The following is a 72089-nucleotide window of genomic DNA, read 5'->3' as shown; positions in this document are numbered from 1 at the left end:
GAGTACTTGGTGGGAAGACATAGCGGGGTGATTTGATGAACGAACTTAAAGAGTCATCTTGGTGAGAGTACTTGGTGGGCTAACTTGATGAACGAACCTAAAGAGTCGACTTGGTGGGTCAACTTGGCAGGGTGACTTGATGAACGAACTTAAAGAGTTGACTTGGTGGGCCGACCTGGCAGGGTGACTTGATGAACAAACTTAAAGAGTCAACTTGGTGAGAGTACTTGGTGGGCTGACCTAGCAAGGTGACTTGATGGACTAACTCAAAGAGTGGACTTGGTAAGAGTACTCGGTGGGCTGACCCGATCATGTGACTTGATGAACGAACTTAAAGAGTCGACTTGGTGAGAGTACTTGGTGGGCCGACCTGGCAGAGCGACTTGATGAACAAACTTAGAGGGTCGACATTGTGAGAGTACTTGGTGGGGTGACTTGATGAACAAACCTAAAGAGTCGACCTGGTGAGAGTATTTGGTGGGCTGACTTGGTGAGAGTACTTGGTGGGCCGACAAGGCGAGGTGGCTTGATGAGCAAACTTGAAGAGTCAACTTGGTGAGAGTACTTGGTGGGTTGACCTAGCGGGGTGACTTGATGAATGAACTAAAAGAGTCAACCTTATGGGCCAACTTGGTAGAGTGACTTCATGAACAAACTTAAAGAGTCCACTTGGTGGGCCGACATGGCAAGGTGACTTGATGAACGAACTTAAAGAGTCAACTTGGTGAGAGTAATTTGTGGGCTAACCTAGCAGGGTGACTTGATGAATTAACTTAAAGAGTCGACTTGGTGGGGTGACTTGATGAACGCACTTGAAGGGTCAACTTAGTGGGGTGACTCTATGAATGGACCTAAAGAGTTGACTTGGTGAGAGCACTTGGTGGGGTGACTTGATGAACAAACTCAAATATTCAACTTGGTGAGAGTACTCGGTGGTTCGACTTGATGAGCGCACTTGAAGAATCTACTTGGTCAGAGTACTTGGTGGGGTGACTTGATGAACGGATTCAAAGAGTCGACTTGCTGAGAGTACTTGGTGGCTCGACTTGATGAGCAGTCTTAAAGAGTCCACTTGGTGAGAGTACTTGGCGGGGTGAACTTATGAACGGACTTAAAGAATCGACTTGGTGGGAGTACTTGGTTGGCTGAACTGGTGGGGTGACTTGATGAACGGACATAAAGAGTTGACTTGGTGAGAGTACCTATATTTGTTCTGGTGACTTGATGAACGGACTTAAAGAGTTGACTTGGTGGGGTGACTTGATGAAAGGACTTAAAGAGTCGACTTGGTGAGAGTACTTGGTCGGGTGACTTGATGAACGCACTTGAAGAATCGACTTGGTTAGAGTACTTGGTGGGGTGACATGATGAACGAACTTAAAGATTCAACTTGGTGGGCCAACCTGGCAGGGTGACTTGATGAACAAACTTAGAGAGTCGACTTGGTGAGAGTAGTTGGTGACTTGGTGGGCCGACCTGGCCGGGTGACTTGATGAACAAACTTAAAGAGTTGACTTGGTGGGCTGACTTGGCCGGGTAACTTGATGAATGAACTTAAAGAATCGACTTGGTGGGTCAAACTAGCGGGGTGACTTGGTGAGAGTACTTGGTGGGCTGACCTAGCAGGGTGACTTGATGAACGAACTTAGAGAGTCAACTTTGTGAGAGTACTTGGTGGGTTGAACTAGCGTGGTGACTTGATGAACGAACTTAAAGAGTCAACTTGGTGAGAGAACTTGGTGGGTTGAGCTGGCGGGGTGAATTGATGAACAAACCTAAAGAGTCGACTTTGTGAGAGTACTTGGTGGGCCGACCTGGCGGGGTGACTTGATGACCGAACTTAAAGGGTCGACTTGGTGAGAGTACTTGGCAGGCCAACCTGGCGGAGCGACTTGATGAACGATCTTAAAGAGTCAACTTGGTGAGAGTACTTGGTGGGGTGACTTGATGAAAAAACCTAAAGAGTCAACTTGGTGAGAGTACTCGGTGGGCTGACCTTGCGGGGTGACTTAGTGAGAAAACTTAAAGAGTCGACTTGGTGAGAGTAGTTGGTGGGCTGACCTGGCGGGGTGACTTGATGAATGAACTAAAAGAGTCGACTTGGTGGGCTGACCTTAAAGAGTCCACTTGGTGGGCCGACCTGGAGGGGTGACTTAGTGAGAAAACTTAAAGAGTCAACTTGGTGAGAGTAGTTGGTGGGCTGACCTGGTGGGGTGACTTGATGAATGAACTTAAAGAGTCCACTTGGTGGGCCAACCTGGCGGGGTGACTTGATGAACAAACTTAAAGAGTCGACTTGGTGAGAGTAATTTGTGGGCTGACCTGGCAGGGTGACTTGATGAATGAACTTAAAGAGTCAACTTGGTGGGATGACTTGATGAACGCACTTGAAGGGTCGACTTGGTGGGGTGACTCTATGAACAGACCTAAAGAGTTGACTTGGTGAGAGTACTTGGTGGGGTGACTTGATGAAAGGACTTAAAGAGTCGACTTGGTGAGAGTACTTGGTGGGGCAACTTGATGAACACACTTGAAGAATCGACTTGGTTAGAGTACTTGGTGGGGCGACTTGATGAATGAACTCAAAGAGTCAACTTGGTGAGAGTACTTGGTGGCTCGACTTGATGAGCAGACTTAAAGAGTCAACTTGGTGAGAGTGGGCCTAACGAGGCGAGGTGGTGAGTGGGCCTAACGGGGCGAGTTGGTGGGGTGACTTGGTGAGTGGAATTAGAGAGCCAACATGGTGAGGTGACTCGGCAAGTTGGTTCGTTGAGATGACATTGTGAGTTGACTTGGCGAGTGAACTTAAAGAGTCGACTTGGCAACGTACTCGAGTTGACTTGGTGAGGCAACCTAGTGAGCGGGATCAAACAGTCAACATGGTGAGGCGACTCATGGTGAGGAGCTATCCTTGAGGCAACTTGGTGGACCTACTTGATTAGTCGACTTGGTGAGCCGACCTGACGAGCTGACACGGTGAGCAGGCTTAAAGAGGCAACGACTGGGTGGGGTAACTCGGCAAGCCAACTTATCGAGGCAAGATGGTGAGTCGACTTGGTGAGCTGACTCGGTGGGCACACTTAAAGAGTCAACTTTGTGAGGTGACTCGGTGAGTTAGCTCACTGATGTGACTTGGGCGGGCTGACCTGGCGAGCGAACTTAAAGAGGCAACTTGGGCGGGCTGACCTAGTGAGTGAACTTAAAGAGTTGACTTGGCAACGTACTTGAACAACCAACTTGGTGAGCTGACATGGTGAGTGGGCTTAGAGAAGCAACTCGGTGGGGCAACTTGGCAAGAACACTTGCTGGGGCAAGGTGGTAAAATGACTAGGTGATTCGACTTGGTGAGTTGACTTTGGGAGCTGACTTGGTGAGTGAACTTAAGGGGTCGACTTGGTGAGGCAACCTAAATAGTCAACTCGGTGAGCTGACTTGGGGAGCCAACATGGTGAGTGGTCTTAAAGAAGAGGTGACCTGGTGGGGCAACCTGGTGAGGCGAGATGGTAAGTCATCTTGGTGAGCCGGCTTGATGAGCTGTGAGCGGACTTAAAGAGTCAATTCTTGATTTGGCAAAGACCACATGGTCAGATGACTTGGTGAGCTGACCTAGCTAGCAAAATTGGCAAGAAAACTTATAGAATCGACCTGCTGTCCCTAGCCAGGATTGCACGCCTGGGTCGACCCAACTTGGGTCACCCGACTCCGTCACCCCAGCCTCGGGTGACTCGAATGGGTTGCTAGAGTTGGTCGACGAGGGGAAAAAAAATCATGGGAGGCCCTGTATAGCGAAAAGCTCTAAATTTTGGGCATTACAAAAAAAAAAAAACAAGTTACCCGCTTTTGGATCACGCACAAGTTTCAGTTCACGTATTGCCGATCCAACTCGAGGTGTTATGCCTAGCTAGCCAGATTCGAGGTAGGGTAGCCGATTTGAGAATTTTCTTTATAAAAAGAGATCAAAATTTGGACTTGGAAGATTTTTTCACCCTCGTAGAATTTACAGACCCCACCCGCTCGAAATTTGGCACTTGGAAATTACGAAGCCCTACCCGCCCAAAATTTGGACTTGGAAGATTTTTCTGCCCTCACAGAAATTGCAAACTTGACCCACATGGAAATTGCACTTGGAAGACTTTTTCGCACTTGCAGAAATCACAAAACCCCACCCACGGGGAATTCAGCACTTGGGAGATTTTTTCGCCCTTCCGAAAATTGCAAACCCCACCAGCTCAGAATTCGAGACTCAGGAGATTTTTTTCCCCCTCATGGAGATTTTACAAAACCCGACTCACCCGAAATTTGGCACTCGAGAGATCTTTTGCCCTGGCAAATTTTTCTACCCCTCCCTCCCACACGAAATTTGGTACTTGGGAGATTTTTCTGCCCTGGCAAAAATTGCAAACCCCACCCGCCAGGAATTTGGCACCTGGGAGATTTTTATGCCCTCGCAAAAATTGCAAACCCCACATGCTGGGAATTTGGCACTTGGGAGATTTTTTTGCCCTCGCAGAAATTTTCACAAAACCCCACCCACCCGAAATGTGGCACTTGGGAGATTTTTTTGCCCTGGCAAAAATTTCAAAACCCCACAAGTCGGGAATTCGACACTTGGGAGATTTCTTTGCCCTCGTGGAAATTTTCACAAGACCCCACCCGCTTGAAATTTGGCACCTGGGAGAGTTTTCCCGCCGTCGTGAAAAATTGCAAACCCCACCCACCCAAAATTTGGCACTTGGAAGATTTTCCTGCACTCGCACAAATTGCAAACCCCACCCATTGGGAATTTGGCACCTGAGAGATTGTTACGAGCTCGCAAGAAAAAACCTTGCAAACCCCACCCCCACCCAAAATTTGGCACTTGGGAGATTTTCTCACCCTTGCACAAATTACAAACCCCACCCGCCTCAGAGTCGAAAAAGGTTTTACGAATCGAGACGACAGAGGGCTGAATCTTAGTGGATCGTGGCAGCAAGGCCACTCTGCCACTTACAATACCCCATTGCTTATTTAAGTCATCTGCAAAAGATTCTTCTCGTCGATTGCTTGAAATTAATATCCAAGGTTGCTCCAATGTGCTAGTGCACCGATCGGAGATGGCCAATGACACGGGCCCCTAGGAGTGCAAGAGCACCCCTATTGTGGGTCACAATGTAGCCGAAGAGAGATATGCGCCGCATCTAGCATGGATTCTGACTTAGAGGCATTCAGTCATAATTAGACACATGGTAGCTTTGCGCCACTGGCTTTTCAACCAAGTGCTTTGACCAAATGTGTGAATCAATGGTTCCTCTCGTACTAAGTTGAATTACTATCACGGCACAGATCATCAGTAGGGTAAAACTAACCTGTCTCACGATGGTCTAAACCCAGCTCAAGTTTCCTATTGGTGGGTGAAAAATCCAACACTTGGTGAATTTTGCTTCACAATGATAGGAAGAGCCGACATCAAAGGATCAAAAAGCAATGTCACTATAAACACTTGGCTGCCATAAGCTAGTTATCCCTGTGGTAACTTTTCTGACACCTCTAACTTCAAATTATGAAAGACTAAAGGATTGATAGGCCACGCTTTCATGGTTTGTATTCGTACTCCCCACCTGACAATGTCTTCCGCCCAGATCGGGGCACCTAGACGCACCTTAAGGCCAAAAATAGGGGCATTGCCCCATCTCTACCTCACAGAATAAGTAAAATAATGTTAAAAGTAGTGGTATTTCACTTGCGCCCAAAAGCTCCCACTTATTCTACACCTCTCAAGTCATTTCACAAAGTCGGACTAGAGTCAAGCTCAATAGGGTCTTCTTTGCCCGCTGATTTTGCCAAGCCCATTCCCTTGGCTGTGGTTTCGCTAGATAGTAGACAGGGATAGTGGGAATCTCATTAATCCATTCATGCACGTCACTAATTAGATGACAAGGCATTTGGCTACCTTAAGAGAGTCTCCAGATTTCCAGGGCCCCCGCCGATGTCTCCAGATTTCCTAACATTTCCGTCTGCCGCTACGTCCCAGTTCGGGAATATTAACTCGATTCCCTTTCGATGATCGCGCAAAGTGCTCCCTTGAAATAGGGTTTCCCCATCTCTTAGGATCGACTAACCCATGTCCAAGTGCTGTTCACATGGAACCTTTCCCCATTTAAGTCTTCAAAGTTCTCATTTGAATATTTGCTACTACCACCAATATTTGCACTGGGGGCCGGTCCACCCAGGCTCACGCCAAAGGTTTCGCAACTACCCTGTCGTCCTCCTAATCATATGAGCCTGGCCCCTGATGCCTCTAATCATTTTCTTTACCCGATAAAACTTGTACGTGAGCTCCAGCTATCCTAAGGGAAACTTCGGAGGAAACCAGCTACTAGACGATTTGATTAGTCTTTTTCCCCTATACCCAATTTAGATGAATGATTTGCACGTCAGTATAACTGCGAGCCTCCACCAGAGTTTCGTCTGGCTTCACCCTGCTCAGGCATAGTTCACCATCTTTCGAGTCCCAACAGGTTTGCTCGCACTCGAACCCTTCACAGAAGATCAGGGTCGGTCGGCGATGCAGCCCCCGAGAGGGGATCTCGCCAGTCAGCTTCCTTGTGCCTCATGGGTTTTCCCAACTTGCCAACTCGCACACATGTTAGACTCCTTGGTCCGTGTTTCAAGATGGGTTGGATGGAAAGCCTATTGGCCAGTGCCACGAGCGTACAGGTGCTCGAGAGCCCGTTGTAAAGGTGCACGCTTTGCTCCTTGACTGCCGCGACGGAAGTATTTATGCGACCAGAAGGTCATGCTTGTGCCGTCGCGATAGCCCACGCTGGCACGTCCCCCGAACTGAGCAGCGGATCGGCTCACACTGTTCTGCATCTGATCGGGGCACATCGCCAGCTTCCATCCGCTTCCCTATTGGCAATTTCAAGCACTCTTTAACTCTCTTTTCAAAGTCCTTTTCATCTTTCCCTCGTGGTACTTGTTCGCTATTGGTCTCTCGCCCGTATTTAGCCTTGGACGGAATTTACCACCCGATTAGGGCTGCATTCCCAAACAACCCGACTCGCCGATAGTGCCTCGTAGTGCAATAGGGTTCGGGCCCAATGGGGCTCTCACCCTCTTTGGTGCCTCCTTCCAGGGGACTTGGGCCTGGTCTGTTGCTAAGGACGCTTCTACATACTACAATTTGACAGGCGCGGTCGTCAATTTTCATGCTAGGCTCTTCCCGGTTCGCTCATCGTTACTAGGGGAATCCTGGTAAGTTTCTTTTCCTCTACTTATTGATATGCTTAAACTCAGCGGGTACTCATGCCTGACTTGGGGATGCGGTAGAGATGCAGCAATGCCCGCACTGCGGTGGGCCGCTGAGCCCAGAATAAAGTTCCTCGCGAGGAATTGTTCGATCGGTGCAAACCAACGCCGGCCTTTGCGAGCCACCGCTCATCGCGACGGATCGACGGACCTCGTGCTCATTTCAGCCGACCGCGCGCCACTCGCGGATGTGGATGGCCATCTCCACTCCTTGCTGGGGAGGGAAAAAAAATTTAGTGCGATGCCCAAGTAGACGTGCCCTTGGCCGAGGCCTTGGGCGCAACTTGCATTCAAAGACTTGATGATTCATGGGATTCTGCAATTCACACTAAGTATCGCATTTTGCTACATTCTTCATCATGGCGAGAGCCGAGATATCCATTGCTGAGAGTCATGATTTTGTTTTGTTTTTGTCTTTCGATGACCTAAGCACGGAAGGCGCTGGCTCACGCTTCATTCTTTGGATTTCTAAGGTGCGTGATGCACCCGTGTATTGGGTGTTGACACATCCTGAACCTCGAGCACCCAATGGGTGCGATGAGGAATGCTGTGGTGTGTCCCCACCCCATCACCTCGCAAAGGTGGGAGGCGATGCATGGGAGAGCCATGTTAGCGGACGGGGCCCCTACCCCACAAATCATGCGAGTGCACACATCCTAAACACAGAACGCTCCAAGCGATGATTCAACACACCTGGGCAAGGCAACGTGGGGTTGCAGCAGTCCCGACTTGTCGTTGTCAAAATGACGGATCCCTGGCATAGCACCACGCACACGAATGGATCATGAAATCTCAATAGGGGATGAGGCCCAGACCCCCTTTGAACTGCAACCAAGCAAAGACCTCATGCTCTAGTGCGGACATCGTTCGAAGGCATTGATCCTAATCCAGATTGCATCCGAGTCTCTTCTTCGCCCTGCGGGGAATCCACGCTTTCGATCATGGGCATTCGATGTGACCCTCAACCTCGACAGCATTGGACCTGTAGCTTGGCCATCCACCACATCGCTATAGGGCCGAGTGTCCACATGTTGCCAAGATTTTGGAGGTGAGGAGGAGGCCAGCTCCATCCCCTACACGATTCAGGGTCTCGAACCAACAATGATCCTACCGTAGGTTCACCTATGGTAACCTTGTTACGACTTCTCCTTCCTCTAAATGATAAGGTTCAGTGAATTTTTCATGACGTCGACAACAGGAACTACCATCATCACCGCGATCCGAATACTTCACTAGATCATTCATTCAGTAGGAGTGAGGGGCGGTGTGTACAAAGGGCAGGGACATAGTCAACGTGAGTTGATGACTCACGCTTACTAGGAATTCCTCATTGAACATCAGTGTAGCGTGCATGCAGCCTAGAACATCTAAGGGCATCACTGACCTATTATTGCCTCAAACTTCCATGGCCTAGGAGGCCATAGTCCCTTTAAGAAGTTGGCCGTCAAGGGGAACCTCCGCATAGCTAGTTAGCAGGCTGAGGTCTTGTTCATTAACAGAATTAACCAGACAAATCACTCCACCAACTAAGAATAGCCATGCACCACAAACCCATAGAATCAAGAAAGAGCTCTCAATATGTCAATCCTTACTATGTCTGGACCTGGTAAGTTTCCCCGTGTTGAGTCAAATTAAGCCGCAGGCTCCAATCCTGGTGGTGCCCTTCATACTTAGACATGCATGGCTTAATCTTTGAGACAAGCATATGACTACTAGCAGGATCGACTAGGTAGCTTCTAACAACGAGGGGACCCCAAAGACCTGCTACAGCCAAGGGATGCCCACTGTGATGGGAAACTAAAATTTGCATTCGCTCCGTCATGCATCCAAACATAATCCGTTGTACAAGAAACAAGAATGACATTCACAGCACATGCAAGACTCGCAATGCTCAAAGATTTCACACAAGAGGAAAGTGTCCCATTGTCAACCGGAGAGGGCTAAACAGGGAGCCTCGGTTCACAGGCACCTGGGAAGAACATCCCGTATGGAACCCTTTACCCTTGAACTTGCTGTCGCCACTACTCGGAAAGAAGCCTCGAGTTTGTATGAGATGCACCACGTACGTAGCCACCTCAATTGTGATGAGAGCCTACCCGCATACATGGACATGTCTATAACCTCTAGAAAATATCTCCTTTCCTAGCACAGCCTTGCTAATCATTCCTCGTGACACGTGATCTGCCAACGCAAGTACAAAAAATTTCCTACGGGTGAACACTCGCACTAGCATTGTTGGACAAGCTTCAATCTCATGCACATGCACATACCGAAGAATTGCACCAGGAGGGAACCACCCGCGAGCACCCACATCTTGGCAAAAAGTATTCGTGTGATTTCTTCCCCTAGATAGACACGTTGGGCTTGCACTTGTTGGAGCATTGCAAAGATGATTGCTCTGGTTTGCAGGAGCTTGAGAAGAACATCTTGTACGAATCCCGTTCCCCCAAAATGGTCGAATCACAAATGCTCGCAGCAGAGTCGTAATGCAAAGATGTACACCGTGCACATGACCGAGTAAGGACACTCAAAGACATCCATTTCCTAGGCATATGCCCCCTACACGCTTTTTGGTGCACCTCGTAAAAACGACCATACTTCGACAAGGCCTCCCAGAATTTTGCATCTGAAGAGAGATGAAATGCCTTGGGCTTTTTGTCCACACAATGCAAACACTGAATGCTCTCTTTAGGGGGGAGCTGAAGAAGAGTATCTCCTGCAGAACCCATGAGCCGCAGCCATTCGGATCACACAGGGAAGGACAGGGCATGGAGAGTTTCCGCATCCAAACAAAAATTATCGGTAATAATCTATGCTTCTAATGGCCTTGACCACAAAGGCTGTCACGACAGTGCCATGCACTTCTGTAGGATGAGACAGTGAAGAGGCAAGCATGCACCAAGAACGCACTAGCAAATAAATTATGTGGAAACCAAACCTTTCACTGGCCCCCCTCTCAATCCCAAGGCTCTACCAATCGGTAAAAACTTAGGGTGGAGAGTGGACCCTCGATGAAATTAGGGATGTCGAGCAATGCACCCATGCAACCATCTCTTTCCTTCTTGCCATTCAGGCAGGATAAAAATGCAATGATAGAATGTGCCAATGAGACGGAGCCCTTGGCTAAAGGATACAACTCCATACACACTCAGCAACAAGCGCATCTTAGAATTGAACACCAAATTTGCAGTGTGTTGCAAGCTGTGCAGACACCTACATATAGGCTATATCCAACAAAACAAAGTGACAAGTACTTCCCAACAGCTCTGCCATTGCGATTACCGAATGGGATATACTCACCGCCACAGATTAATGACCATCATTACCATCTCGGAATAGATACAAGCACATTGAGCTTCATCTGATCAACTGGATGAATTTCACGTTGAAGGGGCCCAATCCAAAAGTTTCATAGGTCATCTCCTGGAACTCTCAAGAACAAGGCCCATCCTACATGCAAACTTTGCTACTGTGCAAACATAGGTTGCAATTAAAGAGAAATTGCAAGGCCATCACAATGGCCTGAGGCCAATGCTCCGACTAAGTCAATTTTCTCTTGCAATCACCATGCCGCCATTCACAGAGAGATCTCCCCATTCACTTGTGACGTGACGCACAATCCAAGTGCTAGATGTGAGCTCACCCTTGAAAGGCCACTTTCCAAGGCATCCCTCGATGACACATTGGAACGACAACTGCTATCGAACCATTCCCAATGTTGTGTCGATCGAGTTGGCACAGAGGCGACCTTGGGGAGCTCCCGCATAGCAATTGGGATGTGCTTTCGTACCCATCTCTCACAAAGACCAATGTTAGCTATGAACAAATTTGGAATCCAAGGGCTTGCATCCATCGATATCGTCGGCACTGGGTCTATATACAAAGGCCACAGAGAGGTTCTGAGAAGAGAAGCCCCCCATGCTCGCTCGCACAAACATCCCAAATTCTAGACACAAGCTCCCGCCCTTAGCATCGCTCTCCAGATCACCGCAATGACACATTGGAATGAAAATCGATGTCAAACAACTCCCAAAATTGTGGCAATGGAGTGAGAAAGAAGAGAAACTTTGGGGAGAGGCACATAGCAAATGGGCTGCTCCTTTATTCTGCTCTTATATACAGATCCGATGTCAATGATTTCATTTGGAATCCGAGGCTGCATTCATCCTTGCCCACACAAGCAATGGCTCTTCTGATCGAATGACCACGCGGAGCTTTTGATAACAAAGGCTCCCTTGTCACTCGTGATGCACAGCCCAATTGCTAGACAACGGCTCGCCCTTCAGATCGCTGCCCAGGCAACCACAACAACGGCACCATTGGAATGACAACCGCTGCCAAACCATTCCAAAAATTTTGCACCAAATAAGTTGTTGCGAAAAGAATGACTCTAGGGAGAGAGCACTCGCATAGCAAAATCAGGATGGCTTCACGACCCTTCCAATAGAAATGATACTGGTGCCAATATTGAAAATCCAAATAACGTTTTTTTCTCGAACACCAGCACCGATTTTATTGGGGAGGGTCGCCGAGAGCTTTTGTTATCAAAGCCTCCCATTGTAGCTAGGATAGGCACACAAAATTTTTTTCTAGAGAGCCAAGCACCCACCTCATGGCTAGAGACAAGGGCTCGCCATTAGATCAACTTCAAAATTGCAGAACAGACGCGTCGATGGCATAAATTTATGCAATGCCCGAGCAACACCGGACAGAGGTACTAGATGAGGGCTCTTGTTTTAGATCATGTTTTAAAATCACCAAGTAGATGCAGTGAGCGCTGGCAACCACTGCCAAACCTTTTTCCGAAATTGCACAAGCTGAGTGACAAGAAAACATGATCTAAAGGAGAGTCCAAGAATAGCACCCTCAAGGGTGGGCTTTGTGCCCCTCTAATCAATTCAACGTCGGCATCCACCATTTCAAAATTTGACATATCCATCCACCCTAACAACGGCATTGAATTAATGAGGGGAGCATGTGAGAGGCTCGCGGCAACCACCTCTCCCATTGTAGCCTCGATAGGCATGCAAAAAATTTTGCTAGAGCAGCAAGCACCCACCTCATGGCTATAGACAAGCGCTTGCCATTAGATCAACTTCGAAAACGTAGAAGAGACACGGTGTAGAATGGCAACCGCTGCCAAGTCTCTTCCATAATTGCGTCGGTTGAGTGATTGAAGAAGGTTTTCTAAAAGAGGGTCCAAGCATAGGCATTCATTGGGGGATTCACGCCGATGGCATAAATTTATGCAATACCCGAGCAACACCAGACAGAGGTGCTAGATGAGGGCTCCCATTTTAGATCAAGTTTTAAAATCACCAAGTAGACACGGTGAGGACTGGCAACCGCTGCCAAACCTTTTTCCAAAATTGCGCCAGCTAAGTGACAAGAAAACATGATGTAAAGGAGAGTCCAAGAATAGCACCCTCGAGGGTGGGCTTTATGCCCCTCTAATCGATTCAACATTGGCATCCATTGTTTCAAAATTTGACATATCCATCGGCTCTGACAGCGACGTTGAATCAATGAGGGGGGCACGGGAGAGGCTTGCGACAACCACCTCTCCCATTGTAGCCGCGATAGGCATGCAAAAAATTTTGCTAGAGTGCCAAGCACCCACCTCATGGCTATAGACAAGGGCTCGACAATTAGATCAACTTTGAAATCGCAGAACAGACGCGGTGTAGAATGGCAACCGCTGCCAAGTCTCTTCCGTAATTCCGTCGGTCGAGCGATCAAAGAAGGTGATCTAAGAGAGGGTCCAAGCGTAGGAATTTTTTGGGGGATTCGTGCCAATGGCATAAATTTATGCAATACCCAAGCAACATCAGATGGAGGTGCTAGATGAGGGATCCCGTTTTAGATCAAGTTTTAAAATCACCAAGTAGATGCGGTGAGGGCTGGAAACCACTGCCAATACTTTTTCCAAAATTGCGCCAGCTGAGTGACAAGAAAACATGATCTAAAGGAGAGTCCAAGAATAGCACCCTCGAGGGTGGGCTTCATGTCCCTCTAATTGATTCAACGTCGACGTCCACCATTTCAAAATCCAAAATATCCATCTTCCCTGACAGCGGCCTTGAATAAATGAGGGGGGCACGGGAGAGGCTCGCAGCAACCACCTCTCCCATTGTAGCCACGATAGGCATGCAAAAATTTTTGCTAGAGCGCCAAGCACCCAACTCATGGCTATAGACAAGGGCTCGCCATTAGATCAACTTCAAAATTGCAGAACAGACGCAGTGTAGAATGGCAACCGCTGCCAAGTCTCTTCCATAATTGTGTCGGTTGAGTGATCGAAGAAGGTGATCTAAGAGAGGGTCCAAGCATAGGCATTCGTTGGGGGATTCCCACCAATGGCATAAATTTATGCAACACCCGAGCAACACTGGACGGACGTGCTAGACGAGGTCTCCCATTTTAGATCAAGTTTTAAAATCACCAAGTAGACACGGTGAGGGCTGGCAAGCGCTGCCAAACCTTTCTCCAAAATTGCGCCAGCCGAGTGACAAGAAAACATGATCTAAAGGAGAGTCCAAGAATAGCACCCTTGAGGGTGTGCTTCAAGAAACAATGTTAGCTGAACAATTTTAGAATCCAAGGCTCATATCCATCGATATCATCGGCACTGGGTCTATACTCAAAGGCCACGGAGAGGTTCTGATAAGAGAAGCTCCCCTGCTCACTTGCACAAACATCCCCAAATGCTAGATGCAAGCTCCCGCCCTTAGCATCGCTCTCTAGATCACCGCAGTGACACATTGGAATGACAACCATTGTCAAACAACTCCTGAATTTGTGCCAATGGAGTGAGAAAGAAGAGCCAGATCGGGTCGACAAAAATGGCTAAGCTAGATCGGCATTGGTTAGGCAATTTGATTGCATCAGTCAGGGGGGTAAATTGATCAATTTTTGGAGACCGACTAGAATGGCTCGACGACCATTTTATATCGGAAGCTACCCGATTTGAGAATTATATCTCAAGTAGAATGGCTCGGGTGCCCATTTTACAAACTTAAAGAGTTGACTTGGTGGGACGACCTGGCAGGGTGACTTGATGAACAAACTTAAAGAGTCGACTTGCTGAGAGTACTTGGTGGGCCAACCTAGCAAGGTGACTTGATGAACTAACTTAAAGAGCCGACTTGGTGAGAGTACTCAGTGGGCTAACCTGGTCACATGACTTGATGAACGAACTTAAAGAGTCAACTTGGTGGGTTGACTTGGCCGGGTGACTTGATGAACGAACTTAAAGAGACGACTTGGTGGAACGAACTAGCAGGATGACTTCGTGAGAGTACTTGGTGGGCTGACCTGGCAGGGTGACTCGATGAATGAATTTAGAGAGTTGACTTTGCGAGAGTGCTTGCTGGGTCAAACTGGTGGGGTGACTTGATGAACGAACTTAAAGAGTCAACTTGGTGAGAGAACTTGGTGGGCTGAGGTGGCGGGGTGAATTGATGAACGAACCTAAAGAGTCAACTTTGTGAGAGTACTTGGTGGGCCGACCTAGCGGGGTGACTTAATGACCGAACTTAAAGGGTCAACTTGGTGAGAGTACTTGCCGGGCCAACCTGGCAGAGTGACTTGATGAATAAACTTAGAGAGTCAACTTTGTGAGAGTACTTGGTGGGGTGACTTGATGAACAAACCTAAAGAGTCGACTTGGTCATTTGATGAACGAACTTAAAGAGTCGACTTGGTGGGCCGACCTGGCAGGGTGACTTGATGAACAAACTTAAAGAGTCAACTTGGTGAGAGTACTTGGTGGGCCGACCTAGCGGGGTGACTTGATGAACAAACTTAAAGAGTCGACTTGGTGAGAGTACTCGGTGGGCTAACCTAGTCATGTGACATGATGAACGAACTTAATGAGTTGACTTGGTGAGCTGACTGGGCTGGGTGACTTGATGAACGAACTTAAAAAGTTGACTTGGTGTGTAAAACTAGCGGGGTGACTTGGTGAGAGTACTTGCTGGGCTGACCCGGCAGGGTGACTTGATGAACGAACATAGAGAGTTAACTTTGTGAGAGTCCTTGGTGGATCGAACTGGCGAGGTGACTTGATGAACCAACTTAAAGAGTCGACTTGGTGAGAGAACTTGGTGGGCCGAGCTGGAGGGGTGAATTGATGAACAAGCCTAAAGAGTCGACTTTGTGAGAGTACTTGGTGGGCTGACCTGGCAGGGTGATTTGATGACCGAACTTAAAGGGTCGACTTGGTGAGAGTACTTGGCGGGCTGACCTGGCAGAGTGACTTGATGATCGAACTTAAAGAGTCGACTTGGTGAGAGTACTTGGTGGGGTGACTTGATGAACAAACCTAAAGAGTTGACTTGGTGAGAGTACTCGGTGGGCCGACCTGGTGGGGTGACCTTGTGAGCAAACTTAAAGAGTCAACTTGGTGAGAGCACTCAGTGGGGTGACCTGGTGGGGTGACTTGATGAACAAACTTAAATAGTTGACCTTGTGGGCCGACTTAGGAAAGTGACTTCATGAACAAACTTAAAGAGTCCACTTGGTGGGCCAACATGGTGGGGTGACTTGATGAACGAACTTAAAGAGTTGACTTGGTGAGAGTAATTTGTGGGCTGAGCTGGTGGGGTGACTTGATGAATGAACTTAAAGAGTCAACTTGGTGGGGTGACTTGATGAACGCACTTGAAGGGTCGACTTGGTGGGGTGACTCTATGAACGGACCTAAAGAGTTGACTTGGTGAGAGTACTTGGTGGGGCGACTTGATGAACAGACTTAAAGAGTTGACTTGGTGAGAGTACTTGGTGGGGTGACTTGATGAGCGCACTTGAAGAATCGACTTGGTAAGAGTACTTGGTACGGTGACTTGATGAACAGACTCAAAGATTCGACTTGCTTAGAGTACTTGGTGGCTTAACTTGATGAGCAGACTTAAAGAGTCCACTTGGTGAGAGTACTTGGCGGGGTGAACTAATGAACGGACTTATAGAATCAACTTGGTGGGAGTACTTGGTTGGCAGAATTGGTGGGGTGAATTGATGAATGGACATAAAGAGTCGACTTGGTGAGAGCACTTGTACTTGTTCTAGTGACTCTATGAATGGACTTAAAGAGTCAACTTGGTGGGGTCACTTGATGAAAGGACTTAAAGAGTTGACTTGGTGAGAGTACTTGGTGGGGTGACTTGATGAAAGAACTTAAAGGGTCAACTTGGCGAGGTGACTTGGTGAACGGACCTAAAGAGTTGACTCAGTGAGAGCACTTGGTTGGGTGACTTAATGAACGGACTCAAAGAGTCGACTTGGTGAGAGTACTTGGTGGCTCGACTTCATGAGCAGACTCAAAGAGTCCACTTGGTGAGAGTACTTGGTGAGGTGAGTTGATGAATGGACTTAAAGAGTCGACTTGGTGGGAGTACCTAGTGGGGTGACTTGATGAAGGGACATAAAGAGTCGACTTGGTGAGAGTACTTGTTCTGGTGACTTGATGAACGGACTTAAACAGTCGACTTGGTGGGGTGACTTGATGAAAGGACTTAAAGAGTCAACTTGGTGAGAGTACTTGGTGGGGTGACCTAATGAACGCACTTGAATAATCGACTTGGTTAGAGTACTTGGGTGGGTGACTTGATGAACAGACTCAAAGAGTCAACTTGGTGAGAGTACTTGGTGGCTCAACTTGATGAGCAGACTTAAAGAGTCAACTTGGTGAGAGTACTTGGCGGGGTGAACTGATGAACGGACTTAAAGAGTCGACAAGCTGGGAGTACTTTGTGGGCCGACCTGGTGGGGTGACTTGATGAACGAACTTAAAGAGTCGACATGGTTAGAGTACTTGGTGGGGTGACTTGATGAATGAACTTAAAGAGTCGACTTGGCGGGCCGACCTGGCAGGGTGACTTGATGAACGAACTTAGAGAGTCGACTTGGTGAGAGTACTTGGTGACTTGGTGGGCTGACCTGGCTGGGTGACTTGATGAACGAACTTAAAGAGTCCACTTGGTGGGCAGACCTGGTGGGGTGACTTGATGAATGAACCTAAAGAGTCGACTTGGTGAGAGTACTTAGTGGGCAGACATAGCAGGGTGATTTTATGAACGAACTTAAAGAGTTGACTTGGTGAGAGTACTTGGTGGGGTTACTTGATGAACGAACCTAAAGAGTCAACTTGGTGGGCCGACCTGGCAGGGTGACTTGATGAACAAACTTAAAGAGTCGACTTGGTTGGCCGACCTGGCAGGGTGATTTGATGAACAAACTTAAAGAGTCGACTTGGTGAGAGTACTTGGTGGGCCAACCTGTCAAGGTGACTTGATGAACTAACTTAAAGAGTCGACTTGGTGAGAGTACTCGGTTGGCTGACCTGGTCATGTGACTTGATGAACGAACTTAAATAGTCAACTTGGTGGGCCGACTTGGCCGGGTGACTTGATGAATGAAATTAAAGAGTTGACTTGGTGGGTCGACCTAGCGGGGTGACTTGGTGAGAGTACTTGGTGGGTTGACCTAGCAAGGTGACTCGATGAACAAACTTAGAGAGTCAACTTTGCAAGAGTACTTGGTGGGTCGAACTGGTAGGGTGACTTGATGAACGAACTTAAAGAGTCGACTTTGTGAGAGTACTTGGTGGGCCGACCTGGCTGGGTGACTTGATGACCGAACTTAAAGGGTCGACTTGGTGAGAGTACTTGGTGGGCCGACCTGGTGGGGTGACTTGATGAGCAAACTTGAGAAGTCAACTTGGTGAGAGTACTTGGTGGGCTGATCTGGCGGGGTGACTTGATGAACGAATTTAAAGAGTCGACCTTGTTGGCCGACTTGGCAGAGTGACTTCATGAACGAACTTAAAGAGTCCACTTGGTGGGCCGACCTGGTGGGGTGACTTGATGAACGAACTTAAAGAGTCGACTTGGTGAGAGGAATTTGTGGGCTAACCTGGCGGGGTGACTAGATGAATTAACTTAAAGAGTCAACATGGTGGGGTGACTTGATGAACGCATTGGAAGGGTCGAGTTGGTGGGGTGACTCTATGAACGGACCTAAAGAGTTGACTTGGCGAGACCACTTGGTGGGGTGACTTTATGAACAGACTCAAAGAGTCGAATTGGTGAGAGTACTTGGTGGCTCGACTTGATGAGCGCACTTGAAGAATCGACTTGGTCAGAGTACTTGGTGGGGTGACTTGATGAATGGACTCTAAGAGTCAACTTGCTGAGAGTACTTGGTGGCTCGACTTGATGAGCAGTCTTAAAGAGTCCACTTGGTGAGAGTACTTGGCAGGGTGAACTGATGAACAGACTTAAAGAATCAACTTGGTGGGAGTACTTGGTTGGCCAAACTGGTGGGGTGACTTTATGAACGGACATAAAGAGTCAACTTGGTGAGAGTACTTGTACTTGTTCTAGTGACTTGATGAACAGACTTAAAGAGTCGACTTGGTGGGGTGACTTGATGAAAGGACTTAAAGAGTCGACTTGGTGAGAGTACTTGGTCGGGTGACTTGATGAACGCACTTGAAGAATTGACTTGGTTAGAGTACTTGGTGGGGCGACTTGATGAATGAACTTAAAGAGTCGACTTGGTGGGCTGACCTAGCGGGGTGACTTGATGAACGAACTTAGAGAGTCGACTTGGCTAGAGTACTTGGTGACTTGGTGGGCCGACCTGGCCGGGTGACTTTATGAACGAACTTAAAGAGTCCACTTAGCTGGCCGACCTAGCGGGGTGACTTGATGAATGAACCTAAAGAGTCAACTTGGTGGGCAGACATAGCGGGGTGATTTGATGAGCGAGCTTAAAGAGTCAACTTGGACAGAGTACTTGGTGGGGAGACTTGATGAACGAACCTAAAGAGTCAACTTGGTGGGCCGACCTGGCAGGGTGACTTGATGAATGAACTTAAAGAGTCAACTTGGTGGGCCGACCTAGTAGGGTGACATGATGAACAAACTTAAAGAGTCGACTTGGTGAGAGTAGTTGGTGGGCCGACCTGGCAGGGTGACTTGACGAACAAACTTAAAGAGTTGACATGGTGAGAGTACTCGGTGGGCTGACCTAGTCATGTGACTTGATGAACGAACTTAATGAGTCAACTTAGTGAGCCAACTTGGCCGGGTGACTTGATGAATGAACTTAAAGAGTCGACTTGGTGGGTCGAACAAGCGGGGTGACTTGGTGAGAGTACTTGGTGGGCTGACCCAGCAGAGTAACTTGATGAACGAACTTAGAGAGTCAACTTTGTGAGAGTACTTGGTGGGTTGAACTGGCGGGGTGACTTGATGAACAAACTTAAAGAGTTGACTTGGTGAGAGAACTTGGTGGGCTGAGCTAGCGGGGTGAATTGATGAACGAACCTAAAGAGTCAACTTTGTGAGAGTACTTGGTGGGCTGACCTAGTGGGGTGACTTGATGATCGAACTTAAAGGGTCGACTTGGTGAGAGTACTTGGTAGGCCGACCTGGCAGAGTGACTTAATGAACGAACTTAAAGAGTCAACTTGGTGAGAGTACTTGGTGGGGTGACTTGATGAACAAACCTAAAGAGTCGACTTGGTGAGAGTACTCGGTGGGCCGACCTGGCGGGGTGACTTGGTGAGCAAACTTAAAGAGTCGACTTGGTGAGAGTACTTGGTGGGGTGACCTAGCGGGGTGACTTGATGAACGAACTTAAAGAGTCAACTTGGTGGGCTGACTTAGCAGAGTGACTTCATGAATGAACTTAAAGAGTCCACTTGGTGGGCTGACCCTGCGGGGTGACTTGATGAACGAACTTGAAGAGTAGACTTGGTGAGAGTAATTTGTGGGCTGACCTGGTGGGGTGACTTGATGAATGAACTTAAAGAGTCGACTTGGTGGGGTGACTTGATGAACTCACTTGAAGGGTCGACTTGGTGGGGTGACTCTATGAATGGACCAAAAGAGTTGACTTGGTGAGAGTACTTGGTGGGGCGACTTGATGAATAGACTTAAAGAGTCGACTTGGTGAGAGTACTTGGTGGGGTGACTTGATGAGCGCACTTGAAGAATCGACTTAGTTAGAGTACTTGGTGGGGTGACTTGATGAACGGACTCAAAGATTCAACTTGCTGAGAGTACTTGGTGGCTCGAATTGATGAGCAGACTTAAAGAGTCAACTTGGTGAGAGTACTTGGCAGGGTGAACTGATGAACAGTCTTAAAGAATCGACTTGATGGGAGTACTTTGTTGGCCGAACTAGTGGGGTGACTTGATGAATGGACATAAAGAGTCAACCTAGTGAGAGTACTTGTACTTGTTTTGGTGACTTGATGAATGGACTTAAAGAGTCAACTTGGTGGGGTCACTTGATGAAAGGACTTAAAGAGTTGACTTGGTGAGAGTACTTGGTGGTGTGACTTGATGAAAGAACTTAAAGGGTCGACTTGGTGGGGTGACTTGGTGAACGGGCCTAAAGAGTTGACTCAGTGAGAGCACTTGGTGGGGTGACTTGATGAACGAACTCATAGAGTCGACTTGGTGAGAGTACTTGGTGGCTCGACTTGATGAGCAAACTCAAAGAGTCCACTTGGTGAGAGTACTTGGCAGGGTGAACTGAAGAACGGACTTAAAGAGTCGACTTGGTGGGTCGACCTGATGGGGTGACTTGATGAAGGGACATAAAGAGTCGACTTGGTGAGAGTACTTGTTCTGGTGACTTGATGAACGAACTTAAACAGTCGACTTGGTGGGGTGACTTGATGAAAGGACTTAAAGAGTCGACTTGGTGAGAGTACTTGGTGGGGTGACTTGATGAACGCACTTGAAGAATCGACTTGGTTAGAGTACTTGGTGGGGTGAACTGATGAACGGACTTAAAGAGTTGACTTGCTGGGAGTACTTGGTGGGCTGACCTGGTGGGGTGACTTGATGAACAGACTTAAAGAGTCGACTTGGTTAGAGAAATTTTTTTGGTGACTTGATGAACAGACTTGAAGAGTTGACTTGGTGGGGTGACTTGATGAAAGGACTTAAAGAGTCGACTTGGTGAGAGTACTTGGTGGGGCCACTTGATGAACGGACTTAAAGGGTCGACTTGGCGGGGTGACTTGATCAATGCACTTGAAGGGTCGAGTTGGTGGGGTGACTCTATGAACAAACCTAAAGAGTTGACTTGGTGAGAGCACTTGGTGGGGTGACTTGATGAACAGACTCAAAGAGTCAACTTGGTGAGAGTACTTGGTGGCTCGAATTGATGAGCGCACTTGAAGAATTGACTTGGTCAGAGTACTTGGTGGGGTGACTTAATGAACAGACTCAAAGAGTCAACTTGCTTAGAGTACTTGGTGGCTCAACTTGATTAGCAGTCTTAAAGAGTCCACTTGGTGAGAGTACTTGGCGGGGTGAACTGATGAACGGACTTAAAGAATTGACTTGGTGGGAGTACTTGGTTGGCTAAACTGGTGGGGTGACTTGATGAACAGACATAAAGAGTCGACTTGGTGAGAGTACTTGTACTTGTTCTAGTGACTTGATGAACGAACTTAAGGAGTCAACTTGGTTGGGTGACTTGATGAAAGGACTTAAAGAGTCGACTTGGTGAGAGTACTTGGTTGGGTGACTTGATGAACACACTTGAAGAATCAACTTGGTTAGAGTACTTGGTGGGGTGACTTGATGAACGAACTTAAAGATTTGACTTGGTGGGCCAACCTGGTGGGGTGACTTGATGAACAAATTTAGAGAGTCGACTTGGTGAGAGTAGTTGGTGACTTGGTGGGCCGACCTGGCCGAGTGACTTGATGAACAAACTTAAAGAGTCGAGTTGGTGAGAGTACTCGGTGGGCTGACCTGGTCACGTGACTTGATGAACAAACTTAAAGAGTTGACTTGGTGGGCTGACTTGGTTGGGTGACTTGATGAACGATTTTAAAGAGTCAACTTGGTGGGTCAAACTAGTGGGGTGACTTGGTGAGAGTACTTGGTGGGCTGGCCTGGCAGGGTGACTTGATGAATGAACTTAGAGAGTCGACTTTGTGAGAGTACTTGGTGGGTCGAACTGGTGGGGTGACTTGATGAACGAACTTAAAGAGTCGACCTGGTGAGAGAACTTGGTGGGATGAGCTTGCGGGGTGAATTGATGAATGAACCTAAAGAGTCAATTTTGTGAGAGTACTTAGTGGGCTGACCTGGCGGGGTGACTTGATGACCGAACTTAAAGGGTTGAATTGGTGAGAGTACTTGGCGGGCTGACCTGGCGGAGTGACTCGATGAACGAACTTAAAGAGTCGACTTGGTGAGAGTACTTGGTGGGGAGACTTGATGAACAAACCTAAAGAGTCAACTTGGTGAGAGTACTCGGTGGGCCGACCTGGCGGGGTGACTTGGTGAGCAAACTTAAAGAGTCAACTTGGTGAGAGTAGTTGGTGGGCTAACCTGGCAGGGTGACTTGATGAACGAACTTAAAGAGTCAACTTGGTGGGCCGACTTGGCAGAGTGACTTCATGAACGAACTTAAAGAGTCCACTTGGTGGGCCGACCTGGTGGGGTGACTTGATGAACAAACTTAAAGAGTCGACTTGGTGAGAGTAATTTGTTGGCTGACTTGGCAGGGTGACTTGATGAATGAACTTAAAGAGTTGACTTGGTGGGGTGACTTGATGAATGCACTTGAAGGGTTGACTTGGTGGGGTGACTCTATGAACGGACCTAAAGAGTTGACTTGGTGAGAGTACTTGGTGGGGTGACTTGATGAAAGGACTTAAAGAGTCAACTTGGTGAGAGTACTTGGTGGGGCGACTTGATGAACGCACTTGAAGAATCAACTTGGTTAGAGTACTTGGTGGGGCATCTTGATGAACAAACTCAAAGAGTCAACTTGGTGAGAGTACTTGGTGGGTCAACTTGATGAGCAGACTTAAAGAGTCAACTTGGTGAGAGTGGGCCTAACGGGGTGAGGTGGTGAGTGGGCCTAACGGGGCGAGTTGTAGGGGTGACTTGGCGAGTGGAATTAGAGAGCCAATGTGGTGAGGTGACTTGGCAAGCGGGCTCAAAGAGTCAACATGGTGAGGCGACTCATGGTGAGGAGCTATCCTTGAGGCAACTTGGTGGGCCTACTTGATTAGTCAACTTGGTGAGCCAACCTGACGAGCTAACACGGTGAGTGGGCTTAAAGAGGCAACGACTTGGTGGGGTAACTTGACAAGCCAACTTATCGAGGTGAGATGGTGAGTCGACTTGGTGAGCCAACTTGGTGGGTGCACTTAAAGAGTCAACTTCGTGAGGTGACTCAGCGAGTTAGCTCCCTGATGCAACTTGGTCAGGCCGACCTGGTGAGTGAACTTAAAGAGGCGACTTGGGCAGGCTGACCTGGTGAGTGAACTTAAAGTGTTGACTTGGCAACGTACTTGCACAATCAACTTAGTGAGCTAACATGGTGAGTTGGCTTAGAGAAGCAACTTAGTGGGGCAACTTGGTGAGCACACTTGCTAGGGCAAGGTGGTAAAATGACTAGGTGATTCGACTTAGTGAGATGACTTGGTGAGCAAACTTAAGGGGTCGACTTGGTGGGGCAACCTGAATAGTTGACTCGGTAAGCTGACTTGGGGAGCCAACATGGTGAGCGGTCTTAAAGAAGAGGTGACCTGGTGGGGCAACCTGGTGAGGCGAGATGGTAAGTCATCTTGGTGAGCTAGCTTGATGAGCTGTGAGCGGACTTAAAGAGTCAATTGTTGATTTGGCAAAGACCACATGGTCAGATGACTTGGTGAGCCGACCTGGCTAGCAAAATTGGCAAACAAACTTATAGAATCGACTTGCTATCCCCAGCTAGAATCGCACGCCTGGGTCGACCCAACTTGGGTCACCCGACTCCATCGCCCCAGCCTCGGGCAACCCGACTGGGTCGCCAGAGTCGGTCAACGAGGGGAAAAAAATAATCATGGGAGGCCCTGTACAGTGAAAAGCACTAAATTTTGGGTATTACAAAAAAAAAAAACAAGTTACCCGCTTTTGGATCACGCACAAGTTTCAGTTCACGTATTGCCGAGCCGACTCAAGGCGTTATGCCTAGCTAGCAAGATTTGAGGTAGGGTAGCCAATTTGAGAATTTTATTTATAAAAAGAGATCGTGATAGGCCCCATAAGGCAAAAAAGAATGAAATTTTGGGAGTTCAAAAACAAATGTTACCCAGTTTTGGATCGCGCACAAGGCTCGGGTCACATAGCATCGAGGTGCCCTAGGTGACATGATTCGAGCGAAAAGTCGACGGTGGCATGAGTCGTGCAAAAACATTGGAGGCCATTAAGGCTTGAGGCGCTTCGAGTCAAGGTTACCGAGGTGGGTCGGGTTGAAAACTTTGGGCGTTAACCAAAAAGAAAAAGATAACCACTTTTGGATCACGTACACAGCTCGAGGCACTTAGAATCAAGTCGAGAACGGTGACATGAGTCGTGCAAAAAATTTGGAGATGACTCGAGTCGGGGCATCCAACTCTATCCGAGTTCAAAACTTTGGGACTTGACAAAAAAAAGAAAAAAGAAAAGAGTTACCCGATTTTGGATCACGTAAGTGACTTGGGCCACTCAGAATCAAGGCAAGTGCGGTTACATGAGTCAAGCAAAAAAAAAAATGGAGGTGGTTAAGGCTCGAGGCAATTCGAGTCCGGGTAGCTTAGTCGATTTGAAAACTTTGGCCGTTAGCCAAAAAAAGAGCTAATCGCTTTTGGATCACGTACATGACTTGGGGCACATAGAATCAAGTCAAGCACGGTGACATGAGTGGTTCAAAGAAATTGCAGGCGATTAAGGCTCAAGGGGATTTGAGTTGGGGTTGTTGACACGATTCGGGTTGAAATCATTGGGTGTTAACCAAAGAAGGAAGAAGTTAACCGCTTTTGGATCACGTACATGACTTGGAGCACCAAGTTGAGCACAGTGACATGAGTCCTACGAAAAAACTAGAGGTGGTTAAGGCTTGAGGCGTTACGAGTCAGGGTTGCCGACACAATTTGGGTTGAAAACTTTGGGCGTTAACCCAAAAAAAGAGTTGACCACCTTTGGATCATGCACATGACTCGGTGCACTTAGAATCATGTTGAGCACGGTGACATGAGAAATGCAAAAAAATTGAAGGTAGTTAAGGATCGACGTAATTTGAGTCAGGGTTTGGGTAGTAGGGGCGATTCATGTTGGGGTCGCTGACACAGTTCAAGTTGAAAACGGTGACATGGGGTGTGCAAAAAATTCGAAGGCGATTCGAATCGGGGTAGCCAACTCGATTTGAGTTCAAAACTTTGGGCGTTAACCAAAAAAATAAGTTGACCAATTTTGGATCACGTACATAAGTCGTCTGCCCTCGCAAAAATTACAAAACCCGGGGACCCGCCTGGAATTTGCAGTCGAAAGATTTTTCTGCCCTCACAAAAATTTACAAACCCCACCCGCTCGAAATTTGGACTTGGAAGATTTTTTCGCCCTCACAGAATTTACAAACCCCACCCGCTCGGAATTTGGCACTTGGAAATTATGAAACCTCGCCGCCCGAAATTTGGACTTGGAAGATTTTTCTGCCCTCACAAAAATTGCAAACCTGACGCACATGGAAATTGCACTTGGAAGACTTTTTCGCACTCGCAGAATTCAAAAAACCCCACCCGTGGGGAATTCGGCACTTGGGAGATTTTTCCGCCCTTTCGAAAATTGCAAACCCCACCAGCTCGAAATTCGGGACTCGAGAGATTTTTTTCCCCCTCGTGGAAATTTTACAAAACCCCACTCACCCAAAATTTGGCACTCAAGAGATTTTTCTACCCTGGCAGAAATTTCTACAAAACCCCTCCCTCCCACCCGGAATTTGGCACTCAGGAGATTTTTCCGCCCTAGCAGAAATTGCAAACCCCACCCGCCAGGAATTTGGCACCTGAGAGATTTTTACGCCCTCGCAAAAATTGCAAGCCTCACCCATCGAGAATTTGGCACTTGGGAGATTTTTCGCCCTCGCAAAAATTTTCACAAAACCCCACCCTCTCAAAATTTGGCACCTGGGAGAGTTTTCCCGCCCTCAAAAAAAATTACAAACCCCACCCACCCAAAATTTGGCACTTGGAAGATTTTCCCACACTCGCACAAATTGTAAACCCCACCTGCTGGGAATTTGGCACCTGAGAGATTGTTACGAGCTTGCAAGAAAAAACCTTGCAAACCCCACCCCCACCTATAATTTGGCACTTGGGAGATTTTCTCGCCCTCACGCAAATTACAAACCCCACCTGCCTCAAAGTCAAAAAAGGTTTTACGAATCGAGGCGACAGAGGGCTGAATCTCAATGGATCGTGGCAGCAACGCCACTCGGCCACTTACAATACCCTGTCGCTTATTTAAGTCATCTGCAAAAGATTCTTCTCGCCGACTGCTTGAAATTAATATCCAAGGTTACTCTAATGGGCTATTGTGTCGATCGGAGATGGCCAATGACACGGGCGCCTGGGAGTGCAAGAGCACTCCTACTGCGGGTTGGGATGTAGCCGGAGAGAGATATACGCCGCATCTAGCATGGATTCTAACTTAGAGGCATTCAGTCATAATTTGACACATGGTAGCTTTGCGCCACTGGCTTTTCAACCAAGTGCAATGACCAAATGTGTGAATCAACGGTTCCTCTCGTACTAAGTTGAATTACTATCGTAGCACGGATCATCAGTAGGGTAAAACTAACCTGTCTCACAATAGTCTAAACCCAGCTCACGTTCCCTATTGGTGGGTGAACAATCCAACACTTGGTGAATTCTGCTTCATAATGATAAGAAGAGCCGACATCGAAGGATCAAAAAGCAACGTCGCTATGAACGCTTGGCTGCCACAAGCCAGTTATCCCTATGGTAACATTTCTGACACCTCTAGCTTCAAATTCTGAAAGTCTAAAGGACTGACTCACACCATTCCATATCCGACTGGGACACATCACCGGCCTCCATCCGCTTCCCTCCTAGCAATTTCAAGAACTCTTTAACTCTCTTTTCAAGGTCCTTTTCATCTTTCCCTCATGGTACTTGTTCGCTATCAGTCTCTTGCTTGTATTTAGCCTTGGATGGAATTTACCACCTTATTAGGGCTGCATTCCCAAACAACCTGACTCGTCAACAGCGCCTCGTGGTGCGATAGGGTCCGAGCCTGACGAGGCTCTCTCCCTCTCTGGCGCCCCCTTCTAGGGGACTTGGGCCTAGTCCATCACTAAGGATGCTTCTACAGACTACAATTCGACAGGCGCGACCGTCAATTTTCATGCTGGGCTCTTCCCAGCTCGCTCGCCGTTACTAGGGGAATCCTGGTAAGTTTCTTTTCCTTCGCTTATTGATATGCTTAAACTCAGTAGGTACTCACGCCTGACTTTGGGATGCGGTAGAGATGTAGCAATGCCTGCACTATAGCAGGCCGCTAAGCCCAGAATAAAGTTCCTCGCAAGGAATCGTTCGATCGGTGCAAACCAATGATGGCCTTTGTGAGCCACTGCTCGTCGCGATGGATCGACGAACCTCATGCTCATTTCAGCCAACCGCGCGCCACTCATGAACACGGATGGCTATCTCTGCTCCTCGCTAGGGAGGGAAAAATTTTATAGTGTGAGGCCCAAGAAGACGTGCCCTTAGCTGAGGCCTCGGGCGTAACTTGTGTTCAAAGACTTGATGATTCACGAGATTTTGCAATTCACACTAAGTATCGCATTTTGCTACATTCTTCATCGTGGCGAGAGCCAAGATATTTGTTGCCAATAGTCATGATTTTGTTTTGTTTTTGTCTTTCAGTGACCCAAGCATGCAAGGCACTGGCTCGTGCTTCATTCTTTGGATTTCTAAGGTGCGCGATGCACCCTTGTGTTGGGTGTTGACACATCTTGAACCCCGAGCACCCAATGGTTGTGACGAGAAACATTGTGGTGTGTCCCCACCCCATCACCTCACAAAGGTGGGAGGCGATGCATGGGAGAGCCATGTCAGTGGATGGGGCCCCTGCCCCACAAATCATGCGAGTGCACCCATCCTAAACACAGAATGCTCCAAGTGACGATTCAACACACCTGGGCAAGGCAACCGGGGGTTGCAGTAGTCCCAACTTGCCACTGTCGAAATGATGGATCCCTGGCACATCACTGTGCATGTGATCAGACCATGAAATCTCAATGGGGGACGAGGCTTGGACCCCCTCTGAACTACAACCGAGCAGAGACCTCTCGCTCCAATGTGGACGTTGTTTGAAGGCACTGATCCTAATCCAGATTGCATCCGAGTCTCTTCTTCACCCCGCAGGGAATCCACACTTTAGATCACCGGCATTCGATGTGACCGTCGACCTCGATGGTGCTGGACCCGTAGCATGGACATCTAGCACAAGACAAGGGCTTGCCATTAGATCAACTTCAAAATTGCAAAACAGATGCGATGTAGAATGGCAACTGCTTCCAAGTCTCTTCCGTAATTGCATCGGTCGAGTGATCAAAGAAGGTGATCTAAGAGAGGGTCCAAGCGTAGCCATTCGTTGGGGGATTCACGCTGATCCTTTTTCTAAAATTGCGCTAGCTGAGTGACAAGAAAACATGATCTAAAGGAGAGTCCAGGAATAGAACCCTCGAGGTTGGGCTTCATGCCCCTCTAATTGATTCAACGTCGGTGTCCACCGTTTCTAAATCTGACATATCCATCCACCTTGACAGTGGCATTGAATCAATGAGGGGGGCACAAGAAAGGCTCGCGGCAACCAGCTCTCCTATATAAGCTATTAGTATGAGGCTCGCTCTGCATTAGAAATTAGCGAACAGGCCGACAATTGCCTTAAAAATCCAAATCCTTCAAAATTATGACCAAACAGCCATTCACGACCCAATTTTTTATGAGGTCGGAAGAGGAGCAAAAGATTGTCATCGATTATGAGATGTGAGTGCATGGAGCCAAGGGACTGAAATGGTCATCGAGCTCATCCGATCAATTGGATGAATTTCACCTTGAAGGGGGCCCAATCCAAAAGTTTTGGAGGTTATCTCCTGGAACTTTCAAGAACAAGGCCCATCTTACATGCAAACTCTGCTACTATGCAAAAATAGGTTGCAATTAAAGAGAAATTGCGAGGCCGTCACAATGGCCCGAGGCCAATACTCCAAGTAAGTCAATTTTCTCTTGCAATCACCATGTTGCAGTTCACAGAGAGATCTCCCCATTCACTTGTGACGCAATGCACAATCCAAGTGCTAGACATGAGCTCGCCCTTGAAAGAAAGACCACTTTCAAAGACATCCCCCGATGACACATTGGAATGACAACCTCTGTTGAACCATTCCCAATGTTGTGCCGATCGAGTTGGCACAGAGGCGACCTTAGGGAGCTCCCGCATAGCAATTGGGATGTGCTTTTGTACCCATCTCTCACAAAAAAAAATGTTAGCTGTGAAAAAATTTAGAATCCAAGGCTCCTATCCATCGATATCATTGGCACTGGGTCTATATATTCAAAGGCCACGGAGATGTTCCGATAAGAGAAGCTCCCCTGCTTACTTGCACAAACATCCCAAATGCTAGACACAAGCTCCTACCCTTAGCATCACTCTCCAGATCGCCAAAATGACACATTTGAATGACAACCACTGTCGAACAACTCCCGAATTTGTGCCGATGGAGTGAGAAAGACAAGCAACTTTGGGGAGCCACGCATAGCAAACGGGCTGCTGCTTCATTCTGCTCTTATATATAGATCCGATGTCATTGATTTCATTTGGAATCCGAGGCTGCATTCATCCTTGCTCACACAAGCAATGGCTCTTCTCATCGAATGGTCACAGGGAGCTTCCAATTACAAAGGCTCCCTTGTCACCCGTGATGTGCAGCCCAACTGCTAGACGATGGCTCGCCCTTCAGATCGCTGCCCAGGCAACCACCACAATGACACCATTGGAACGAAAACCACTGCCAAACCATTCCAAATTTTTTTTTCCAAAGAAGTTGTTGCAAAGAGAATGACTCTGGGGAGAGAGCCCTCACATAGAAAAATCGGGATGGCTTCACAGCCCTCCCAATAGAAATGATGTTGGTGCCAATATTCCAAATTCGAATAACATGTCTTTCTCAAACACCAGCACTGATTCTATTGGGGAGGGTTGCTGAGAGCTTCTTTTGTTATCAAAGCCTCCCATTGTAGCTGCGATAAACACATAAAAAATATTGCTAGAGCGCCAAGCACCCACCTCATGGCTAGACACAAGGGCTCGCCATTAGATCAACTTTGAAATCAAAGAACAGACACGCTGTAGAATGGAAACCACTGCAAAGTCTCTTCCGTAATTGCGTCGGTTGAGAGATCAAAGAAGGTGATCTAAGAGAGGGTCTAAGCATAGGAATTCATTGGGGGATTTGCACTGATAGCAAAAATTAATGCAATACCCGAGCATCACCAGACGGAGGTTCTAGACGAGGGCTCCTATTTTAGATCAAGTTTTAAAATCACCAAGTAGATGCAGTGAGGGCTGGCAACTGCTGCCAAACCTTTTTCCGAAATTGCGCCAGTTGAATGACAAGAAAACATGATCTAAAGAAGAGTCGAGGAATAGCACCTCGAGGATGGGCTTCATGCCCCTCCAATTGATTCAATGTTGGCGTCCACCATTTCAAAATATTACATTTGCATCTACCTTAACACCGGTGTTGAATCAATGAGAGGGGCACGGGAGAGGCTCGCGGCAACAACCTCTCCTATATAAGCTATTAGTGCGAGGCTTGCTCTGCATTAGAAATTAGCGAACACACCGACATCCGCCTTAAAAATCAAAATCATTGAAAAATCTGACCAAATTGCCATACATGACCCAATTTTTTATGAGGTCTTCTAAGGAGCAAAAGATTGTCATCGATTAGGAGATGTGAATTCATGGAGCCAAAGGGATTGAAATGGTCGTTGAGCTCATCCAATCAACTGGATGAATTTCACCTTGAAGGGGCCCAATCCAAAAGTTCTGGAGGTCATCTCCTAGAACTCTCAAGAACAAGGCCCATCTTACTTGCAAACTCTGCTACTGCACAAACATAGGTTGCAATTAAAGAGAAATTGCAAGGCCATCATAGTGGCCCGAGGCCAATGCTCCGACTAAGTCAATTTTCTCTTGCAATCACCATGCCGCCATTCACAGAGAGATCTCCCCATTTACTTGTGATGTGATGCACAATCCAAGTGCTAGACACGAGCTCGCCCTTGAAAGGCCACTTTCCAAGACATCCCCCGATGACACATTGGAATGACAACCGCTGTCGAACCATTCCCAATGTTGTGCCGATCGAGTTGGCATAGAGGTGGTCTTAGGGAGCTCCTGTGTATCGATCAGGAAGTGCTTTCGTACCCATCTCTCACAAAAACCAATGTTAGCTAAACAATTTTAGAATCCAAGGCTCGTATCCATCGATATCGTTGGCACTGGGTCTATATTCAAAGGCCATGGAGAGGTTCCGATAAGAGAAGCTCCCTTGCTCGCTTGCACAAACATTCCCAAATGCTAGATGCAAGCTCTCTCCCTTAGCATCACTCTCTAGATCACCACAATGACACATTGGAATGACAACCATTTCAAACAACTCCCAAATTTGTGCCGATGGAGTGAGAAAGAAGAGCCAGATCGGGTCGACGAAAATGGCTAAGCCAGATCGGGTCGGCCAACATGGCTTGGCCACCATTTTTTGCCGAGAGCTTTCGATATTAAAGCTCCCATGTAGCCATGATAAGTACACCATGACAAATTGCTAGAGCGCTGAGCACCCATAGCAAATTTCCATTATACCAAGCAACGCTGGAGTGCTAGACAAGGGCTCACGTTTAGATCAAGTTTTAAAATCACCGAAAAGACATGCCATGGATCAGCAACTGCTGCCTCACCTTTTCCAAAATTGAGTCATCAAAAAACATGATCTAAAGGAGAGCCGAGGAAAAGCACTAAGATTGCTTCATGCCCCTTTCATTGATTCAACATCACCATACACCATTTGAAAACCCAACAATCCGATCCACCTAGACACCAATGTTGAATCAATGAAAAGGGCATGGGAGAGGCTCGCAGCAACAACTTCTCCTATATAAGCTATTAGTGCGAGGCTCATTCTACATTAGAAATCTGCGATAGCACGGACAACTCCCTTAAAAATCCAATTCAATGAAAAATGTCACCAAACAACCATCCACGACACCGTTTTTGGAGCTCGGCCAGATCGAGTCGGCCAGCATGGCTTGCCTAGAATGGCTCAGCCAGCATGGCTTGGCCAGCATGGCTCGCCCAGATCGGCTTGGCCAACATGGCTCGACCAGCATGGTGACTTGGTGACTTGGTGAGAGTACTTGGAACTGTCAAGAACAAAGGCCAATCTTACATGCAAACTCTGCCACTGTGCAAACATAGGTTGCAATTATAGAGAAATTGCAAAGCCGTCACAATTGCCCGAGGCCAATGCTCCAACTACTAAGTAAATTTTCTCTTGCAATTCCCATGCCGCCGTTCACAGAGAGATATCCCCATTCACTTGGGACGATGCACAATCCAAGTGCTAGACACGAGCTCGCCCTTGAAAGGCCGTGTTCCAAGACATCTCGATGACACATTGGAATGACAACCGCTGTCGAACCATTCCCAATGTTGTGCCAATCGAGTTTGCACAGAGGTGATCTTATGGAGCTCCCGTGTAGCAATCAAGAAGTGCTTTCATTCCCTTCTCTCACAAAAACCAATGTTAGCTAAACAAATTTAGAATCCAAGGCTCATATCCATCGATATTATTGGCACTGGGTCTATATTCAAAGGCCACAGAGAGGTTCCGATAAGAGAAGCTCCCCTGCTCGCTTGCACAAACATCCCCAAATGCTAGATGCAAGCTCCCACCCTTAGCATCGCCCTCCAGATCACCACAATGACACATTGGAATGACTACCGCTATCAAACAACTCCCAAATTTGTGCTGATGGAGTGAGAAAGAAGAGCCAGATCGGGTCGACAAAAATGGATAAGCCAGATCGGGTCAGCCAGCATGGCTCGCCCAGATCAGGTCGGCCAACATGGCTCAGCCACCATTTTTCGCCGAGAGCTTTTGATATTAAACCTCCCATGTAGCCGTGATAAGTACACCATGAAAAATTGCTAGAGTGCCGAGCACCCATAGAAAATTGCCATTATACCAAGCAACAACGGAGTGCTAGACAAGGGCTCACATTTAGATCAAGTTTTAAAATCACCAAAAATACACGCCATGGATCGGCAATCGCTACATCACCTTTTCCAAAATTGAGTCATCGGAAAACATGATCTAAAGGAGAGCTAAGGAAAAGCACTAAGATCGCTTCATGCCCCTTTCATTGATTCAACATCACCATACACCATTTGAAAACCCAACAATCCAATCTGCCTAGACACCAATTTTGAATCAATGAAAGAGGCAAGGGAGAGGCTCACGGCAACAACCTCTCCTATATAAGCTATTAGTTCGAGGCTCGCTCTACATTAGAAATCTGCGATAGCATGGACAACTCCCTTAAAAATCCAATTCAATGAAATATGTGACCAAACAACCATCCATGACACCATTTTTGGAGCTTGGCTAGATTGGGTCAGCCAGCATGGCTCGGCTAGCATGGCTCACCAAGATCGGCTCAGCCAGCATGGCTTGGCTAGAACGACTCACCAAGATTGGGTCGGCCAGCATGACTCACCTAGATCAGCTCGGCCAACATGGCTCGCCCAGATCGGGTTGCCCAGCATGGCTCACCCAAATCGGCTTGGCCAGAATGGCTCGCCCAGATCGGCTCGGCCAGAATGGCTCGCCCAGATCGGCTCAGCCAGCATGGCTCGGCCAGAATGGCTTGCCTAGATCGGTTCGGCCAGCATGGCTCGCCCAGATCAGCTCGGCCAGCCTGGCTCACCCACCATTTTTCAAGCACACTACCTCCCCTATATAAGCTATTAATGCAAGGCTTACTCTACATCTAAAATGTACATTCAGTGCACAGGTACCTTAAAACCCAATTCAATGAAAAATGTGACCGAATAGCCATCCACGACCCCATTTTTCATGAGGTTGTCAACAGAGACAAAGATTGGCATTGGTTAGGCGATTTGATTGCATTAGTCAGGGGGGTAAATTGATCAATTTTTCGAGACCGACTAGAATGGCTCGACGACCATTTTATATCGGAAGCTACCCGATTTGAGAATTATGACTCAAGTAGAATGGCTCGGGTACCCATTTTACGAACTTAAAGAGTTGACTTGGTGGACCGACCTAGCAGGGTGACTTGATGAACAAACTTAAAGAGTCAACTTGGTGAGAGTACTTGGTGGGCCGACCTGGCAAGGTGACTTGATGAACTAACTTAAAGAGTCGACTTGGTGAGAGTACTTGGTGGGCTGACCTGGTCACGTGACTTGATGAATGAACTTAAAGAGTTGACTTGGTGGGTCGACTTGGTCGGGTGACTTGATGAACAAACTTAAAGAGTTGACATGGTGTGTCAAACTAGCAGGATGACTTGGTGAGAGTACTTGGTGGGCTGACCTGGCAGGGTGACTCGATGAACGAACTTAGAGAGTCGACTTTGCGAGAGTGCTTGGTGGGTCGAACTGGCAGGGTGACTTGATGAACGAACTTAAAGAGTCAACTTGGTGAGAGAACTTGGTGGGCCGAGCTGGCAGGATAAATTGATGAACGAACCTAAAGAGTCAACTTTGTGAGAGTACTTGGTGGGCCGAGCTGGCGGGGTGACTTGATGACCGAACTGAAAGGGTCAACTTGGTGAGAGTACTTGGCGGGCCGACCTGGCAGAGCAACTTAATGAACGAACTTAGAGAGTCAACTTTATGAGAGTACTTGGTGGGGTGACTTGATGAAAAAACCTAAAGAGTCAACCTGGTGACTTGATGAACGAACTTAAAGAGTCGACTTGGTGGACCGACCTGGCATGGTGACTTGATGAACAAACTTAAAGAGTTGACTTGGTGAGAGTACTTGGTGGGCCGACCTGGCGGGGTGACTTGATGAACAAACTTAAAGAGTCGACTTGGTGAGAGTACTCGGTGGGCCAATCTAGTCACGTGACTTGATGAACAAACTTAATGAGTGAACTTGGTGAGCCAACTTGGCCGGGTGACTTGATGAACGAACTTAAAGAGTTGACTTGGTGAGAGTACTTGGTGGGGTCGAACTGGCGGGGTGACTTGATGAACCAACTTAAAGAGTCAACTTGGTGAGAGAACTTTGTGGGCTGAGCTGGTGGGCTGAATTGATCAACGAACCTAAAGAGTCGACTTTGTGAGAGTACTTGGTGGGCCGACTTGGCAGGGTGACTTGATGACCGAACTTAAAGGGTCGACTTGGTGAGAGTACTTGGCGGGCCGACCTGGCGGAGTGACTTGATGAACGAACTTAAAGAGTCAACTTGGTGAGAGTACTTGGTGGGGTGACTTGATGAACAAACCTTAAGAGTCAACTTGGTGAGAGTACTCAGTGGGCCGACCTGGCGGGGTGACTTGGTGAGAAAACTTAAAGAGTCAACTTGGTGAGAGTACTCGGTGGGGTGACCTGGCGGGGTGACTTGATGAACGAACTCAAAGAGTCAACCTTGTGGGCCGACTTGGCAGAGTGACTTCATGATCGAACTTAAAGAGTCCACTTGGTGGGCCAATCTGGCAGGGTGACTTGATGAACGAACTTAAAGAGTCAACTTGGTGAGAGTAATTTGTGGGCTGACTTGGCGGGGTGACTTGATGAATGAACTTAAAGAGTCGACTTGGTGGGGTGACTTGATGAACGCACTTGAAGGGTCAACTTGGTGGGGTGACTCTATGAATGGACCTAAAGAGTTGACTTGGTGAGAGTACTTGGTGGGGCGACTTGATGAACAGACTTAAAGAGTCAACTTGGTGAGAGTACTTGGTGGGGTGACTTGATGAGCGCACTTGAAGAATCGACTTGGTTAGAGTACTTGGTGGGGTGACTTGATGAACAGACTCAAAGATTCGACTTGCTGAGAGTACTTGGTGGCTCGAATTGATGAGCAAACTTAAAGAGTCCACTTGGTGAGAGTACTTGGTGGGGTGAACTGATGAATGGACTTAAAGAATCAACTTGGTGGGAGTACTTGCTTGGCCGAACTGGTGGGGTGACTTGATGAACGGACATAAAGAGTCGACTTGGTGAGAGTACTTGTACTTGTTCTAGTGACTTGATGAACGAACTTAAAGAGTCGACTTGGTGGGGTCACTTGATGAAAGGACTTGAAGAGTTAACTTGGTGAGAGTACTTGGTGGGGTGACTTGATGAAAGAACTTAAAGGGTCGACTTGGTGGGGTGACTTGGTGAACAGACCTAAAGAGTTGACTCGGTGAGAGCACTTGGTGGGGTGACTTGATGAAAGAACTCAAAGAGTCAACCTGGTGAGAGTACTTGGTGGCTCGACTTGATGAGCAGACTCAAAGAGTCCACTTGGTGAGAGTACTTGGTGGGGTGAACTGATGAATGGACTTAAAGAGTCGACTTGGTGGGAGTACCTGGTGGGGTGACTTGATGAAGGGACATAAAGAGTCAACTTGGTGAGAGTACTTGTTCTGGAGACTTGATGAATAGACTTAAACAGTTGACTTGGTAGGGTGACTTGATGAAAGGACTTAAAGAGTCGACTTGGTGAGAGTACTTGGTTGGGTGACTTGATGAACACACTTGAAGAATCGACTTGGTTAGAGTACTTGGTGGGGTGACTTGATGAACGGATTGAAAGAGTCAACTTGGTGAGAGTACTTGGTGGCTCGACTTGATGAGTAGACTTAAAGAGTCAACTTGGTGAGAGTACTTGGCGGGGTGAACTGATGAACAGACTTAAAGAGTCGACTTGCTGGGAGTACTTGGTGGGCTGACTTGGTTTGGTGACTTGATGAACGGACTTAAAGAGTTGACTTGGTTAGAGTACTTGTTCTGGTGACTTGATGAATGGACTTGAAGAGTCGACTTGGTGGGGTGACTTGATGAAAGGACTTAAAGAGTTGACTTGGTGAGAGTACTTGGTGGGGCAACTTGATGAATAGACTTAAACGGTTGACTTGGCAGGGTAACTTGATCAATGCACTTGAAGGGTCGAGCTAGGTGGGTGACTATATGAACGAACCTAAAGAGTTGATCGGGTGAGAGTACTTGGTGGGGTGACTTGATGAACATAGTTAAAGAGTCAACTTGGTGAGAGTACTTGGTCGGGTGACTTGATGAACGCACTTGAAGAATCAACTTTGTTAGAGTACTCGGTGGGGTGACTTTATGAACGATCTTAAAGAGTCAACTTGGTGGGCCGACCTGGCGGGGTGACTTGATGAACGAACTTAGAGAGTCGACTTGGTGAGAGTACTTGGTGACTTGGTGGGCCGATCTGGCTGGGTGACTTGATGAACAAACTTAAAGAGTCCACTTGGTGGGACGACCTCATGAGGTGACTTGATGAATGAACCTAAAGAGTCGACTTGGTGAGAGTACTTGGTGGGACAACATAGCAGGGTGATTTGATGAACAAACTTAAAGAGTCAACTTGGTGGGCCGACTTGGCAGAGTGACTTCATGAACAAACTTAAAGAGTCCACTTGGTGGGCCGACCCTACGGGGTGACTTGATGAACGAACTTAAAGATTCGACTTGGTGGGAGTAATTTGTGGGCTGACCTGGCGGGGTGTCTTGATGAATGAACTTAAAGAGTTGACTTAGTGGGGTGACTTGATGAATGCACTTGAAGGGTCAACTTGGTGGGGTGACTCTATGAACGGACCTAAAAAGTTGACTTGGTGAGAGTACTTGGTGTGGCGACTTGATGAATAGACTTAAAGAGTCAACTTGGTGAGAGTACTTGGTGGGGTGAGTTGATGAGCGCACTTGAAGAATCAACTTGGTTAGAGTACTTGGTGGGGTGACTTGATGAACGAACTCAAAGATTCGACTTGCTGAGAGTACTTGGTGGCTTGACTTGATGAGTAGACTTAAAGAGCCCACTTTGTGAGAGTACTTGGCAGGGTGAACTGATGAACAAACTTAAAGAATCAACTTGGTGGGAGTACTTGGCTGGCCGAACTAGTGGGGTTACTTGATGAATGGACATAAAGAGTCGACCTGGTGAGAGTACTTGTACTTGTTCTGGTGACTTGATGAATGGACATAAAGAGTCGACTTGGTGGGGTCACTTTATGAAAGGACTTAAAGAGTTGACTTGGTGAGAGTACTTGGTGTGGTGACTTGATGAAATAACTTAAAGGGTCAACTTGGCAGGGTGACTTTGTGAACGGACCTAAAGAGTTGACTCGCTGAGAGCACTTGGTGGGGTGACTAGATGAACGGACTCAAAGAGCTGACTTGGTGAGAGTACTTGGTGGCTCGACTTGATCAGCAAACTCAAAGAGTCGACTTGGTGAGAGTACTTGGTAGGGTGAACTGATGAACGGACTTAAAGAGTCAACTTGGTGAGAGTACTTGTTCTGGTGACTTGATGAACGAACTTGAACAGTCGACTTGGTGGGGTGACTTGATGAAAGGACTTAAAGAGTCAACTTCATGAGAGTACTTGGTGGGGTGACTTGATGAACACAGTTGAAGAATCGACTTGGTTAGAGTACTTGGTGGGGTGACTTGATGAACGGACTCAAAGAGTCAACTTGTTGAGATTACTTGGTGGCTCGACTTGATGAGCAATCTTAAAGAGTCAACTTGGTGAGAGTACTTGGTGGGGTGAACTGATGAACGGACTTAAAGAGTCGACTTCTTGGGAGTACTTGGTGGGCCTACCTGGTGGGGTGACTTGATGAACGGAATTAAAGAGTCGACTTGGTTAGAGTACTTGTTCTAATGACTTGATGAACGGACTTGAAGAGTCGACTTGGTGGGGTGACTTGATGAAAGGACATAAAGAGTCGACTTAGTGAGAGTACTTGGTGGGGCGACTTGATGAATGGACTTAAAGGGTCGACTTGGCTTGGTGACTTGATCAATGCACTTGAAGGGTCAATTTGGTGGGGTGACTTGATGAACAGAACTAAAGAGTTGACCTGGTGAGAGTACTTGGTGGGGTGACTTGATGAATAGAGTTAAAGAGTCAACTTGGTGAGAGTACTTGGTCGGGTGACTTGATGAACGCACTTGAAGAATCGACTTGGTGGGCCGACCTAGAGGGGTGACTTGATGAATGAACCTAAAGAGTCGACTTCGTGAGAGTACTTGGTGGGCAGACATTGCGGGGTGATTTGATGAACGAACTTAAAGAGTCAACTTGGTGAGAGTACTTGGTGGGGTGACTTGATCAATGAACCTAAAGAGTCGACTTGGTGGGCCGACTTGGCAGGGTGACTTGATGAATGAACTTAAAGAGTCAACTTGGTGGGCTGACCTGGTAGGATGACTTGATGAACAAACTTAAAGAGTTGACTTGGTGAGAGTACTTGGTGGGCCGACCTGGCAAGGTGACTTGATGGACTAACTTAAAGAGTTGACTTGGTGAGAGTACTCGGTGGGATGACTTGGTCACATGACTTGATGAACGAACTTAAAGAGACGACTTGGTGGGCCAACTTGGCCAGGTGACTTGATGAACAAACTTAAAGAGTCGACTTGGTGGGCCGACCTGGCGGGGTGAGTTGGTGAGAGTACCTGGTGGGCTGACCTGGCAGGGTGACTCGATGAACGAACTTAGAGAGTCGAATTTGTGAGAGTTCTTGGTGGGTCAAACTGGTGGGGTGACTTGATGAACAAACTTAAAAAGTTGACTTTGTGAGAGTACTTGGTGGGCCGACCTCGCTGGGTGACTTGATGACCGAACTTAAAGGGTCGACTTGGTGAGAGTACTTGGTGGGCCGACCTGGCGGAGTGACTTGATGAACAAACTTAGAGAGTTGACATTGTGAGAGTACTTGGTGGGGTGACTTGATGAACAAACCTAAACAGTTGACCTGGTGAGAGTACTTAGTGCGCCAACCTGGTGAGAGTACTTGGTGGGCCGACCTGGCGGGGTGGCTTGATGAGCAAACTTGAAGAGTCGACTTGGTGAGAGTACTTGGTGGGCTGACCTGGCGGGGTGACTTGATGAACGAACTTAAAGAGTTGCCCTTGTGGGCCGAGTTGCCAGAGTGACTTCATGAACAAACTTAAAGAGTCCACTTGGTGGGCCGACCTACCAGGGTGACTTGATGAACGAACTTAAAGAGTCAACTTGGTGAGAGTAATTTGTGGGCTAACCTGGTGGGGTGACTTGATGAATTAACTTAAAGAGTCAACATGGTGGGGTGACTTTATGAACACACTTGAAGGGTGGACTTGGTGGGGTGACTCTATGAACGAACCTAAAGAGTTGACTTGGTGAGAGCACTTGGTGGGGTGACTTGATGAACAGACTCAAAGAGTCGAATTGATGAGAGTACTTGGTGGCTCGACTTGATGAGCGCACTTGAAGAATCCACTTGGTCAGAGTACTTGGTGAGGTGACTTGATGAATGGACTCTAAGAGTCAACTTGCTGAGAGTACTTGGTGGCTCGACTTGATGAGTAGTCTTAAAGAGTCCACTTGGTGAGAGTACTTGGCGGGGTGAACTGATGAACAGACTTGATGAACGGACATAAAGAGTCAACTTAGTTAGAGTACTTGTACTTGTTCTTGTGACTTGATGAACGGACTTAAAGAGTCGACTTGGTGGGGTGACTTGATGAAAGGACTTAAAGAGTCGACTTGGTGAGAGTACTTTGTTGGGTGACTTGATGAACGCACTTGAAGAATCGACTTGGTTAGAGTACTTGGTGGGGTGACTTGATGAATGAACTTAAAGATTCGACTTGGTGGGCCGACCTAGCGGGGTGACTTGATGAATGAACTTAGAGAGTCAACTTGGTGAGAGTAGTTGGTGACTTGGTGGGCCAACCTGGCCTGGTGACTTGATGAACAAACTTAAAGAGTCAACTTGGTGAAAGTACTCGGTGGGCTGACCTAGTCACGTGACTTGATGAATGAACTTAAAGAGTCAACTTGGTGGGCCAACTTAGCCAGGTGACTTAATGAACGAACTTAAAGAGTTGACTTGGTGAGAGTACTTGGTGGGCTGACCTGGTAGGGTGACTTGATGAATGAACTTAGAGAGTCGACTTTGTGAGAGTACTTGGTGGGTCGAACTGGTGGGGTGACTTAATAAATGAACTTAAAGAGTCAACTTGGTGAGAGAACTTGGTGGGCCGAGCTAGCGGGGTGAATTGATGAACGAACCTAAAGAGTCAACTTTGTGAGAGTACTTGGTGGGCCGACCTGGCGGGGTGACTTGATGACCGAACTTAAAGGGTCGACTTGGTGAGAGTACTTGGCAGGCTGACCTGGCAGAGTGACTTGATCAATGAACTTAAAGAATCAACTTGGTGGGGTGACTTGATGAACAAACCTAAAGAGTCGACTTGGTGAGAGTACTCGGTGGGCTGACCTGGCGGGGTGACTTGGTGAGAAAACTTAAAGAGTCGACTTGGTGAGAGTAGTTGGTGGGCTGACCTGGCAGGGTGACTTGATGAACGAACTTAAAGAGTTGACTTGGTGGGCCGACTTGGCAGAGTGACTTCATGAACGAACTTAAAGAGTCCACTTGGTGGGCCGACCTGGCGGGGTGACTTGATGAACGAACTTAAAGAGTCGACTTGGTGAGAGTAATTTTTGGGCTGACCTGGCAGGGTGACTTGATGAATGAACTTAAAGAGTCGACTTGGTGGGGTGACTTGATGAACGCACTTGAAGGGTCGACTTGGTGGGGTGACTCTATGAACGGACCTAAAGAGTTGACTTGGTGAGAGTACTTGGTGGGGTGACTTGATGAAAGGACTTAAAGAGTCGACTTGGTGAGAGTACTTGGTCGGGCGACTTGATGAACGCACTCAAAGAATTGACTTGGTTAGAGTACTTGGTGAGGCGACTTGATGAACAGACTCAAAGAGTCAACTTGGTGAGAGTACTTGGTGGCTCAACTTGATGAGCAGACTTAAAGAGTCAACTTGGTGAGAGTGGGCCTAACAGGGCGAGGTGGTGAGTGGGCCTAATGGGGCGATTTGGTGGGGTGACTTGGCAAGTGGAATTAGAGAGCCAACATGGTGAGGCAACTCGGCGAGTTGGTTTGTTGAGATGACATGGTGAGCTGAATTGCTGAGCAAACTTAAAGAGTTGACTTGGCAACGTACTTGAGTCAAATTGGTGTGGCGCGAGCAAGCTCAAAGAGTCAACATGGTGAGGTGACTCATGGCGAGGAGCTATCCTTGAGGCAACTTGGTGGGCCTACTTGATTAGTCGACTTGGTGAGCCGACCTGACGAGCTGACATGATGAGCGGGCTTAAAGAGGCAATGACTTGGTGGGGTAACTCAGCAAGCCAACTTATCGAGGCAAGATGGTGAGTCGACTTGGTGAGCTGAATTGGTGGGCACACTTAAAGAGTCAACTTCATGAGGTGACTCGGCGAGTTAGCTCGCTGATGCGACTTGGGCGGGCTGACCTGGCGAGCGAACTTAAAGAGGCAACTTGGGCAGTCTGACCTGGTGAGCGAACTTAAAGAGTTGACTTGGCAATGTACTTGAACAACCAACTTGGTGAGCTGACATGGTGAGTGGGCTTAGAGAAGCAACTCGGTGGGGCAACTTGGCGAGCACACTTGCTGGGGCAAGGTGGTAAAATGACTAGGTGAGCTGACTTGGTGAGCAAACTTAAGGGGTCGACTTGGTGAGGCAACTTGAATAGTCGACTCAGTGAGTTGACTTGGGGAGCCGACATGGTGAGTGGTCTTAAAGAAGAGGCAACCTGGTGGGGCAACCTGGTGAGGCAAGATGGTAAGTCATCTTGGTGAGCCGACTTGATGAGCTGTGAGCGAACTTAAAGAGTCAATTCTTGATTTGGAAAAGACCACATGGTCAGATGACTTAGTGAGCTGACCTGGCTAGCAAAATTGGCAAGCAAACTTATAGAATCGACTTGCTATCCCCAGCCAGGATCGCACACCTAGGTCGACCCAACTTGGGTCACCCAACTCCGTCGCCCCAACCTCGGGTGACCCGATTGGGTCACCAGAGTGGGTCGACGAGGGGAAAAAAAAAAAATCATGGGAGGCCCTGTACAGCGAAAAGTGCTAAATTTTGGGCATTACAAAAAAAAAAAAAATAAGTTACCCACTTTTGGATCATGCACAAGTTTTAGTTCACGTATTGCTGAGCCGACTCGAGGCGTTACAGCTAGCTAGCCAGATTCGAGGTAGGGTAGCCGATTTGAGAATTTTCTTTATAAAAAGAGATTGTGATAGGCCCCATAAGGCAAAAAAGAATGAAATTTTGGGAGTTCAAAAAAAAATGTTACTGAGTTTTGGATCGCACATAGGGCTCGGGTCACGTAGCATCGAGGTGCCCTGGGTGACATGATTTGAAAGAAAATTCGACAGGTCATGAGTCGTGCAAAAACATTGGAGGCCATTAAGGCTCGAGGTGCTTTGAGTCGAGGTTGCCGAGGCGGGTCAGGTTGAAAACTTTGGGCGTTAACCAAAAAGAAAAAGTTAACCGCTTTTGGATCATGTACACGGCTCAGGGCACTTAGAATCAAGTTGAGCACGGTGACATGAGTCGTGCAAAAAATTTGGAGACGACTCGAGTCGGCGCTTCCCACTCTATCCGAGTTCAAAACTTTGGGACTTGACAAAAAAAAGAAAAAAGAAAAAAGTTACGCGGTTTTGGATCACGTAAGTGACTCGAGCCACTCAAAATCAAGGCGAGTGCGGTTACATGAGTCGAGCGAAAAAAAAATGGAGGCGGTTATGGCTCGAGGCAATTCGAGTCGGGGTAGCTGAGTCGATTCAAAAACTTTAGCCGTTAGCCAAAAAAAGACTTAATCACTTTTGGATCACATACATGACTTGGGGCGCATAGAATCAAGTCAAGCACGATGACATGAGCAGTTCAAAAAAATTGCAGGCAATTAAGGCTCGAGGCAATTTGAGTCGGGGTTGCTGACACGATTCGGGTTGAAATCTTTGGGTGTTAACCAAAGAAGGAAGAAGTTAACCGCTTTTGGATCATGTACATGACTCGGGGCACCAAGTCGAGCACGGTGACATGAGTCCTACGAAAAAATTGGAGGCGATTAAGGCTCGAGGCAATACGAGTCGAGGTTTCTGACACAATTTGGGTTGAAAACTTTAGGCGTTAACCCAAAAAATGAGTTGACCTCCTTTGGATCATGCACATGACTCAGCGCACTTAGAATCATGTCGAGCACAGTGACATGAATCGTGCAAAAAAATTGGAGGCAGTTAAGGCTCAACGCGATTCGAGTCGGGGTTCGGGTAGTTGGGGTGATTTGTGTCGGGGTTGCCAACATGGTTCGAGTTGAAAAATTTGGGTATTAACCCAAAAAAAAAAAAAGTTGACCTCTTTTGGACCACGTACATGACTCGGGGCACTTAGAATCAAGTCGAGCATGGTGACATGGGTTGTGCGAAAAATTTGGAGGTGATTCGAGTTGGGGTAGCCAACTCGATTTGAGTTCAAAACTTTGGGCGTTAACCAAAAAAATAATTTGACCGATTTTGGATCACGTACATGAGTCGTCTGCCCTCACGAAAATTACAAAACTCGGGGGCGCACCTAGAATTTGTAGTCGAAATATTTTTCTGCCCTCACAAAAATTTAAAAACCCCACCCACTCAAAATTTTGACTTGAAAGATTTTTTCGCCCTCCCGAAATTTACAAACCCCACTCGCTTGAAATTTGGCACTTGGAAATTACGAAACCCCGCCCACCCAAAATTTGGACTTGGAAGATTTTTTCGCCCTCACAGAAATTGCAAACTCGACCGAAATGGAAATTGCACTTGGAAGGCTTTTTTGCACTCGCAAAAATCACAAAACCCCACCTGCGACGAATTTGACACTTGGGAGATTTTTCCACCCTTCCGAAAATCGCAAACCCCACCAGCTCAGAATTTGGGACTCGGGAGATTTTTTCCCCCTCGTGGAAATTTTACGAAACCCCACTCGCCCAAAATTTGGCACTCAGGAGTTTTTTTGCCCTGGTAGAAATTTCTACAAAACCCCTCCCTCCTGCCCGAAATTTGGCACTCGGGAGATTTTTTCGCCCTGGCGGAAATTGCAAACCCCACCCACCAGGAATTTGGCCCCTGGCTGCCACAAGCTAGTTATCCCTATGGTAACTTTTCTAACACCTCTAGCTTCAAATTCTGAAATTCTAAAGGATCGATAGGCCACGCTTTCACGGTTTGTATTCGTACTGAAAATAAAAATCAAATGAGTTTTTACCCTTTTGTTCCAAACAAGATTTCTGTTCTCGTTGAGCTCATCTTAGGACACCTGCGTTATCTTTTAACAGATGTGCCACCCCAGCCAAACTCCCCACCTGACATTGTCTTCCACCCGGATCGGCACGCCTAGATGCACCTCTCAAGTCATTTCACAAAGTCGGACTAGAGTCAAGCTCAACAGGGTCTTCTTTCTCCGCTGATTCCACCAAGCCTGTTCCCTTGGCTGTGGTTTCACTAGATAGTAGATAGGGACAGTGAGAATCTTGTTAATCCATTCATGTGCATCACTAATTAGATGACGAGGCATTTGGCTACCTTAAGAGAGTCATACTTACTCCTGCCGTTTACCCGTGCTTGGTTGAATTTCTTCACTTTGACATTTAGAACACTGGGCAAAAATCACATTACGTTAGCATCCGCAGAGACAATCGCAATGCTTTGTTTTAATTAAATAGTCAGATTCCCCTTGTTTGTACCAGTTCTGAGTCGACTGTTCACCACTTAGGGAAAGCCCTCCGAAGGGGGCATCCTGCGTCTATCGCCCGATCGGCACGTGACGGCCCACCCTCGCCACAGGAGCAGCTCGGGCAGGCCGCTAATAGCCCACGAGTTCAGGGTGCAGACCCCTAGGCCCAGCCCTCAAAGCCAATCCTTTTCCCAAAGTTACAGATCCATTTTGTCAACTTCCCTTACCTACATTGTTCTATTGACCAGAAGCTATTCACCTTGGAGACCTAATGCGGTTATGAGTACGACTGGGCATGAATGGTACTCAGTCCTCTAGATTTTCAAGGGCTGCCAAAGGTGCACCAGACATCGCAGGACGTGCGGTGCTCTTCCAGCCGCTGGACCCTATCTCCGGTTGAACCGATTTCAAGGTGGGTAGGCTGTTAAAAAGAAAACTCTTCCCGGGGCCCCCATTGATGTCTCCAGATTTCCTAATGTTTTTGTTCGCCGCCACATCCCAGTTCAAGAATATTAACCCGATTCCCTTTCGATGATCGCGCAAAGTGCGCCCTTAAAATAGAGTTTCCCCATCTCTTAGGATCGACTAACCCATGTCCAAGTGCTATTCACATGGAACCTTTCCCCACTTTAGTCTTCAAAGTTCTCATTTGAATATTTGCTACTACCACCAAGATCTACACCGGGGGCCGGTCCACCCAAGGTTTCACAACAACCCTCGCGTCCTCCTACTCATTGGAGCCTGGCACTTGCCCTGACGGCCGAGTATAGGTTACGTGCTTCAGTGCCATCCATTTTCGGGGCTAGTTGATTTGACAAGTGAGTTGTTACACACTCCTTAGCAGATTTTGACTTCCATGACCACCGTCCTATTATCTTAATCAACCAACACCCTTTGTGGGATTTGGGTTAGCACGCAATTTGGCACCGTAACTCGGCTTTCGGTTCATCTCGCATCGCCAGTTTTACTTACCAAAAATGGCCCACTTGGAGCTCGCAATTCTGTGCTACAGCTCAACAGAGCAGTCGTGCTGACTTACCTATTTAAATTTTGAGAATGGGTCGAGGGCGTTACGCCCCCGATGCCTCTAATCATTTTCTTTACTCGAGAAAACTCGCATGTGAGCTCCAACTATCCTGAGGGAAACTTCAGAGGAAACTAGCTACTAGACAGTTCGATTAGTCTTTCACCCCTATACCCAAGTTAGATGAATGATTTGCACATTAGTATCGTTGGGGGCCTCCACCAGAGCTTCCTCTGGCCTTGCCCTACTCAGGCATAGTTCACCATCTTTCGGGTCCCAACAGGTGTGCTCACACTCGAACCCTTCATAGAAGATCAGGGTCAGTCAGCGGTGCACCCCCTGAGAGGGGATCTTGCCAGTCAGCTTCCTTGCACCTCGCAAGTTTTCCCAACCTGCCAACTCACACACATGTTAGACTCCTTGGTCCGTGTTTCAAGATGGGACGGATGGAAAGCTCGCTGGCCAGCGCCACGAGTGCACAGGTGCCTGAGAGCCCCCCATAAAGGTGCGCACTTTGCTCCTCGACCACCGCGATGAAAGTATTTGTGTGACCAGAAGGTCGTGCTTGTGCCGCTGTGACAGCCTACACTGGCACGTCCCCCAAACTGAGCGGCGGACCGGCTCACACCATTCCGCATCTGACTGGGGCACATCGCCAACCTCCATTCGCTTCCCTCCTAGCAATTTCAAGCACTCTTTAACTCTCTTTTCAAAGTCCTTTTCATCTCTCCCTCGCGGTACTTGTTCGCTATCAGTCTCTCACTCATATTTAGCCTTGGACAGAATTTACCACCCGATTAGGGCTGCATTCCCAAACAACCTGACTCGTCGATAGCACCTCATGGTGCGATAGGGTCTGGGCCCGACGGGGCTCTCACCCTCTTCGTCGCCCCCTTCAAGGGGACTTGGGCTTGGTCCGTCGTTGAGGACACTTCTATAGACTACAATTTGACAGGCGCGGCCATCGATTTTCATGCTGGGCTCTTCCCGGTTCGCTCGCCGTTACTAGGGGAATCCTGGTAAGTTTCTTTTCCTTCACTTATTGATATGCTTAAACTTAGCAGGTACTCACACATGACTTGGGGATGCGGTAGAGATGTAGCAATGCCCGCACTGCGGCGGGTCACTGAGCCCAGAATAAAGTTCCTCACGAGGAATCGTTCGATCAGCGCAAACCAATGCCAGCCTTTGCAAGCCACCTCTCGTCGTGATGGATCGACGGACCTCGTGCTCATTTCAGCTGACCACGTACCACTCGCGGACATGGATGGCCATCTCCGCTCCTCACTGGGTAGGGCAAAAAAATTTAGTACGATGCCCAAGTAGATGTGCCCTTGGCCGAGGCCTCAGGCACAAGTTGCATTCAAAGACCTGATGATTCACGAGATTCTACAATTCACACTAAGTATCGCATTTCGCTATATTCTTCATCATGGCGAGAGCTGAGATATCCATTGCTGAGAGTCATGATTTTGTTTTGTTTTTGTCTTTTGGTGACCCAAGTATGCAAGGCGCTAGCTCTCTCTTTGTTCTTTGGATTTCTAAGGTGCGTGATGCACCTGTGTGTTGGGTGTTGACACATCCCGAACCCCGAGCACCCAATGGGTGCGACGAGGAACGCTGTGGTGTGTCCCTGCCCAATCACCTCACAAAGGTGGGAGGCAATGCATGGGAGAGCAGTGTCAACAGATGGGACCCCTGCCCCATAAATCATGCTAGTGCACCCATCCTAAACATAGAATGCTCCAAGCGATGATTCAGCACACCTGGGCAAGGCAACGGGGGGTTGCAGCAGTCCTGACTTGCCACCGTCGAAACAACGGATCCTTGGCATAGTGTCGCGCACATGATCGGACCATGAAATCTCAATAGGGGATGAGGCTCGAACCCCCTCTGAACTACAACTGAGCAGAGACCTCTCGCTTTGACACGGACATCATTCAAAGGCACCGATCCTAATCTAGATTGCATCCGAGTCTCTTCTTTGCCCCGCGAGGAATCCACGCTTTAGATCATGGGCATTCGATGTGACCCTCGACCTCGACGATGCTGGACCTGTAGCTTGGCCATCCAACACATTGTTTTAGGGCTGAGTGTCCGCACGTCGCTGAGATTTTGAGGGTGAGGAGGAAGCCAGCTCCATCCCCTACATGATTCAGGGTCTCGAATCGACAATGATCCTACCGCAGGTTCACCTACGGTAACCTTGTTATGACTTCTCCTTCCTCTAAATGATAAGGTTTAGTGAACTTCTCGCAACGTCGCCGATAGGAACTATCATCGTCGTCATGATCCGAACACTTTACCAGATCATTCAATTGGTAGAAGTGATGGGCGGTGTGTACGAAGGACAGGGACATAGTCAACACGAGCTGATGACTCGCGCTTACTAGGAATTCCTCGTTGAAGATCAATAATTGCAATGGTCTATCCCCATCACGATGCAATTTGGCAAGATTTCCCAAACCTTTTGGGCTAGGGAGAGAAACTCATTGGTTGCATCAGTGTAGCGCGCATGCGGCCCAGAACATCTAAGTTCATCACAGACCTGTTATTGCCTCAAACTTCCATGGCCTAGGAGGCCATAGTCCCTCTAAGAAGCAGGCCGCAAAGGGGAACCTTCGCATAGCTAGTTAGCAGGCTGAGGTCTCATTCATTAACAAAATTAACTAGACAAATTGCTCCACCAACTAAGAACGGCCTTGCACCACCACCCATAGAATCAAGAAAGAGCTCTCAATCTGTCAATCCTTACTATGTCCGGACCTGGTAAGTTTCCCCATGTTGAGTCAAATTAAGCCACAGGCTCCACTCCTGGTGGTGCCCTTCTGTCAATTCCTTTAAGTTTCAGCCTTGCAACCATAATCCCCTCGGAACCCAAACACTCTAATTTCTCAGAAGGTGCTGGCGGAGTCCTTAGAGCAACATCCACCGATCCCTGGTCAACATTGTTTATCGTTGAGACTAGGACGGTATCTGATCATCTTTGAGCCCCCAACTTTCATTCTTGATTAATGAAAACATCCTTGGCAAATGCTTTCGCAGTGGTTAATCTTCCATAAATCCAAGAATTTCACCTCAGACAATGAAATATGAATGCCCCTGACTATCCCTATTAATCATTACTACGGTCCCAAAGGCCAACGGAATAGGACCAAACTCTTATCGCGTTATTCCATGTTAATGTATTCAGAGCGTAGGCTTGCTTTGAGCACTCTAATTTTTTCAAAGTAACGACACCGGAACCGTGACCCAACCAATTAAGGCCAAGAACACGCCGCCGGCAGAAGGGACGTGAGGGCCAGTGCACACCCAGAAGGCGGACTGACCGTGATGACCCAAGGTCCAACTATGAGCTTTTTAACTGCAACAACTTAAATATACGCTATTAGAGCTGGAATTACCGTGGCTTTTGGCACCAGACTTGCCCTCTAATGGATCCTCGTTAAGGGATTTAGATTGTACTCATTCCAATTACCAGACTTGATGAGCCCAGTATTGTTATTTATTGTCACTACCTCCCCGTGTCAGGATTGGGTAATTTGCGCACCTGCTGCCTTCCTTGGATGTGGTAGCCATTTCTCAGGCTCCCTCTCCAAAATCAAACCCTAATTCTCCATCACCCATCACCACCATGGTAGGCCTCTATCCTACCATTGAAAGTTGATAGGGCAGAAATTTGAATGAAGCGTCGCTAGCACAAAGGCCGTGCGATCCGTCGAGTTATCATGAATCACCGGAATAGCGGGCGAGCCCGCGCTAGCCTTTTATCTAATAAATGCATCCCTTATGAGAGTCAAGATTTGGTGCATGTATTAGCTCTAGAATTACTACGATTATCTGAGTAGCAAAGTACCATCAAAGAAACTATAACTTATTTAATGAGCCATCCGTAGTTTCACAGTCTGAAATAGTTCATACTTAGACATGCATGGCTTAATCTTTGAGACAAGCATATGACTACTGGCAGGATCGACCAGGTAGCTTCTAACAACAAGGGGACCCCCAAGACCTGCTACAGCCAAGGGATGCCCGCCGCGATGGGAAACCAAAATTTGCATTCGCTCCGTCATGCATCCAAACATAATCCGTCGGACAAGTAACAAGAATGACATTCACAGCACATGCAGGACTCACAACGCTCAAAGATTTCACACAAGAGGAAAGTGTCCCATTGTCGACCAGAGAGGGCCAAATAGGGAGCCTCGATTCACAAGCACCTAGGAAGAACATCCCATATAGAACCCTTTACCCTCGAACTCGCTGTCGCCACTACTCGGAAAGAAGCCTCAAGTCTGTATGAGATGCACTGCACACGTAGCCACCTAATTTATAAGGCCACTCAAAGACATCCATTTCCCAGGCATATGCCTCCTACATGCCTGTTGAGGTGTACTCGCACAGAAAAAATCCTTCTCGATCGCAACAAACATTTTGCCATGACGAAGAGCTGGTTGTCGAAGTGCCAATGGAGATCACCGTGCTGAAGGGTGAAGGGTCGTGTGAGTCAAAAACATGGTTGGTTATGCGATCGGCAAAGGAATCACTGTGCACGCGACCACCTCAATTATAAGGCCACTCAAGGGCATCTTGTATAACACTCCCTCCACACATTTATAGGTGCTAAGAGCCCACCCACATACACAGACATGTCTATAACCTCTGGCAAATATCATCCTTCCCAGCACAGCCTCGCTAACCATTCCCCGTGAAATGTGATTTGCCAGCGCAGGTACAAAAAAGTTCCTATGGGTGAACACTCGCACTAGCATTGTCGTACAAGCTTCAATCTCATGCACATGCACATACCGAAGAACTACACTGCGAGGGAACCACCCGTGAGCACCCACATCTCGGCAAAAAGCATTCGTGCAATTTCTTTCCCTAGATAGACATGTTGGGCCTGCACTTGTCAAAGCATTGCAAAGATGAGCACTCTGGTTCGCAGGAGCCTGAGAAGAACATCTCGTAAGAAACCCGTTCCCCCAAAATTCTCGAATCAAAAATGCTCACAGTAGAGTCATAATGCAAAGATGTACACCATGCACGCGATCGAGTAAGGACACTCAGAGACATCCATTTCCCAGGCATATGCCCCCTACATGCTTTTTGGTGCACCCCATACAAATGGCCATACTTTGACAAGCCCTCACAAAATTTTGCATCTGAAGAGAGATGAAATGCCTTGGGCTTTTTGTCCACACAATGCAAACACCAAATGCTCTCTTTAGGGGGGAGCTGAAGAAGAGTATCTCCCGCAGAACCCATGAGCTACAGCCGTTTGGATCCCACAGGGCAGGATAGGGCATGGAGAGTTTCCGCATCCAAACAAAAATTATCGATAATACTCTACGCTTCTACTAGCTCAGACCACAAAGGCTGTCACGACAATTCCATGCACTTCTGTAGGATGAGATAGTGAAGAGGCAAGCATGCACCGAGAACGCACTAGCGAATAAATTATGCAGCAACCAAACCTTTCGCCGGCCCCACTCTCAATCCCAAGGCTCTACCAATCGGCAAAAACTTAGGGTGGAGAGTGGACCCTCGATGAAATTAAGGACGTCGAGCAATGCACCTGTGCAACCATCTCTTTCCTTCTTGTCGTCCGGGCAGGATAAAAATGCAATGATAGAATGTGCCAATGAGACGGAGCCCTTGGCTAAAAGATACAACTCCATACACACTCAGCAAAAAGTGCATCTTAGAATTGAACACCAAATGTGCAGTGTGTTGCAAGCCGTGTAGACACCTACATATAGGGTATATCCAACAAAACAAAGTGACAAGTACTTCCCAACAGCTCCGCCATTGTGATTACCGAATGGGATATACTCACCGCCATAGATTAATGACCATCATTACCATCTCAAAATAGATACAAGAACATCGAGCTTCATCTGATCAACTAGATGAATTTCACCTTGAAGGGGCCCAATCCAAAAGTTCCAGAGGTCATCTCCTGGAACTCTCAAGAACAAGGCCCATCTTACATGCAAACTCTGCTACTGTACAAACATAGGTTGCAATTAAAGAGAAATTGCAAGGCTGTCACAATGGCCCGAGGCTAATGCTCTGACTAAGTCAATTTTCTCTTGCAATCACCATGCCGCCATTCATAGAGAGATCTCCCCATTCACTTTTGATGCGATGCACAATCCAAGTTGAACCATTCCCAATGTTGTGCTGATCGAGTTGGCACAGAGGCAACCTTGGGGAGCTCCCGCGTAGCAATCAGGATGTGCTTTCATACCCATCTCTCACAAAGACCAATGTTAGCTGTGAACAAATTTTGAATCCAAGGGCTTGCATCCATCAATATCGTCGACACTGGGTCTATATATAAATTCCACGGAGAGGTTCTGAGAAGAGAAGCCCCCCCTGCTCACTCGCAAAAATATCCCAAATTCTAGAGACAAGCTCCTGCCCTTAGCATCACTCTCTAGATCACCGTAATGACACATTGGAATGACAACCGCTGTCGAACAACTCCCAAAATTGTGGCAATGGAGTGAGAAATAAGAGCAACTTTGCAGAGAGGCACATAGCAAATGGGTTGCTCCTTCATTCCACTCTTATATACAGATCCGATGTTGCTGATTTCATTTGGAATCTGAGCCTGCATTCATCCTTGCCCACATGAGCAATGGCTCTTCTTGACGGCTCGCCCTTCAGATTGCTCCCTTGTCACTCGTCACTCGTCACTGCTAGATGACGGCTCGCCCTTCAGATTGCTACCCAGGCAACCACCACAATGACACCATTGGAATGACAACCGCTGGTGAACCATTCTGAATTTTTTTTGCCAAAGAAGTTGTTGCGAAGAGAACCACTCTGGGGAGAGAGCACTCACATAGCAAAATCGGGATGGCTTAACGGTCCTTCCAATAGAAACGATGCTAGTGCCAATATTCCAAATCCGAACAATGTGTCTTTCTCAAACACCAGCACTGATTCTATTGGGAAGGGTCACCGAGAGCTACTTTTGTTATCAAAGCCTCCCATTGTAGCCACGATAGGCACGTAAAAAATATTGCTAGAGTGCCAAGCACCCACCTCATGGCTAAAGACAAGGGCTCGCCATTAGATCAACTTTGAAATCGTAGAACAGACGTGGTGAGGGCTGGCAACCGCTACCAAACCTTTTTTTGAAATTGCACCAGCTGAGTGACAAGAAAACATGATCTAAAGGAGAGTCCAAGAATATCACCCTCGAGGGTGGGCTTCATGCCCCTCTAATCAATTCAACATCGGCATCCACCATTTCAAAATCTGACATATCCATCCACCCTGACAGCGGTGTTGAATCAATGAGGGGGGCATGGGAGAGGCTCATGGCAACCACCTCTCCCATTGTAGCCATGATAGGCATGCAAAAAATTTTTCTAGAGTGCCAAGCACCCACCTCATGGCTAGAGACAAGGGCTCGCCATTAGATCAACTTCAAAATCGCAGAACAGACACGGTGTAGAATGGCAACCGCTACCAAGTCTCTTCCATAATTGTGTCGGTCGAGCGATCGAAGAGGGTGATCTAAGAGAGGGTCCAAGCGTATTCATTCATTGGGGGATTCGTGCCAATGGCATAAATTTATACAAATACCCAAGAAACACCGGACGGAGGTGCTAGAGGAGGGCTTCCATTTTAGATCGAGTTTTAAAATCACCAAGTAGACGCGGTGAGGGCTGGCAAGCGCTGCCAAACCTTTTTTTGAAATTGTGCCAGATGAGTGACAAGAAAACATGATCTAAAGGAGAGTCCAGGAATAGCACCATCGAGGGTGGGCTTCATGCCCCTCTAATTGATTCAACATCGGCATCCACCATTTCAAAATTTGACATATCCATCTGCCCTGACAATGGCATTGAATCAATGAGGGGGGCATGCGAGAGGCTCGCAGCAACCACCTCCCCCATTGTAGCCATGATAGGCATGCAAAAATTTTTTCTAGAGCACCAAGCACCCACCTCATGGCTAGAGACAAGGGCTCACTATTAGATCAACTTTGAAATCGCAGAACAGACGTGGTGTAGAATGGCAACTGCTGCCAAGTCTCTTCCGTAATTGTGTCGGTCGAGTGATTGAAGAAGGTGATCTAAGAGAGGGTCCAAGCATAGGAATTTGTTGGGGGATTCATGCTGATCACATAAATTTATGCAAATACCCGAGAAACATAGGATGGATGTGCTAGACAAGGGATCCCATTTTAGATCGAGTTTTAAAATCACCAAGTAGACGCAGTGAGGGCTGTCAAGCGCTGCCAAACCTTTTTCTGAAATTGTGCCCACTGAGTGACAAGAAAACATGATCTAAAGGAGAGTCTAGGAATAGCACCCTCGAGGGTGGGCTTCATGCCCCTCTAATTGATTCAACTTTGGCGTCCACCGTTTCAAAATTTGACATATCCATCCGCCCTGACAGTGGCATTGAATCAATGAGGGGGGCATGGGAGAGGCTTGCAACAACTACCTCTCCCATTGTAGCCGCAATAGGCATGAAATTTTTTTTGCTAGAGTTCCAAATCACCCACCTCATGGCTATAGACAAGGGCTCACCATTACATCAACTTCGAAATCATAGAACAGACGTGGTGTAGAATGGCAACTGCTGCCAAGTCTCTTCCATAATTGCGGTGATCAAGTGATCGAAGAAGGTTTTCTAAGAGAGGGTCCAAGCGTAGGCATTTTTTGGCAGATTCGCACCGATGGAAAAAATTTATGCAATACTCGAGCAACACCGAATGGAGGTGCTAGACGAGGGCTCCTATTTTAGATCAAGTTTTAAAATCACCAAGTAGACGCCGTGAGGGTTGGCAACTACTGCCAAACCTTTTTCCAAAATTGCACCAGTTGAGTGACAAGAAAACATGATCTAAGGGAGAGTCCAGGTATAGCACCCATGAGGGTGGGCTTCATGCCCCTCTAATATATTCAATGTCAGCGTCCACCTTTTCAAAATCTGACATATCCATCCATCCTGACAGCGGTGTTGAATCAATGAGGGGGCCACGGGAGAGGCTCGTGGCAACCACCTCTCCCATTGTAGCCGCGATAGGCATGCAAAAAATTTTGCTAGAGCGCCAAGCACCCACCTCATGGCTAGACGCAAGGGCTCGCCATTAGATCAACTTTGAAATCGCAAAACAAACGTGGTGTAGAATGGCAACCTATCCAAGTCTCTTCTGTAGTTGTGTTGGTCGAGTGATCAAAGAAGGTGATCTAACAGAGGGTCCAAGCGTAGGAATTCATTGGGGGACTCGCGTCGATGGCATAAATTTATGCAATACTCGAGCAACATAGGATGGAGGTGCTAGACGAGGGATCGCGTTTTAGATCAAGTTTTAAAATCACCAAGTAGACGTGGTGAGGGCTGGGAACCACTGCCAAACCTTTTTTCAAAATTGTGCTAGCTAAGTGACAAGAAAATGTGATCTAAAGGAGAGTCGAGGAATAGCACCTTGAGGGTGAGCTTCATGCCCCTCCAATTGATTCAACATCAACATCCACCATTTCAAAATCCAACATTTCCATCCGCCTTGACACCGGCATTGAATCAATGAGAGGGGCACAGGAGAGGCTCGCAGCAACAACCTCTCCTATATAAGCTATTAGTGCGAGGCTCGCTCTGCATTAGAAATTAGTGAACACACTGACATCCGCCTTAAAAATCCAAATCGTTGAAAATTTTGACCAAACAGCCATCCACGACCCAATTTTTTATGAGGTCGTCTAAGGAGAAAAAGATTGTCATCGGTTAGGAGATGTGAATTCATGGAGCCAAGGGACTGAAATGGTCATCGAGCTCATCCGATCAACTGGATGAATTTCACCTTGAAGGGGCCCAATCCAAAAGTTTCAGAGGTCATCTCCTAGAACTCTCAAGAACAAGGCCCATCTTACTTGCAAACTCTACTATTGCGCAAACATAGGTTGCAATTAAAGAGAAATTGCAAGGCCATCACAGTGGCCTGAGGCCAATGCTCCGACTAAGTCAATTTTCTCTTGCAATCACCATGCCGCCATTTACAGAGAGATCTCCCCATTCACTTATGATGTGATGCACAATCCAAGTGCTAGACATGAGCTCGCCCTTGAAAGGCCACTTTCCAAGACATCCCTCGATGACACATTGGAATGACAACCGCTGTCAAACCATTCCCAATGTTGTGTCGATCGATTTGGCACAGAGGTGATCTTAGCGAGCTCCAACACATCGATCGAGAAGTGCTTTCATACCCATCTCTCACAAAAACCAATGTTAGCTGAACAATTTTAGAATCCAAGGCTCGTATCCATCGATATCGTTGGCACTGGGTCTATATTCAAAGGCCACGGAGAGGTTCCGATAAGAGAAGCTCCCCTTCTCGCTTGTACAAACATCCCCAAATGCTAGACGCAAGCTCTCGCCCTTAGCATCGCTCTCCAGATCACTGCAATGATACATTGGAATGACAACTGCTATCGAACAACTCCCAAATTTGTGCCGATGGAGTTAGAAAGAAGAGCCAGATCGGGTCGAGGAAAATGGCTAAGCCGGATCGGGTCAGCCAGCATGGCTTGCCCAGATCGGGTCGGCCAACATGGCTCGGCCACCATTTTTTGCGGAGAGCTTTCAATATTAAAGCTCCCATGTAGCCACAATAAGTACACCATGACAAATTGCTAGAGCATCGAGCACCCATAGCAAATTGCCATTATACCAAGCAACGCCAGAGTGCTAGACAAGGGCTCACGTTTAGATCAAGTTTTAAAATCACCAAAAAGACACGCCATGGATTGGCAACCGCTGGCTCACCTTTTCCAAAATTGAGTCATCGGAAAACATGATCTAAAGGAGAGCCAAGGAAAAGCATTGAGATCGCTTCATGCCCCTTTCATTGATTCAACATCACCATACACCGTTTGAAACCAAAACAATCCGATCCACCTAGACACCAATGTTGAATCAATGAAAGGGCCATGGGAGAGCCTCACGACAATAACCTCTCCTATATAAGCTATTAGTGCAAGGCTAACTCTACATTAGAAATCTGAAATAGCAAGGACAACTGCCTTAAAAATCCAATTCAATGAAAAATGTGACCAAACAGCCATCCACGACACCGTTTTTGGAGCTCGGCCAGATCGGGTCGCCCAGCATGGCTCACCCAGATCGGCTCGGCCAGCATGGCTCAGCCAGAATGGCTCGCCGAGATTGGGTCAGCCAGCATGGCTCGCCTAGATCGGCTTGGCCAGCATGGCTCGCCCAGGACGGCTCGCCCAGATCGGGTCAGCCAGCATGGCTCGGCCAGAATGGATCGCCTAGATCGGCTTGGCCAACATGGCTCGCCCAGATCAGCTCAGCCAAGCTAGCTCGCCCACCATTTTTCAAGCACACTACCTCCCCTATATAAGCTATTAATGCAAGGCTTACTCTACATCAAAAATGTACATTCAGTGCACAAGTACCTTAAAACCCAATTCAATGAAAAATCTGACCAAATAGCCATCCACGACCCCATTTTTCATGAGGTTGTCAATGGAGACAAAGATTGGCATTGGTTAGGTGATTTGATTGCATCAGTCAGGGGGGTAAATTTATCAATTTTTGGAGACCGACTAGAATGGCTCGACGACCATTTTATATTGGAAGCTACCCGATTTGAGAATTATGACTCAAGTAGAATGGCTTGGGTACCCATTTTACGAACTTAAAGAGTCGACTTGGTGGGCCGACCTGGCGGGGTGGCTTGATGAGCAAACTTGAAGAGTCAACTTGGTGAGAGTACTTGGTGAGCTGACCTGGCGAGGTGACTTGATGAACGAACTTAAAGAGTCACCCTTGTGGGCCGACTTAGTAGAGTGACTTCATGAACGAACTTAAAGAGTCCACTTGGTGGGCCGACCTGACGGGGTGACTTGATGAACAAACTTAAACTGTCGAATTGGTGAGAGTAATTTGTGGGCTAACCTGGCAGGGTGACTTGATGAATTAACTTAAAGAGTCGACTTGGTGGGGTGACTTGATGAACACACTTGAAGGGTCAACTTGGTGGGGTGACTCTATGAGCAGACCTAAAGAGTTGACTTGGTGAGAGCACTTGGTGGGGTGACTTGATGAACAGACTCAAAGAGTCAACTTGGTGAGAGTACTTGGTGGCTCGACTTGATGAGCGCACTTGAAGAATCGACCTGGTTAGAGTACTTAGTGGGGTGACTTTTTGAACGGACTCAAAGAGTTGACTTGGTGAGAGTACTTGGTGGCTTGACTTGATGAGCAATCTTAAAGAGTCCAGTTGGTGAGAGTACTTGGCAGGGTGAACTAATGAACGGACTTAAAGAATCAACTTGGTGGGATTACTTGGTTGGCTGAACTGGTGGGGTGACTTGATGAACGGAAATAAAGAGTTGACTTGGTGAGAGTACTTGTACTTGTTTTGTGACTTGATGAACAGACTTAAAGAGTCGACCTGGTGGGGTGACTTGATGAAAGGACTTAAAGAGTCAACCTGGTGAGAGTACTTGGTTGGGTGACTTGATGAACGCACATGAAGAATCGACTTGGTTAGAGTACTTGGTGGGGCGACTTGATGAACGAACTTAAAGATTCGACTTGGTGGGCCGACCTGGTGGGGTGACTTGATGAACGAACTTAGAGAGTCGACTTGGTGAGAGTAGTTGGTGACTTGGTGGGCTGACCTGGCCGGGTGACTTGATGAACAAACTTAAAGAGTTGACTTTGTGAGAGTACTCGATGGGCTGACCTAGTCACATGACTTGATGAACGAACTTAAAGAGTTGACTTGGTGGGCCGACTTGGCCAGGTGACTCGATGAACGAACTTAAAGAGTCGACTTGGTGGGTCAAACTAGCGGGGTGACTTGGTGAGAGTACTTGGTGGGCTGACCTGGCAGGGTGACTTGATGAACGAACTTAGAGAGTCAACTTTGTGAGATTAATTGGTGGGTCGAACTGGCAGGGTGACTTGATGAACAAACTTAAAGAGTCGACCTGTTGAGAGAACTTTGTGGGCCGAGCTGGCGGGCGGGGTGAATTGATGAACGAACCTAAAGAGTCGACTTTGTGAGAGTACTTGGTGGGCCAACCTGGCGGGGTGACTTGATGATCGAACTTAAAGGATCGACTTGGTGAGAGTACTTGGCTAGCCGACCTGGCGGGGTGACTTGATGACCGAACTTAAAGGATCAACTTGGTGAGAGTACTTGGCGAGCTGACCTGGCAGAGTGACTTGATTAACAAACTTAAAGAGTTGACTTGGTGAGAGTACTTGGTGGGGTGACTTGATGAACAAACCTAAAGAGTTGACTTGGTGAGAGTACTTGGTGGGCCGACTTGGCAGGGTGACTTGGCCAACAAACTCAAAGAGTCAACTTGGTGAGAGTAGTTGGTGGGCTGACCTGGCAGGGTGACTTGATGAATGAACTTAAAGAGTCGACTTGGTGGGCTGACTTGGTAGAGTGACTTCATGAACGAACTTAAAGAGTCCACTTGGTGGGCCGACCTGTTGGGGTGACTTGATGAACGAACTTAAAGAGTCATCTTGGTGAGAGTAATTTGTGGGCTGACCTGGCGGGGTGAATTGATGAATGAACTTAAAGAGTCGACTTGGTGGGGTGACTTGATCAATGCACTTGAAGGGTCAACTTGGTGGGGTGACTCTATGAACGGACCTAAAGAGTTGACGTGGTGAGAGTACTTGGTGGGGTGACTTGATGAAAGGACTTAAAGAGTCGACTTGGCGAGAGTATTTGGTGGGGCAACTTGATGAATGCACTTGAAGAATCGACTTGGTTAGAGTACTTGGTGGGGCAACTTGATGAACGGACTCAAAGAGTCGACTTGGTGAGAGTACTTGGTGGCTCGACTTGATGAGAAATCTTAAAAGGTCAACTTGGTGAGAGTGGGCCTAACAGGGCAAGGTGGTGAGTGGGCCTAATGGGGCGAGTTGGTGGGGTGACTTGGCGACTGGAATTAGAGAGCCAACGTGGTGAGGAGACTCAGCGAGTTGGTTCGTCGAGATGACATGGTGAGCTGACTTGGCGAGTAAACTTAAAGAGTTGACTTGGCAAAGTACTCGAGTCAACTTGGCGAGGTGACTTGGTGAGCGGGCTCAAAGAGTCAACATGGTGAGGTGACCTATAGTGAGGAGCTATCCTTGAGGTGACTTGGTGGGCCTACTTGATTAGTCAACTTGGTGAGTCAACTTGACGAGCTGACATGGTGAGCGGGCTTAAAGAGGCAATGACTTGGTGGGGTAACTCAGCAAGCCAACTTATCGAGGCGAGATGGTGAGTTGACTTGGTGGGCGCACTTAATGAGTCAACTTCGTGAGGTGACTTGGCGAGTTAGCTCACTGATGCGACTTGGGCGAGCTGACCTGGCGAGCGAACTTAAAGAGGCAACTTGGGCAGGCTGACCTAGTGAGAAAACTTAAAGAGTTGACTTGGCAACATACTTGAACAACCGACTTGGTGAGCTGACATGGTGAGTGGGCTTAGAGAAGCAACTCGGTGGGGCAACTTGGCAAGCACACTTGCTGGGGCAAGGTGGTAAAACGACTAGGTGATTCGACTTGGTGAGCTGACTTAGGGAGCTGACTTGGTGAGCAAACTTAAGGGGTTGACTTGGTGAGGCAACCTGAATAGTCGACTCAGTGAGCTGACTTGGGGAGCTGACATGGTGAGCGGTCTTAAAGAAGAGGCAACCTAGTGGGGCAACCTGGTGAGGCGAGATGGTAAGTCATCTTGGTGAACCGGCTTGACGAGCTGTGAGCAGACTTAAAGAGTTAATTCTTGATTTGGCAAAGACCACATGGTCAGATGACTTAGTGAGCTGACCTGCCTAGCAAAATTGGCAAGCAAACTTATAGAATCAACTTGCTGTCCCCAACCAGGATCGCACGCCTGGGTCAACCCAACTTGGGTCACCCGACTCCGTCGCCCCAACCTCGGGTGACCCAACTGGGTTGCCAGAGTGGGTCGACGAGTGGAAAAAAAAAAAATCATGGGAGGCCCTGTACAGTGAAAAGCTCTAAATTTTGGGCATTACAAAAAAAAAAAAACAAGTTACCCGCTTTTGGATCACGCACAAGTTTCAGTTCACATATTACTGAGCCGACTCGAGGCGTTACGCCTAGCTAGCCAGATTCGAGGTAGGGTAGCCGATTTGAGAATTTTCTTTATAAAAATAGATTGTGATAGGCTGCATAAGGCAAAAAAGAATGAAATTTTGGGAGCTCAAAAAAAAATGTTACCCGATTTTGGATCGCGCACAGGGCTCGGGTCATGTAGCATCGAGGTACCCTGGGTGACATGATTCGAGTGAAAAGTTGACGATGGCATGAGTCGTGCAAAAACATTGGAGGCCATTAAGGCTTGAAGTGCTCTGAGTCGAGGTTGTCGAGGCGGGTCAGGTTGAAAACTTTGGACGTTAATCAAAAAGAAAAAGTTAACCGCTTTTAGATCACGTACACGGCTCGGGGCACTTAGAATCAAGTCGAGCACAGTGACATGAGTTGTGCAAAAAATTTGGAGATGACTCGAGTTGGGGCATCCGACTCTATCCGAGTTAAAAACTTTGGGACTTGATAAAAAAAAGAAAAAAGAAAAAAGTTACCCAGTTTTGGATCACGTAAGTGACTTGGGCCACTCAGAATCAAGGCGAGTGTGGTTACATGAGTCGAGCGAGAAAAAAAATGGAGGCGGTTAAGGCTCGATGCAATTCGAGTTGGGGTAGCTGAGTCGATTCGAAAACTTTGGCCGTTAGCCAAAAAAAGAGTTAATCACTTTTGGATCACGTACATGACTTGGGGTGCATAGAATCAAGTCAAGCACGGTGACATGAGTGATTCGAAAAAATTGCAGGCGATTAAGGCTCGAGGCAATTTGAGTTGGGGTTGCTGACATGATTCGGGTTGAAATCTTTGGGTGTTAATCAAAGAAGGAAGAATTTAACCGCTTTTGGATCACGTACATGACTCGAGGCACCAAGTCAAGCAGGGTGACATGAATCCTATGAAAAAACTTGAGGTGGTTAAGGCTCAAGGCGATACGAGTCGGGGTTGCCGACACAATTTGGGTTGAAAACTTTGGGCGTTAACCCAAAAAAAGAGTTGACTGCACTTGGATCATGCACATGACTCGGCGCACTTAGAATCATGTCGAGCACAGTGACATGAGTCATATGAAAAAATTGGAGGTAGTTAAGGCATGACGCGATTCGAGTCGAGGTTTAGGTAGTTGGGGCGATTTGTGTCGGGGTTGCTGACATGGTTCGAGTTGAAAACTTTGGGCATTAACCCAAAAAAAAAAAGTTGACCTCTTTTGGACCACGTACATGACTTGGGGCACTTAGAATCAAGTCGAGCATGGTGACATGGGTTGTGTGAAAAATTCAGAGGCGATTCGAGTCAGGGTAGCCAACTCGATTTGAGTTCAAAACTTTGGGCATTAACCAAAAAAAAAATTTGACCAATTTTGGATCACGTACATGAGTCGTCTACCATTGTGAAAATTACAAAACCTGCGGACCTTCCTGGAATTTGCAGTCGGAAGATTTTTCTGCCCTCATGAAAATTTACAAACCCCACCCGCTTGAAATTTGGACTTGGAAGATTTTTTTGCCCTCACAGAATTTACAAACCCCACTCGCTCGAAATTTGGCACTTGGAAATTACAAAACCCCACCAGCCCGGAATTTGGACTTGGAAGATTTTTCCGCCCTCACAAAAATTGCAAACCCGAGCCACATCGAAATTGCACTTGGAAGACTTTTTCGCACTCGCGAAAATCACAAAACCCCACCCGCGGGGAATTCGGCACTTGGGAGATTTTTCTGCCCTTCTGAAAATTGCAAACCCCACCAGCTTGGAATTTGGGACTCGAGAGATTTTTCTGCCATGGCAGAAATTTCTACAAAACCCCTCCCTCTGGCCTAGAATTTGGCACTCGAGAGATTTTTTTACCCTGGCAGAAATTGCAAACCCCACTCGCCAGGAATTTGGCACTGGGAGATTTTTACGCCCTCACAAAAATTGCAAACCCCACCCACTAGGAATTTGGCACTTGGGAGATTTTTTTTCCCTCACGAAAATTTTCACAAAACCCCACCCGCCCAGAATGTGGCACTTGGGAGATTTTTTCGCCCCAGCAGAAATTGCAAAACCCCACCAGTCGGGAATTTGGCACTTGGGATATTTCTTCGCCCTCGTGGAAATTTTCACAAAACCCCACCCACTCGAAATTTGGCACCTAGAAGAGTTTTCCTGCCCTCGCGAAAAATTGCAAACCCCACCCACCCAAAATTTGGCACTTGGAAGATTTTCCTGCACTCACATAAATTGCAAACCCCACCCACCGGGAACTTGGCACCTGAGAGATTGTTATGAGCTCACAAGAAAAAACCTTGCAAACCCCACCCCCACCTAGAATTTGGCACTTGTGAGATTTTCTCGCCCTCATGCAAATTACAAACCCCACTCGCCTTGGAGTCAAAAAAGGTTTTACAAATCAAGGTGACAGAGGGCTGAATCTTAGTGGATCGTGGCAGCAAGGCCACTCTGCCACTTACAATACCCCGTCGCTTATTTAAGTTGTCTGCAAAAGATTCTTCACGCCAACCACTTGAAATTAATATCCAAGGTTGCTCCAATAGGCTAGTGCATCGATTGAACATGGCCAATGACATGGGTCCCTGGGATTGCAAGAGCACCCCTACTGCGGGTCGCGATGCAGCTGGAGAGAGATATGCGCCGCATCTAGCGTGGATTCTGACTTAGAGGCATTCAGTCATAATCCAACACATGGTAGCTTCACGCCACTGGCTTTTCAACCAAGCACGATGACCAAATGTGTGAATCAATGGTTCCTCTTGTACTAAGTTGAATTACTATCGCAACGCGGATCATCAGTAGGGTAAAACTAACCTGTCTCACGACGGTCTAAACCCAGCTCACATTCCCTATTGGTGGGTGAACAATCCAACATCGCCGACCTCCATCCGCTTCCCTCCTGGCAATTTCAAGCACTCTTTAACTCTCTTTCCAAAGTCCTTTTCATCTTTCCCTTGCGGTACTTGTTTGCTATCGGTCTCTCGCCCGTATTTAGCCTTGGACGAAATTTACCACCCGATTAGGGCTGCATTCCCAAACAACCCGACTCGCTGACAGTGCCTCTTGGTGCGAAAGGGTCTGAGCCCAATGGGGCTCTCACCCTCTTCGGTGCCCCCTTCCAGTTGAGTTGGGTCTGGTCTGTCGCTAAGGATGCTTCTACAGACTACAATTCGACAGGCGCGGCCATCAATTTTCATGCTGGGCTCTTCCCGGTTCGCTCGCCGTTACTGGGGGAATCCTGGTAAGTTTCTTTTCCTCCACTTATTGATATGCTTCAACTCAGTGGGTACTCATTCTTGACTTGGGGACACGGTAGAGATGCAGCAATGCCCACACTACAGTGGGCCGTTGAGCCCAGAATAAAGTTCCTCGCGAGGAATCGTTCGATCAGTGCAAACCAATGCCGGCCTTTGCGAGCCACCGCTTGTCGTGACAGATTGATAGATCTCGTGCTCATTTTAGCCTACCGTGTGCCACTCGTGGATGTGGATGGCCATCTCCACTCCTCGATGGGGAGGGCAAAATTTTGTAGTGCGACCCCCAAGCAAACGTGCCCTTGGCCAAGGCCTCAGGCGCAACTTGCGTTCAAAGACTTGATGATTCATGGGATTCTGCAATTCACACTAAGTATCGCATTTTGCTACATTCTTCATCGTGGCGAGAGCTGAGATATCCATTGCTGAGAGTCATAATTTTGTTTTGCTTTTGTCTTTTGGTGACCCAAGCATGCAAGGCGCTAGCTCGCGCTTCATTCTTTGGATTTCTAAGGTGCGCGATGCACCTGTGTGTTGGGTGTTGACACATCCTGAAACCCGAGCACCTAATGGGTACGATGAGGAATGCTGTGGTGTGTCCCCACCCCATCACCTTGCAAAGGTGGGAGGTGATGCATGGGAGAGCTGTGTCAGAGGACGGGGCCCCTGCCCCACAAATCATCTGAGTGCACCCATCCTAAACACAGAACACTCCAAGCGATGATTCAACACACCTGGGCAAGGCAACGAGGGGTTGCAGCAGTCCTGACGTGCCACCATTGAAATGATGGATCCCTAGCACAACATCGTGCATGTGATCGGACCATGAAATCTCAACAAGGGACGAGGCCCAGACCCCCTCTGAACTGCAACCGAGTAGAGACCTCTCGCTCTGACAGGGACGTCGTTCGAAGGCACCGATCCTAATCTAGATTGCATCCGAGTCTCTTCTTTGCCCCATGGGGAATCGATAGTTTAGATCACGAGCATTCAATGTGACCCTCGACCTTGACGATGCTAGACCCGTAGCTTGGCCGTCCAGCACATCACTCTAGGGCCGAGTGTCTACACATTGCCAAGATTTTGAGGGCGGGTTCAGGGTCTCGAACCGACAATTATCCTACTGCAGGTTTACCTACAATAACCTTGTTACGACTTCTCCTTCCTCTAAATGATAAGTTTTAATGAACTTCTCGTGGTGTCATCGATAGGAACTACCATCGTCATCGTGATCCAAACACTTGACCGGATAATTCAATCGGTAGGAGAGACGGGCGGTGTGTACAAAGGGCAGGGACGTAGTCAACCCGAGCTGATGACTCGTGCTTACTAGGAATTCCTCGTTGAAGATCAATAATTGGAATGGTCTATCCCCATCACGATGCAATTTGGCAAGATTTCCCAAACCTTTTGGGCTAGGGAGAGAAACTTGTTGGTTGCATCAGTGTAGCGTGTGTGTGGCCCAGAACATCTAAGGGCATCACAAACCTATTATTGCCTCAAAATTCCATGGCCTAGGAGGCCATAGTCCCTCTAAGAAGCTGGCCGCGAATGGGAACCTCCACGTAGCTAGTTAGCAGGCTGAGGTCTCATTTGTTAACAGAATTAACCAGACAAATGGCTCCACCAACTAAGAACGGCCATGCACCACCACCCATAGAATCAAGAAAGAGCTCTCAATCTATCAATCCTTACTATGTCTGGACCTGGTAAGTTTCCCCGTGTTGAGTCAAATTAAGCCGCAGGCTCCACTCCTAGTGGTGCCCTTTCTTCAATTCCTTTAAGTTTTAGCCTTGCGACCATACTCCCCCCAGAACCCAAACACTCTAATTTCTCAGAAGGTGTTGGCGGAGTCCTTAGAGCAACATCTGCCGATCCCTAGTCGGCATAGTTTATGGTTGAGACTAGGACAATATCTGATCACCTTCGAGCCCCCAACTTTCATTCTTTATTAATGAAAATAGTCCCTATTAATCATTACTCTGGTCCTGAAGGCCAATGGAATAGGACCAGACTCCTATCACGTTATTCCATGCTAATGTATTCAGAGCGTAGGCTTGCTTTGAGCACTCTAATTTTTTCAAAGTAACGGTGCCGGAACCATGACCCAGCCAATTAAGGCCAGGAACATGCCACCGACAGAAGGGATGTGAGGGCCAGTGCACACCCAAAAGGTGAACCGACCATGATGACCCAAGGTCCAACTATGAGCTTTTTAATTGCAACAACTTAAATATATGCTATTGGAGCTGGAATTACCGCGGCTGCTGGCACCAGACTTGCCCTCCAATAGATCCTTGTTAATGGATTTAGATTGTACTCATTCCAATTACCAGACTCGATGAGCCCAGTATTGTTATTTATTGTCACTACCTCCCCGTGTCAGGATTGGGTAATTTGCATGCCTGCTACCTTCCTTGGATGTGGTAGCCATTTCTTAGGCTCCCTCTCCAGAATCGAACTGTAATTCTCTGTCACCCATCACCACCATGGTAGGCCTCTATCCTACCATCAAAAGTTGATAGGGTAGAAATTTGAATGAAGCGTCGCCAGCACAAAGGCCGTGCGATCTGTCGAGTTATCATGAATCACCAAAATAGTAGGTGAGCATGTGCTGGCCTTTTATCTAATAAATGCATCCCTTTCGACAGTCAAGATTTGGTGCACGTATTAGCTCTAGAATTACTATAGTTATCCGAGTAGCAAAGTACCATCAAAGAAACTATAACTGATTTAATGAGCCATCCGCAGTTTCATAGTCTGAAATAGTTCATACTTAGACATGCATGGCTTAATCTTTGAGACAAACATATGACTACTGGCAGGATCGACCAGGTAGCTTCTAATAACGAGGGGACCCCCAAGACCTGCTACAGCCAAGGGATGCCCACCGCAATGGGAAACCAAAATTTACATTCGCTCCGTCATGCATCCAAAGATTTCACACAAGAGGAAAGTGTCCCATCGTTGACCGGATAGGGCTGAACAGGGAGCCTCTATTCACAGGCACCTGGGAAGAACATCCCGTACGGAACCCTTTACCTCAATTGTAAGGCCACTCAGAGACATCCATTTCCCAGGCATATGCCTCCTACATGCCTGTTGAGGTGCACCCGCACAGACAAAATCCTTCTCGATCACAAAAAAAATTTTCCCATGACAAAGAGCTGGTTGCCGAAGTGCCAACGGAGACTGCCGTACTGAAGGGTGAAGCGTTGTGCGAGTCAAAAACATGGCTGGTTATGCAATTGGCGGGGGCATCACTGTGCACGCGACCACCTCAATTATAAGGCCGCTCAAGGGCATCGTGTATAATACCCCCTCCACACATTTATAGGTGATGAGAGCCCGCACCCATACACAGACATGTCTATAACCTCTAGCAAATATCTCCTTTCCTAGCACAGCCTCGCTAACCATTCCCCGTGATATGTGATCTGCCAGCGTAGGCACAAAAAAGTTCCTACGGGTGAACACTCACACTAGCATTGTCGGACAAGCTTCAATCTCATGCACATGCACATACTGAAGAACTGCACCGCGAGGGAACCACCTGCGAGCACCCACATCTTGACAAAAAGCATTCATGCAATTTCATCCGCTAAACAGACAAGTTGGGCCTGCACTTGTTGGAGCATTGCAAAGACGAGCGCTCTGGTTTGTAGGAGCCTAAGAAGAACATCTCGTACGAAACCTGTTCCCCCAAAATGCTCGAATCACAAATGCTCGTAGCAGAGTCATAATTTCAAAGATGTACACCGCACACGTGACCGAGTAAGGACACTCAAAGACATCCATTTCCCAGGCATATGCCCCCTACATGCTTTTTGGTGCACCCTGTACAAATGGCCATACTTCGACAAGCCCTCCCAAAATTTCACATCTGAAGAGAGATGAATGCCTTGGGCTTTTGGTCCACACAATGCAAACACCGAATGCTCTCTTTAGGGGGGAGTTTGAAGAAGAGTATCTCTCGCAGAACCCATGAGCCATAGCCATTCGGATCACACAGGGCAGGATAGGGCATGAAGAGTTTCCGCATCCAAACAAAAATTATCGGTAATACTCTACGCTTCTACTGGCACAGACCACAAAGGCTATCACGACAGTGCCATGCACTTCTGTAGGATGAGACAGTGAAGAGGCGAGCATGCACCGAGAATGCACTAGCAAATACATTATGTGGCAACCAAACCTTTCGCCAGCCCCCCTCTCAATCCCAAGGCTCTACCAATCAGAAAAAACTTAGGGTGGAGAGTGGACCCTCGATGAAATTAGGAACGTCAAGCAATGCACCCGTGCAACCATCTCTTTCCTTCTTGCTATCCGGGAAGGATAAAAATGCAATGATAGAACTCTCAAGAACTCAAGAACATCAAGAACAAGGCCCATCTTATATGCAAACTCTGCTACTGTGCAAACATAGGTTGCAATTAAAGAGAAATTGCAAGGCCATCACAATGGCCTGAGGGCAATGCTCTGACTAAGTCAATTTTCTCTCTCAATCACCATGCTGCCGTTCACAGAGAGATCTCCCCAATCACTTGTGATGCGACGCACAATCCAAGTGCCAGACACGAGCTCGCCCTTGAAAGGCCACTTTCCAAGGCATCCCCCGATGACACATTGGAACAACAACTACTGTTGAACCATTCCCAATGTTGTGCCGATCAAGTTGGCACAGAGGTGACCTTGGGGAGCTCCCATGTAGCAATCGGGATGTGCTTTCGTACCCATCTCTCACAAAGACCAATGTTAGCTGTGAACAAATTTGGAATCCAAGGGCTCACATCCATCGATATCATCGGCACTGGGTCTATATACAAAGATCATGGAGAGGTTCTGAGAAGAGAAGACCCCCTTGCTCGCTCGCACAAACATCCCAAATTCTAGACACAAGCTCCCGCGCTTAGCATTGCTCTCCAGATCACCGCAATGACACATTGGAATGACAATCGCTGTTGAACAATTCCCAAAATTGTGGCAATGGAGTGAGAAAGAAGAGCAACTTTGGGGAGAGGTGCATAGCAAATGGGCTGCTCCTTCATTCCGCTCTTATATACAGATCTAATGTTGCTGATTTCATTTGAAATCCAAGGCTGCATTTGTCCTTGCCCATACGAGCAATGGCTCTTCTGATCAAATGGCCATGGGGAGCTTCCAATAATAAAGGCTCCCTTGTCACTCGTGATGCGCAACCCAACTGCTAGATGACGGCTCGCCCTTCAGATTGCTACCCAGGCAACCACCACAATGGCACCATTAGAATGACAACCACTTCCGAACCATTCCAAAAAATTTTTGCCAAAGAAGTTGTTGTGAAGAGAATGACTCTGGGGAGACAGCACTCATATAGCAAAATCAAGATGGCTTCATGGCCCTTCCAATAGAAACGATGCTGGTGCCAATATTCAAAATCTGAATAACGTGTCTTTCTCGAACACCAGCACCGATTCTATTGGGGAGGGTCGCCGAGAGCTTTTCTTATCAAAGCCTCCCATTGTAGCCGTGATAGGCATGCAAAAAATATTGCTAGAGTGCCAAGCACCCACCTCATGGCTAGACACAAGGGCTCGCCATTAGATCAACTTCAAAATCTCAGAACACACGCACTGTAGAATGGCAACCGCTACCAAGTCTCTTCCATAATTGTGTCGGTCGGGTGATCAAAGAAGGTGATCTAAGAGAGGGTCCAAGCGTAGGCATTCATTTGGGGATTCGTGCCAATTGCATAAATTTATGCAATACCTGAGCAACACCGGATGGATGTGCTAGACGAGGGCTCCCATTTTAGATCAAGTTTTAAAATCACCAAGTAGACGCGGTGAGGGCTGGCAACCGTTGCCAAACCTTTTTTCGAAATTGTGCCAGCTGAGTGACAAGAAAACATGATCTAAAGGAGAATCCAAGAATAGCACCCTTGAGGGTGGGCTTCGTGCCCCTCTAATCGATTAAACATCGACGTCCACCGTTTCAAAATCTGACAAATCCATCCGCCCTGACACCGGCATTGAATTAATGAGGGGGGCACGGGAGAGGCTCGCGACAACCACCTCTCCCATTGTAGCCATGATAGGCATGCAAAAAAATTTTATAGAGTGCCAAGCACCCACATCATGGCTATAGACAAGGGCTCGCCATTAGATCAACTTTGAAATCGCAGAACAGGTGCGGTGTAGAATGGCAACCACTGCCACGTCTCTTCCATAGTTTCGTCGGTCGAGTGATCAAAGAAGGTGATCTAACAGAGGGTCCAAGCATAGGCATTCATTGGGGGATTCGCGTCGATGGCATAAATTTATGCAATACCCAAGCAACACCAGACGGAGGTGCTAGACGAGGGCTCCCATTTTAGATCAAGTTTTAAAATCACCAAGTAGACGCGGTGAGGGCTGGCAACCGCTACCAAACCTTTTTCCGAAATAGCACCAGCTGAGTGACAAGAAAAAATGATCTAAAGGAGAGTCAAGGAATAGCATATCGAGGGTGGGCTTCATCCCCCTCTAATTGATTCAATGTTAGCGTCCACCATTTCAAAAACTGACATATCCATCCACCTTGACACCGGCATTGAATCAATGAGAGGGGCACGGGAGAGGCTTGCGGAAACCACCTCTCCTATATAAGCTATTAGTGCGAGGCTCACAACTGCCTTAAAAATCCAAATCCTTGAAAATTATG

General features: G+C 47.6%; 5 non-coding genes and 6 pseudogenes across 5 annotated transcripts; all 11 read right to left on the bottom strand.

Annotated features, from left to right (window-relative positions):
- Window positions 1-4924: 4924 nt before the first annotated feature.
- On the bottom strand, window positions 4925-7302 carry LOC149578954 (25S ribosomal RNA; annotated as a pseudogene).
- A 224-nt stretch (window positions 7303-7526) lies between these two features.
- On the bottom strand, window positions 7527-7680 carry LOC149578953 (5.8S ribosomal RNA). The gene has a single exon (XR_016358019.1). It is a non-coding gene; the product is annotated as a 5.8S ribosomal RNA (ribosomal RNA).
- Window positions 7681-8386: 706 nt separating this feature from the next.
- On the bottom strand, window positions 8387-9019 carry LOC149578952 (18S ribosomal RNA; annotated as a pseudogene; the record flags this gene model as incomplete).
- Window positions 9020-26510: 17491 nt separating this feature from the next.
- LOC149578951 (25S ribosomal RNA) lies at window positions 26511-27612 on the bottom strand (annotated as a pseudogene).
- Window positions 27613-27836: 224 nt separating this feature from the next.
- On the bottom strand, window positions 27837-27990 carry LOC149578950 (5.8S ribosomal RNA). The gene has a single exon (XR_016358188.1). It is a non-coding gene; the product is annotated as a 5.8S ribosomal RNA (ribosomal RNA).
- Window positions 27991-46264: 18274 nt separating this feature from the next.
- LOC149578949 (25S ribosomal RNA) lies at window positions 46265-48111 on the bottom strand (annotated as a pseudogene).
- Window positions 48112-48358: 247 nt separating this feature from the next.
- Window positions 48359-48512, bottom strand: LOC149578948 (5.8S ribosomal RNA). Its single transcript, XR_016358195.1, has one exon. It is a non-coding gene; the product is annotated as a 5.8S ribosomal RNA (ribosomal RNA).
- A 706-nt stretch (window positions 48513-49218) lies between these two features.
- LOC149578947 (18S ribosomal RNA) lies at window positions 49219-51029 on the bottom strand. The gene has a single exon (XR_016357611.1). It is a non-coding gene; the product is annotated as an 18S ribosomal RNA (ribosomal RNA).
- A 13518-nt stretch (window positions 51030-64547) lies between these two features.
- Window positions 64548-65464, bottom strand: LOC149578946 (25S ribosomal RNA; annotated as a pseudogene; the record flags this gene model as incomplete).
- Window positions 65465-65688: 224 nt separating this feature from the next.
- LOC149578945 (5.8S ribosomal RNA) lies at window positions 65689-65842 on the bottom strand. The gene has a single exon (XR_016357656.1). It is a non-coding gene; the product is annotated as a 5.8S ribosomal RNA (ribosomal RNA).
- A 678-nt stretch (window positions 65843-66520) lies between these two features.
- Window positions 66521-68246, bottom strand: LOC149578944 (18S ribosomal RNA; annotated as a pseudogene).
- Between the last annotated feature and the right edge of the window lie 3843 nt (window positions 68247-72089).

Source organism: Cupressus sempervirens, chromosome 1, assembly GCF_028749045.1.
Source record: "Cupressus sempervirens isolate cs-2001-9-10 chromosome 1, ASM2874904v1, whole genome shotgun sequence".
NCBI lineage: Eukaryota > Viridiplantae > Streptophyta > Pinopsida > Cupressales > Cupressaceae > Cupressus > Cupressus sempervirens.
Note: the sequence above shows the minus strand (reverse complement) of the source record. Positions and strands in the feature narration are given on the sequence as shown.